Raw genomic sequence first — 71,738 nt, forward strand, 5'->3', positions numbered from 1 at the left:
AAGCGGGACGACTTCAGTCTCAAGGGGGTGGGGCGCTAGTGGCTCTTGAGGGCGCTATTGATCTCGGATAGGGCGACTGTGATCTTGAGAAGAATGCGGGTGCTTTAGAGGGGCGCCAGTGGTTTCAGGGATCGATCTTGGATGAGTCGATTGGGGCAGCTGTGAACTTCAGAGGGGCGCCGGGTGCTCTAGAGGGGCGCCATCAAGCTTTAATGGGGCGACTGTTCCGTTTAGGTGGGTGCCAGCGGCTCTTCAGGGGCGTCATCGACCCTGGAGGCTCGGAATATTCTGGTTTCCGGAGGGGCGCCCTTCAACATTTGGGGGCTCAGGTCGTATTTGGGGGTGCCCTGGAGATTATTTAGGTGTCCAGGCACCCCCAAAGAGATATTGAGTTCGATCCCTGCCTGCACATCACTTTTTAATTCATGCTCTCTCTGTAAAACGGCATCAGCCTAGTCGGCGCTAATTGGGGCGCCATTTGGGCGGCTGGGCGGAAAGGGGGGGCCATGGCCCCCATGGCCCCCCCCCCCTGTCTACGCCACTGGCTGTGTTTCACGCGGAACTCGGCTCCCCCTTCCCTCACGCCACGGCTACCTACCAATCACGTGATTTTTCGGCACGGCCGTGGCTGGCACGGACCGGGAATTTCGTTGACGCCCGTCGTCCGTCGCCGATTAGACGTGGGAGTCGGGCTCTTCCACCGCCACGTCCGCCAAAAAACCACGGAGGACGCCCCTTCCGCCGGCCGCCGGCGGTGTGCTTCATGTTTCCGCCGCCAGGTGGCAGGCAGGTCGGCCAGCTGGCGGCCGCCGCTCGACCGTCCCGGCGCGTGCTGAGCCAGTGCGGCGGTGACAGGCGCGTGGTGTGGGGTGTGCGGTGCGTGCGGAGGCGTGTCTTTTGTCTTCAGGAGAACTGCCTGATCTGAGGTAAGCGTGTGCGACTGAGTGACGTCTGTTTTTTTTTTCTGGCTCGGTTCCACCCGTCATGAGATCCGTGTGACCGCACTCAGTGGACGGTATCATCTGATCGGTCCGTCGTCTCCGGCCCCGGCGACCGTCACTAGTCGAGCGGAATGGCTCGACAAAAACACGTCCGTCGGCGACCACCGGGCACGCGAATTTAGCCGCGCTCGACTGACGTCCCCGCCTCTGTGCTGCCGGCGCCGCGCTTCGAGAGCCGCTGAGCTCTCAGTCTTATTCCGTGATCGTCCGCAGCGGCGGGACGGGACCTCGCTCCGTCTGTGACTTATCCGTGTCTCCGTTTTCAGACTCCAGCCATGCTCGTCGACAGGAAGCGATCGTCGCGGCCGGCGTCGGTGGTGGTGTCTGACTTTGGTCACCTGCGCACCTTCACCGACCTGGAGCGGGAGGCGCCTCCGATGCCGGCGCCGCGGCAAAGCAGAGAGGTAGGTCGGGAGCTGGGAGTCAGACAAGAGCCTGAGAGACGCGACACGTGTGAGAGCCGAGAGGTGGTGGGGGCTGCAGAAAATGGGAGATAGGCTATCTGGAATTTGGGCCAGATACGGCCTTTCGCAAAGCCGCCGAACGCCCTCGCGATTGTGCGTGATAAAAGGTGATTCAGAGGTTGTTTGATTTTCCGTCCTTGCGTGTTAGTCATGTTGATTTGTCCTGATGCAAAATTTATATTTGTGTGAGAGAATCGGTCCATCTATGTTCCAAAAGCCCATTGAAGGTCACCATAGCTCTGAATCATCAACCCGGGGACAATTGCTGGACAGGCCATTCGTTTCACAAAATACCAACGGGAATATTAGCAATCAGTTTTACAAACATACAGATAAACGGCAGCTGCGGGACACCTCACTCACGGCACTGTAAATCCCAAACACCCCTTCGAAAGCTCACTCGCGGCGGCAGCTGGTCACTGACAGAATGGCACAGTCCCTCAGCGGACCGGTCACACGCGGCCGTCGTCCCGCCCTCCCGATGTTGACTCAGGTGACAGTGGCACCCCAGGTGCAGCGGCGCGGCGGGCTGCCCTCCGAGGGCCATTGTGCGTCAGTGTGCACACCGCCGGCGTTGGTTGTGATGTATGTCCCGCCGCACAGTGCGGCCCCAGTGTCGTTACGCACAGCCGGTGGGCCGTTTGCACGGGTCCGAAGTCGCTGCCAAAGCTAACGCGGCTCGGCCAAGAAGTGCGTGTCGGGTGGTGCGCGGAACGGTGTTGAGACGGTTCGTGTTTGGTCAGGTCGGGCCATTCCGGACCCGCTCAGGTGTTATTACCTCATCACCTGGGTCCTGCCGATACCTGTCGGGACGTGCTCCTTTGATCCGGGCTCCCTCTCCCGCTCCCCGCCCCTGGAGGGACCGTCCCACCTCACCTACCTCTCAGAGGGGTGCCCCTGCCTCTTTGATGACTTTAGCGTGTAATGCGGTTACGGCGCACAAATACAACACCTGTGCCGTGTGGCGGAGGAGGCTTCCTGGAATTGGGAGATCGAGCACGAACCAAGAACATGCGCTCTCTGATGAATAACGGGAAAAGTGGAATGTCTTTGTTTATGTTTACTTTATAAGACTATTCCTTAGAATGTCCTTTTTGCAAGCTATATGCTCTCTCGCTAAGCCAATTTGCAACGGTAGTCGAGTACATGCTATCCAGTATCCATAATCCAATACCAGGACAGCACCGCTGAAAAAGACGCGCAATGGAATAACGGGACATTTCGAAATAATACCATTCGACTGAAATAACCACTGGAATTCCTTGGCCGCGAACGTGAGCAAACCTGCAGTGCCGGACTGACCAGGTGTTCCCGTGCAGGCGAGATAAGACTGCAACTCAGGCCGGATTGGTCACTTTACTACAGGCTCTAAATCGCGCGCAGTCGCCTATTTCCCCGTACGCCGGTCGTTGTACACAGCGTAAGCACCGAGGCGCCAAGCTGTGGTGATCTGTAAAACCATCGTTCGTCCCACCGTGGACATCTTTATGGGGGGTTGTTGCCATACTCCATCGCTAGGCGCGCCCGACCGGCCACCCGCCGCTCTGAGTCGCCGACAGGGACACCGGTCGATTGACTGGTAAATTTACCAGGAGCAGGTCGGTAAATACCGGTACTGAATGTCACTGGCCCCCTGCTGTTACGGTCGGTAGGTCGGCGGGGAGGGAGGGGAGGGGAGGGGAGGAGGCATTCCTCGCTCCCTCCCTCGGTCGGGGGTAGTTCACGGAGCGGGGAGGGGACGTGAGTGACTCACGGGCCGGTCTATAAACGCCGCTGGTCTGATGAAGCGGTCGATGTGGCCGGCTGGCGTCGAACGGAAGCGGTGGAGGCATACCCTGCGGTGGTGGAGACTGGTAGGAGCGCATCCCCAGCCATTACCCACTTGAGCGCGTTAGCGCGGCACCCGGTTGAGTGAGTTCTTGACTCAGCTGTCTACGAGCAGCGAGGGGTGCGGCGGGGAGGGGAGGGTCGGCCCGACCCCCGAGGACGCTGAGGACCGGCAGATGGAGGAGGACGCGACCCTGGAGCATTGTGAAGGACCCTGGAGGACTCTGGAGGACGCGACAACCTCCGTCTGTCAGCGCCCCTTGACCGGACGACGGTCGTCCCGTTTGTTTGGCTGTGGTGTGTGGGTGCCCACTCAAGCCGCATACCATTGTCGGTGGGTGACCCCACCCCATTCACTCACTCCACACCCCATCGCGGCAGCGTGTCTCGTTTAACCGAGAGACCGGTCCGAGCCACACTGCAGCTGGCCGATGATATGGCGCGTGATCCATATCTATTCAGTGGGGCCAATGTGGAGCACCCGACAGGAAGGGTGGGGAGTCGGGGACGGGAACCCACACAGCTGGAGCAGCTGCTCTGTCTGATAGGCCGCCGGCTGCGACGCTCCTCGTCCGGTCCACAGAGGAAGCTGTGGTGGCCCCGGCGGCGTCCTGTGAGGCCCGAGCTGTTGTGTGCTCGTCCAAAGCTGACGGTCCTCAGTAAACACTGCCCGGCCAACCGCCGCGCGCCGCTTCATGGCTTTGTTTTCGGCGTCCGCGGGGCGATACAGTGGTGATGGAATGTGCTGTGTTCGGTCTCTCTCGATACCAACAGTCCTCACTGACCCAACCGGCGCTATTACGACGCAGGTGGTGTCCGATAGGCCGGCCGGGTGCCGCGGTGTTGTCGCCGCCGCCCCAAACAACGCTCCGCCGTCCATGTTTGGCCGCGGCGGCGCGCGGTGCATTCAGACACAATGATTGCGTGTCAGTACCGTGTCAAACCACCGACAGAGTGGGCTCCGGGGTGTATTTACCGACAGAGTGTAGGAGGAGCTGGGCACGCACACCGCACCCCGGTGAGATAACGTGCGGAGTGTGTAATCTGTCGAGTTGGCTTCACACACCCCGGTAGAGGCCACCGCTACAGATGGTGCAGGACTGCCAACCGTGAGTGGGATATACAATGATGCTGGATGGTAGGTAAAACAGGGAGCTTTTTGGCGCTATTTACCGACGGTCTAAGTGTTTTATGCTGACAGATGAATGATGACATATAAGTGCACTCCTCACCATATGAAGGCTCTTCCCGAGATAGACGTTCCTTGGCCAGGTGTCCTTTATATAATTCAGTCTTTTGCCATAAGGTTTCTCGCTCTTGCACTTAGCTGAGTAAACCTATAGGTGGAAACTGCAAACTTACAAATCTTTCCCTGTTTGCATTATGTCCAGGTATCGTGAGATTGATAGTGCCGACTAAAGTGCACACCCGCGACCTTTTGAAGGACTCGGTTGCAGAGCAATCAGCGTTTACATCAGTGCAGAGTTGAATCATATATGTAATCACTCTGCTGGTTCAGTTACCTTATCTCGCCACTCGATTGGAGGATGACTAGTTGTATCAATCGCAATGTACTCCGACCGAGAAATATTTGTGCAGCGCGCAAAGTTTATCCTCAGAGTGATCAGTGACCCTTCACAAATGACCTCTAAGGCCCACGTGTTTATGTGATCAAAGAGTGCGTTAGTTTTCGGCGGTGATGCATTTGAAGGCCAATGCAGAGAGACGCCTCAGAGATGACAAACTCCAGTGCCTCCTCTCTATAGTCTCGGCGGCTCGTCAGTCTTCCACTGAATTAATCCACCCCATGCAGCGTTCATTTCCTCTCTGCAGCAAGGCTTCACTGGCCATCGGCACTATCAGACCTCTGATTGCACCGCACGATGTCACACGCTCGGACAGCTCGTCTTGTCATCCCTGCGTGCAAATTCGTGCACGACAGATGACACTTGTGAGCTGTCGACGTAACAAAATTAGCCATCCGACCCTGAATAGCACCGCAGTCGCCTGCGTTAATCCAACACTAATTAGTCGCTTGTTCACGGGTGTTAGTTTCTAATTTGTCATTTTTGCGCAGCTGTTTGTATAACTTCCGGCCGGGCTGGGTGATTCTGGACTCGATCGTGCAGACGACGTGGCTTTATCGTCAGCGTCCCGCCGAGACACGTGTCTCGGACCTCCGGGGCCATGTGTGCCGCGTCCCTCGCCGGCGCGGTGGGCTGCTGTTCCGGTCAGCTGGCGTGACCTCTGCCCCACGCCCTCCCGCCCCTCCCCGTCCGCCCGTCTCTCCGATCCGGCTAGGTCTGGGCTCGGGCGCTGCGCCGGATGACATCTGCTGAGACAGAGCGTCTCTGCTCGTTCGGCCGGCTGGCTGTTGTGATAAAAAGTGCCGACTGGGTGAGTCACGCGCCCGGAGCAGCAGACGCCGGCCGGTCCGACGCCGGAGGGGGGGGGGGGGTCGTTCCGGTGACCTCGGAGGGCTGGGGGGCTCCTAACACGAGGCCTGGGACTTGGGAGCGCGGATGTCTGCGTCTGCGATGTGACGTTCGCGATTGCGAAGACCACGTGTTCCGCTGCTATTGAACGAGTAACAATTCATTGAATCGACTCGTGTGCTGTCAGGGATCTGTTTAATATTTCTGACAGGAATTTATGAAGCAATAAGCATTGTTATGAATGATGACATCAACCCAATCGTAAATATTCGTAGCTTTGTCAACCCAAATCCTATCAGCTGATTCTCAGACAAACGATAACTCGTATATCTGAGAATCTACATTGTCGTGGAACTTTTTCCGTCACCATGAACTATTTTGGTTGGAAATATCACATCAGGCGACATTGTTCAGCTCGTAAACCCCTTACGGCTTATGTTTGCCTCTTTCGCGATTTTCTATCTAATCAACGAAATACGACTTATTCTTCATGTCCTTTCCGAAGCTTTTACGTCTTCTTGTTCGTTCATCCCACATACACGACTAAAGCATAAATGTTGGTTTTACCGTCCTCTTTCCCCATTACCATCCATTGTCAAGAGCTGCCTGTTGTGTGGAGTGCATTAGTGAGTGCAGAAGTACCAGGGCTCTATCAGTACACAGCCCCAGGAGCCAGGCTGTCTGGCAGCTCTGTCTGCTCTGCTCTGAGGAAGGTATGCACGGCACAATGCCGGCCTGCGTGGCACAGCTAACAGGTGTGCCCGCGGCACGAGCAGACATGTGTTTGCCCGGCCCGGACGCGAGTTTCTTAAAGGGACCCTCCCACCTTCAAAAAAGTTAATGAATTGGCATGGAAGTGATGACCCTTGGTTCAGAAAGAGCGAAAACGAATATCTACCAAATTTCACCGAAAAATATTCACTGGTTTTCAAGATATTAGGCTTTTACTTTTGTTTACTTTTTGGGATCTCCCTGTTACTAGCGACTTTATTTGGAAGCAATAATTTGGCAGCCTTATAGTGCGGCAGACGTTGCGCGCAAAGCAGCGTATACCACCACGTGTTAACGATGGTTTTAGTCTAAGATTTAAAAATCGTTAGATCTCCGCTGACGTCACAAATTCTAAGGGGGCATTCCAATGCATTAGCCCCTTAGAATCCGAAAACTGCAAGTTTGAAATTCCATATCTTCGAATTAAAGCATTTTTCGATGTTGTAAGTGCCCAAACCGGAATTTGCAGGCCATGGCCACCAATTTGGCTATCTCAACTCAAAACTAATGTTAAGGTGGGAGTGTCCCTTTAAGTGTGGAACTGCCCATACCTAAGGTCTCTGATTGGCGAAGCTTCGCCAAGATGACGTTACAGGCTGTGACGTCATGGCTCACAGTCGGCCGACCAATCGCTGCACGATTATAGGCTAGCGGCGCGCGGTACTAGCGCCCCTGGTGTTATTATGGGAAGTTGAGCAATACATTGAAATCTAATACGTAGCTTGTGTTGGGAACAATTACGTATTACTAAGGCGTCAATGTCTCACAAATTAATTCGTCCATGCTCCTCAAATTTTGCAAAGTGACCTTATATTGTGCGTCATAAGGTACTACGCTTCAAACAATCAGCACACAGCACCAGCCAGGCACTGTTGCAAGTAGCGAGCAGTTAAGTGGCGGCAGGTGGCGCTACCATCTCCAGTATTGGTCCAGATGGCATCACTCACTATCCGCACTATAGATCCGCACTACCTGCTAATAAAATAATAATTAAAAAATCCGCTAATAATCTCGCTAATAAATCTGCTAATAATAAATCCGCACTACCTGCTAATCTGTGTCCTATTGGTGTTAACCCTCGCCCGTAAACGGCGATCTGCCACCTTCGCCCATGCAGGTGGGGGTTGGTGCGACCCCCCCACCCTTGGCGTTTGAAAACGGAGCGTCGTAGAGCTTAGCGGAAAAGACCAACGGATTGCTCTCGCCGAGATCTCGCGATTGGTGGTATATTTTTGGTCCTAGGTCAACATTTGACCTACTTTTGACCGGTCAAAGGTCAAATTTTCGGAAAAATAGACTTTTTTCAACTTTCGGCGACGATTGCGGCAAAACGGTGGGAGATATCGACTTGAAACCTTCACTATCGTGTTCCTTGATCAATTCTCTATCGTTTGGTATGTATTTCGTTTCCCTAGCTCTAAAAATGGCGCGTTGGGAGCGCCGGAAGTCGGCAAGGTCACAGTCGGCGGCAGAAATTCGAAAAATCAAAATTTAAATTTTTGAAATCTGATTGTATTTTTGGATTTGGGAGGTCCATTTGCTCCCTATATAAGCTAATATTGCTGCATATTCCCATTGAGGTGACAAGAATTAGCAAAATAGTAGTTCGGGCGCTTTTCAAAAATAGTACCGGACGCTGTTCCTCTTGTGACGTCATAGCTCCGTGACCTGACCTGACCCGGTCAAGTTTCTTATACCATATGATAGCCAATACTTGCCCCAACATGCATGGGAAGTTTCATCACGATCCATCCACCGATGTCCGTACCATCGGCAGGAAACCTCGGGCGTTGGCACTCAGTTTGTGAAAATCCGGCCGGAGGCTGTTCCCTTTGTGACGTCATAACTCCGTGACCTGACATGACCCGGTCAAATTTTTTTATCAAAAGATGCGCAAGGTTTGCCCCATAAGGTACCCAAAATTTGGCGGCGCTGCGCGCCGCCGTTTTTGCACTATTTCCGAAAAGCCTCAGGGGGGGGGGGGTTGCACCAACCCCCCCTACATGGGCGAGGGTTAAACATCATTCAACGCCGACAGGCAGTATCACCAGCCGTAATACTGAAGACATTTACTCAATGCTGAAGCGAAACGCAGTGCACAAACCCCACCGTCAAAACTCAAGCACCTCGTAGGAGATATGCTTCCAAGGTGGGCGAATGCACGAACGATAACTGAAATAACACCGGTTATATATTCACGTAGAACAAGTTGCTTTTTCCCTAACTAGGGAACTCGCTAAAATTAAGACTGGCTAAATATTTACGCAGGATAACTGGCTCCGCCTCTTCGCCAACTTAAGGACCCGCCAATCCATGCACCTAGCCGCCAGCGCCAGCTGATGACGTCACTCGAACGGGCGACGGTATGAATAGTTCCACACTTAGGAAACTCGCGTCCCGGACACCCTCGTATCTGAATATGCATCGTGCGGCCGGGGGCGGCACCACCATCCGTCATAGTGTTATGTTTGCCCCGCACTAAATCACAGCGCCAGTAACAGGGACAAACGCGCTGCCGCCCCGCCCCTGACACCCCCCAGCGGACGGGCGACCTACCAGTTCGGTCACTGGTCACTGGTCAGGCATGTCTGAAGTAGCCGTCTATTGCTTTAGACCTCTTTTTGCGGCTTTTGCCTTTTTGTTGGGCAAAGTAGATTCGTTCATATCGGTAGCCTGTTCCGGTTATTTCATCGTCCATCGAATTGAGGTAAACGAGCATGAAATCTAGTTCTGATCCAATCACCCCACGAAATCCAACTTTATGGCCGAATATGTATATGTAGCAAATATTTTGTAAGACTTCGCGGAAGTCTTTTCTACAGCCCGGCTTCACACAACGCAAGGACACGGCCTAAGCCCTACTGATGAGATTACTCGGTGATAGGCCGCATTCCGCCACGCTGCACGTCCTCTGTAATGGTCCTCTACCATGACTTTTCGCTGGTCTGCACTGGTCTCCTGGTCCCTCATTAGTTCTTGGTCCTTCATATGGTCGGCCACAGCGTTTTCCATCGCTCTTCCTGCGGCGCTTGGCTGCGGTGATCGCTCTCTCGGTATGCGTGGCCCTCTGTGACCCTCCCCTCTCTTCTCCATTTGGGCTCACTCAGTAATGCGTGCCGTGTCTGCGAAGAAGCACTGAAGTGCGCCGACTGGTCCCGTCACCGTCAAAGGACGCTGCTGCCAGCGACCAAACAGTGGCCACGTTTGTGCGTACTGACGAGCCGCTTTGGTGGTCAAACCCTTCCCGCATTGTAAGCTTACATTGGTTTTACGTTTATGCAGTACCGGGCATTGTGCAGCTCTCTGAGTTAGGCTTAGCAGAGCTTATGTTGGATGATCCTCAGCTTTACATCACTTTCAATGTCTTTTCGACGTTTTGTCCTTGCCTTTCCTCGCCAGTTTCCCTTTATTTTTCTGAAGCCACTCACCGTTTCTTTCTGCCGTTACAGTCGCTGCTGTTTGCGCCTAACTCTCTCTGAACTCTCACTGAGCTGTGCGCCTCACAATGGGTCTGATTGTGGCAGGATACAGGCGCCGCTGCGCGCGACACACACAGACACACATACAGAGGAGTGGCGCCGAGAGCGGCAGCGGTGTCGCCTCGGGAGCCGCACACATCCGGTGGCTGCTCCGCTGTGGGAGAGCGCCACCCGACGGACGCTGCGCGTCTCTGGGGAGTCTCACCAACCGAGGCGACCCGTGAATGCACCACTCTCTGCCGCTGAGTCATCGTCAATCGAGCGCCATTCACAAACAAACCCAGTCACCGGGCGGCGGCGGCGGCGGCGGTAGGAGGGCGGTCCAGTTCCGACAGCTCTTCCGGTAAAGGATGTGGACGATGATGCTGTTTGATCTCGGGGGGCAGGTCCTTACTTAGATGCTTATCCTTGCCTCTTCCATGCCTTGTCTATCTCATGTCTGGCGTAAAGCTCCAAGCATCTGTGCTTGATTTCTGGGCCAGGCAGGTGACATTGATGCCCTTTGGCCACTTGAAGCAGCGTAATGTTTCCATTTAGCACTAGATCCACATTGTATGGTGCCTAACCCCTAATAGGCCGAGGAATTTAATCGGTCTGTCTTCTCAAGTGTCGGACTGCCTTTATGGAAAGGGTTGAGCCGTGCCATGAGCCGGGGTCCAGCGATGGCGGCGGACCGTCACGGCACGCCGTCACGGCTCGTGGCCGCCCCTCCTCCTGCCGCCACCACCTGTCTGGGGAGGGGAGGGGGAGGGGTGAACTCCAGCTGCCGCCACCGGCGCCGGCAGTCTGGCACCGCCATCCGTGTCTCGCTCCATGCTTGTGGCTACCGGTCTAATGTGTGCGTTTTTTTTAGCACAATATGTTTGCCCCTGGTGTGTGCGAATTATAGTGAGTCTGCAGGTAGTCGTGCAGGCAATCCACGATTCCCAACATTCGCCCGACGGTACACCCCTCCCTCCTTGCGCCTTCCTCGGTCAGAGTGTCGCTTGCGTACGACTGTACCCCTCAGCCCTGAGGTGCCCACTCTGTCCGTGCACCGGAACTCCCACCACAGGCGGTCTGTCCGCGCCCTGCGCACCTTTATCACAACACACATTCCGGCGCACGCTGATCACAATGCAGCCGCTCAGGGCTCTGTGATAAATAGGGCTTTGTTCGATGGTGGTCGCTGTGGTGGTGATTGCCAGAGGCTGTATGGCCGACCCTCACGGGGAGCTGTCGATGGGGTGAGGGTCGCTGATTGTCCACGTCCGTTTTGTCGTTATGGTTGGGTACTGAAGGGTTAGGTTTCGGGTCTGTTGAAGCTGGGGTGGTATTGATTAATCGAGCTGTATTGTCACTGGGCGGCGGCTGGCCCGGTTCTTTGTCGCTATGTGACGCTGGCTGGTGCTCGAGCTCGGCTTATGAAGCGATCCTGTTGATGAGCCGTTCCATTGAGACCGTGGTGATGAGATGGAGTCGTCCAGAACGACCCCATCCTTGGAGCGGTCTCCGGGTTATTGTCGGACAATTAACCGTCTCATTTCGACACGGAGATTCCCCAGGCCAATTGTAGTGAACGTGCCCGTTCAGGGTCCCCTGACAATCTGAGGCAGTTGCCGGGCGCCGACAGCCGAGTCCAATTTCGTGCAATCGCCGGCTCGGCGCCAGTGGAAATTGGTGCTAGTTACCGGTGGTAATCGTCCGAGGATGGTCTGCTCGCGATCGGGCCAGACTCCTGTGAGGTGTGTGTACGGGAGGGGTGAGCTCTGCAGGTGATCCGGCTAACCACCGGCGCCAGGTGGGCCTCGTGCCAGCACCGGCTCGGGGGCTGCTGATTGAGTGGCAAACACGTCCCCCGTCTGACGGATGGGCTCCGGAGATGGCTGATAGATCCGCCAGTGACGGACGGACGGCCGCCGATCTGTCGCCCCTGTCTGCCCGGTCAGCCGCAACTTGTGTTTGTGACGACCGTCCTCTGTGCCCGGCACGCGACGGGCGATGACGAACGTGACGTGTGACGTGACGTGTGACGTTCGTGACGCGTGGCGCCCCGGCGGATGACCCATCTGGTGAGCTGGTTCATCTCTTTATGACAGGTCACCGAGACGGCGGAATTTAAAGTCCACCCTATCGTATGATGGGGCCACCCCACAAGTGGTCGCGTAAGCTCCACTCGAGTGGATCGCGGCGCGAGGCCGTGTGTCAGCCTTGTCCTCTGCAGTGAGGCGATAGGGACGGTACTCTGACCATCTCGGTCGGAACAGGACCGTAGCTGTCTATAGACGATAAATGACTCACTGTCAGCGATATATCACAGTGGGAACACACTCACTAGATTGAAACTCATCGGCCTTTAAATTCAAGGCGTGCCTTATTAGGAGGACCATTACACTAGGGACGATAGCATGAAGCGGAGAGCCCGGTCGCCGCTATCTCCAAGCCCGTCTCCTCTATCTCCGAGGCTGCCTCGTGTCGCTCCCGACCCCGCCTCGTTTCATTGAGTTGACAGGGACCAATTAGCGCGCCGGTCGATCCCATTCAGCGCGATCGGTGGCTGTTTTCCGTGCCGATCGCCGTGCCCCGGCCTTCAGTGGGTGATTGGGATCACATGGTCCCGACATCAGGGTCACAGTAGCACCGTATCGGCCGTCCGCCGGCGGCCGGCGGTGTCTCACGCCAGTCCGGCGCCGGCACCGCGCCAATCACGGCGCTATCGCGGCGCATCCGGCGCTAATGAGCCGCGTCGGACGAACCCGGCGCGGAGATGACGAGAGGTGGCGCGCCGGTGACGCCCACGCGAGCCTGATTTCGAACGCCGCCGGCCCGGAGCACCGCGATGACGGGAGATGCGAAGGCGGTGAAGGTGGTTGGAGGTGATGGTGCGCGTACGGTGACCTAAGGTCAGCCTATAGGTCACACTCAGACCACTCGCCCTGAGGTCATGGTCTGAGAACAGCACCAGAGCCGATACCCCAACAGAGACACGCGAGATATGACCTGAGTTCTGAGGTCACTGTCGAACCAGAACGACGGTTTTGATGCTCCATAGGTTACGACACCGTGAGATAACTGTCGGTTTCAACCAGCGGCACAGAACGTCATACAGCTCCCTGTGATCCAGCCTTTTCACGTTGCCTGCCTTCTAATCTGGGTCGATGGGACCATAAATGTTTTGCTTCAGACCGTGATCGTAATTGCAGCCGTTTCTGGTCCGTACCGCTCCGTTCTGTCGGTAAACTCGGCAGTCTGGTGCGCTCGTTGCGGTCGACAGCGTGACTGGTCTTGGGCCGCCAGGTCGAACCGTGCAGCCGACCCGAACCGTACCGTGCCGCTCTCCTCCCGCTTCGATAGACCTCTGCGAACGGTACCCACCGACACGAAAGGGCTCGGAGGCTGCCGTGCCGTCGAATCCGCGTGTCGACCCGCGGCAGACGGGCCTCCTTTCCCGACCAAGGTCGAGGCTCGTGAACGGCACCTGGCCGAACTCAATAGACACGATAGGCTGGTAAGCTGTCACTTATCAAACTGTGGTCGTCCGTGTGTGCGGAGTGGAGCACCATCGCGTCTTTGTTCTATTTCCTCCGTGTCACTTCTTCGCACGCTGGCTTACCCCTGCACTTTTTCTTATCCACTCATTCTCTTCATCACTTCCCCGCATTAAACGCTTCAATTTTGCGTGACATCTCTGAGTGAAGATGAAGTCTGAGTTTGATGAAGCAGGAGGGTGGAGGCCACGTCTCCGAGCAGCAGCGAAGGTCGCTTCTGGGGACCGTTTTTTTGACGCCTGGTCTGTTTGTCACCCATTCGGTCACGGACCAGCGCAAAGTTCAGCTCAGCGTCCGGTGTTTATGAATCAACTCGATTCAGTTTAACGTCCGACGAACCGCTGCACTGATTTCAACGAATCGCCTCCCTACACGACATACACGTGTTTCTGTGTAGACACGTGCATCGGACGAGCTGCTGTGGTTCAATACTATATAAGGCAATGGTGTATGTAGGTACTGTCCCTATAGCGAGAAGTTGCAAGGCCCTTGCAAGACTGTCAATCACAAAAGGCATCGACTTTTTCTGATCAAGTGAGACTTATTTATGCACTTATTACGCCAGTAAACGACTATAAACCTCCCTCGATTACTATCGAAAGTCCCAGACAGTAGCCATATGGTATTCCAGACGTCCGGTCTTGATCTTCTAACAACAGTAACAAGGAGCTACCGGACTCGATTTTAGGTCACATTAGATACTGACTACTGTACAAACATAACATGGCCTTTGGAAGCGGACTTTGTTTCGTCTCGTACCACTAGCCTGGATCCACCAGCTTTTGAGCGTGGTCGCTCTGTCACTTAGCTGATGACCTTTCAGATGGTCACTGGCCTTCGTGTGCCCTTTAGTTTCTCCCACCGTTTGCAGCGAGCAATCTCACTTTGATCATGGGTTCCATGCATCTCCGGTGACTATCGACGCTGTCTCACCAAATTTAGCTACAACACTCGGCGACTCAGCGGTCCACAGTCCTGGAGGCCCAACTCGGTGCGGAGAACAGTCGTGGTGTACCGTATGCCCCGCCGGTGGGAACGTTCCTCCTGACCCATGGTGTGTCGTTTCGGGAACTAGCGACCCGCGGCCGGGCGCCGCGGAGACGTGCCCGTCATAGGGTTTTGGGGCTATTTTTTCACGTTTCGGTCTGAATCGTGAAAAGTACTGGTCGTAGCAAATATGTTCCCTGGTTTCTGAATTTTCAGCCCACGTGGAATGCGATAGGACAAAAGTCATTTTCGTACAGACAAAACTGTGCCCGCGTTTTTTGGTCAAAGTAAAAATGTTCAGCAGCTTTTAACACGTGGGCCGCCGCAAAACAGGGTACACCGCAGGACTTACGATTCAATATCTCCTAAGCCATCACAGATAGCAAATATGTTCCCTGGATCTATGTAGATAATACTTTAGCGAACACTTCAGGCCAAAAATTGTTTCTCGACAACTTACACCCAGTCCGCGTTTTTGGCTTAAATGCAATGCAACACGGCAGCCGACCTTGAGGGCTCAGTTAGCGAGTTCATTTTTTAGCGAGCACTTCGAGCATTTCAGCGTTCGATGAAATGACATATTTTTTCAACGCAGTCGTTTCTTCATTTGCATCTAAACGCGACCTATATGATAATGTGACTGTATCGTCACACTAGAAGGTGTAATTCATGGTAATTTATAGGGCTAATTCTCGGCGCACAGCAGCAGACGGACACCGTCTGACCCACCATCTAAAGGCAGTTTGGCGAAGCAGTATCGTGAATCACAGCCGCGAGATGTCCCTAGCGTAGAACACCGTCTGTTTGCCCAGTTTAAATACGTGATGTTTGCCCTCTCAACCCCTCAGTCATGGGGCAGGGGTCGCGGATGAATGGGCGACCGCCCGCCGCGCGGGGAGGGGGCTGCTCCCCTGACCCGGACCGCCACGGCATGGGGACGGTCCCGCACTTGCGTGCCTCACGTCGCCGCCTCACACCGGTCTGAATTACGCTGGTTTTGAGGAACCACCCATTGTGGTGGTGGGTGATCCAACGCAGACCATGCCAGAACCCCACTGAGGGGGTGTCACCCGTGTCAGCTGGCTCAGACCCACGATATCCCCATACCGAAAGCGACGTTCCAAAGAGCAATATGTCTTTAGTGGGTATTATTGATGTTTAATTCGAGAATTTGCCGGTCCCGTAGCTCAGTTGGTTAGAGCGTTGGATTCCGCGTGGTGAGAGCACGCGTTCCCGGTTATGACAGACCGGGTTCGAAGCGCGACGGGCGCTCGACATTGGGCCTCCTGACAGGTATGGTTGCGGTTGGTGGCAGGCCGTAGCCAGGCGAAGTCAGCGAGGGGACCGGCCGTGCACGGCTTTGTGCGCACGTTAAACTTTGGACTCTAAATTCTGCCATAGAATCGGAATTGCGCGATCGGAGGGTAGAGGGTGCAGGGTCATCGCAACAAGCTTCGCTTAGCGGTGGCTCTGTCCTTGTGAATCCTTCCCATCAAAAGGTTCGGACTAAATTTATAAAAAAAGAATGTATGCATGCATGTAAGCACATACCTACATGATGTGTTAAAGTACCTACTCCAACTGTACAACTTTGGCCTCTCAGCTCGAGGAATAAACTTTTTTACTTTAAAGACAGATTTTTAGTGACTTAACACTCGCACTTACATAGGTATAGCGGGGTCGAACGGACCCCCTCCCGGTTTTACGCGAATAATTCGCGCAAAAAGCGGCCGATCGCGACGAAACTTTCAGTACCCTCGATTTAATCAATTTTACACATACTCTTAAAATTTAATGACCCTGACCCCAATGACCTTTGACCTGTGGTCTGATTCTCGAGACCATGTTCGACCGGAATTGCGAATTGGCGTATGTCGGCTGAGGCTCACATTATCCGCGCAATTTCCAATCTTTTTTTGGTGTGGGTTTCAAGGTCCCGTGAAGGTCAGGTCAAAGTCTTTGACCTTTGATGACCTTGCTTCACTATTTCGAGTTTTACATGTTTCTAGGGTAGTTTCTGGGGCTGATTTCGAATTCCCATTTGGAGATTTATGAAATAGATTTGGTGCCCTCGTATGCTACGAAGCTGTCAATAGTGGTCAACACCTGCTATGGATGGCCGGCAGGTCACCTAATGGTTGACCTGACCTGACCTGACCCGACCTGGCCTAAATACATTAACCCGGCAGTTGCTGGGGTATTTCGCCACCCACCGTTTGCTGGGGGGGGGGGAGCGTTAAACGCCCCCAGCCGATAACTCGAGAACCAATAGGCGCAGCGAAACGCACGAGGCGGCAAACGAAAGAACGCGACAAGACGCTTCAGATGAGTACTTTAAAGTTGAATGTTGAGGTCACAGGTCGGGTCAAGGTCAGGTCAAACACCTAAAATCGGGCTTTCAGTAGCATGGACTTCAGTACTTCGCAATGGGCGCCTCTCGTCAGTAACTCTGTCAAAACGGTGCACAATCCATCATATAAGGCCTACAAGAGTGTCGGCTTCATGTAGGGGGTCAGTCAAGCATAGGTCAGGGTCAAGGTCAGGTCAAGGTCAGGTCAACATACCTATCCCCGAAAATCAAAACTGATATTCGCAGCCCGTGACACATGTTTTATGGGTAATTTTGGGCGAAGAACACGAATGTGACATTCATTTTATCATATCTGTACGTGTTTGGCTCAAAAAGTTCAATTTAAGAAATGCATGTATCATGGTCGTGAAGTAGTCACGAGAAATTGCCAAGATTTAGTTCAAGATTTTGGAAAATGCGGAACGATAATCAATAATCGAAGATAGCCATTTGATTGTTCATGGTATTGGCAGTCTAATGGCGTTTATGGCATGTCTGTATGTCTATTTTGTGATTTTATATGATTTTTTGAACATATGCCGTTTTTGGTCGAAAACTCAGAAATCATGACGTCACTAAAACCTCGATATCTCAAAAATTTTCCGACCGATTTTTTGAAACTTTGTCACAATAAACTTCAAACAATTCCCTACAGGTACCCAAAATTTGGCGCGCCTGCGGCGCCTCGTTTTATGCTATAGCCCCGCGAGAAAAGTGGGGGCGTTTAACGCCCCCCCCCCCAGCAACTCGCGGGTTAACCCTCGCCAGGCGAGGGCCTTTTCCATAACACAGACGGCGAGGGGGGGTTGGTACGACCCCCCTCTCGCGATTTGCTCCTATAGCACTTAGAAACGCCAAATTTACAGGGTAGGTGGGTCCATAGAAGATCTCGCCCCTGTGAAAGTTTGGTGACTCTAAGTCAATATTTAGGGGGGTTTTGGGGGGTATGAGTGCAAAAATTTTGCTAAAACATGTTAAAAGTTTTTCGCTTATAACTTTTTACCTAGAAAATATAGAGCAAAAATAAAAGCACCAGTGAACTCAGGACGTCCGTGCGCATCAAATGATATACTTTGTTACCAATTTTAGTGAGCTCTGGAGTTCAGTTGCCGCTAAGCTAGTCCAATTTCCCCTGACCTTGTACCGGTTTTTGTGACCTGGTGACCTGACCTGAAAAGACTGGGACTTCAAATTTTCAGCTGAAAGGTGCGAAAATGTTGCCCCAGAGGGTATGCCAAATTTGGCGGCGCTACGCGCCGCCGTTTTTACGTTATTTGCAAAAAACCTTAGGGGGGTTGCATCAACACACCCCCCCTCGTCGGGCGAGGGTTAAGACATCCGGTATGTGATCAAAGCTAACATGAACTACGTGTTCAGCACCCCACAAAATCCTTTTTTTCAACCTCACTTTACGAACTTCCAGCATGTCCCGATTTTCCCGATTTTTGGGTCATTGACCTGACTTAGAAGGTCAACTAGTGACATTAAATAAGACCATAAAATTGGGTATCATCGGCATCGGCTTTCGTTGCGGGCAACGCGCTCGTTTTTTTCTGCGAAGCTCTAGCTCCATCAGAGGCCAAACGGCAAGGAGAATCCAACGGACCCCCCCCCCCCCCATATACGTTAGACGCTGGCAAACACGAATACGGGCGAGGGTTAAAGCGAAGGAGAAATATACGAGTGAACGGAACGCGCAAGCGAAGCGAAATCTTTTTAACCCTCGCCGGCACAGGCCATTTTGCGTCCTTCGACGGCACAAGGGGGGGGGGGTACGACCCCCCTCGCGTTTGCCCCTGATCGAGCTAGAGCTTCGCGGAAAAAACGAGCGTGTTGCCCGTCACGAGAGGAAGCCGGTGATATCCAATTATAAGGTCCTAGGTCATCGGGCGACCTTCCAGGTCAAGTCAATGACCCGAAAATCGGGAAAATCGGGGCCTGTTAGAAAGTCGTAATGTGTGGCTGCTGTGGGGTTTTCCGGGGTGCTGATCACGAATATCGTGTTAGTTTTGATCAGAGATGATGTTTCTAAGTATTTAAACCACGGGGACGGGTATTCGTAATACGTGTCAACCGCCTCTGACAGCTTTGTACTCGTAACATGTTACGGAGGCACCAACACTACTTCGTAAAATGTTCAAATGGTTGCTAAATTCGAATTCAGCTCCAAAAACTAGCCTAGAAACATGTAAAACTCGAAAAAGTGGACCGAGGTCACCAACGGTCAATGGCCTGACCTGACCTTCAGGTGACCTTGACATCCATCCAAATGCATGGGAGCAACATCAAATCACATGTTTGAACGTTCGAAACCACAAAAAGCTTGCAAACGCGCGGCTAATGCGAGCCGGCATACGCCGAATCGCGATTCCGGCCAAACATGGTCTCGGAAAGTAGGTCACAGGTCAAAGGTCATTTGGGTCAAGGTCATGAAATTTTCAGGGTAGGTGTAAAATTGATCAATGCGAGGGACTGAAAGTTTCGTCGCGATCGACCGCTTTTTACGCGAGTTATTCGCGAAAAACCTTAGTGGATAGTTGCATACCCCCCCCCCCCCCCCTGTGCCGGCGTCCGGCGAGGGTAAACCCTCGCCGGACGAGGGGGGGGGGGGGCGGGTGCCGCTCCCCATAGGGTTTTTCACGATAGCTCTAAACACGCTGGCGATAGAGAGGTGAAACATGGCATACCTGACCTTTGATTCAAGTCGGACCTTTAGACACCAACCGCATTTTTGGGTCAGGTCAGGTCACTGACCTATGACGTCATAAGTGAACCTCTGCACGGTCTTCAGATGTCGCAACTTCGCAACGCCCTCGCTGCCAGAGGAGATGTCACAGGGAAATGAAACTTGCAGGCTAGTATCCATTATCCATTATCCATTATGTGTCTCACAACTTGTATATCTCGGATTTTTCCTAAAGGTCATATGAGGTCAGGTCATTCTCGTGACCTCACCATTATAAGTCAATGGGGAAAAAATGAAAACTGCTATTCTGGCGCCGGGAACGATCTCCAAGTATCTCAAGCACGCAGAATCGTGATTTGATGCACTCCTTGCAAGGTTATATGCGTCCCTTTTGCAATGTTGACCTTGTGTGACGTCATTTATGACGTCATAAAGGTCAGATTAGTTTTCGTCAATAACTCTTGATCAAATTGAGCTAGCGAGTCGGGAAGGCCACCAAGGGACTCAGGAAGACCTGCCGAATCGAATGATATGCGACATGACCTCTTTCGACCAACTTCGTGACCTGGGGGTGCTGACCTGACCTTGACCTGAGGTCAACACCCCAAGTTGACCTTACCCGGACAAAAAGTATATCATTCGAAGCGCCTGAGCGAAACGAACACGATTCTGCCAAAATCGCGGCTCTGCGGCCGTTTTTTGCTAAGTTATTCACCAAAAACTGAACCGTAACTTGGGGCACTTGACCTGACCTCGGAGGTCACCGGTTGACCTAGGACCTTAAATTCGGGTACCAATCTCTGCGTCTTGTAACGGCGCACACGCTCGTTTTTTCCGCGACACGCTAGATCCACCAGGGGCGAAACGGCGAGGGGGGTCGTACCCGCCCCCCGCCCCTCGGCCGGCGCGTATGTAGAAAGCCAATAGGTCCGGCGAGGGTTAAGCAGTCGAAACAAGCACTTTTGGACAACTGACATGTGAATGAGACGTGGAAAGGCAGTAAAAACAGCGGCAATGCGTTCAGTTTTGCAATAGGCAATCGATTGGGATGCCACATGAGTTTTACCGGTCAGGTCATGAGCTCGACCTTAAAAAATGTTCATCTTATCTTTGGATGATGTCGAGGTCAAATTACACACCAATCTACACCATTGGACGAGAGAGACATGATGCTAGCCGAGCTGATTGTTTTTAATGCCTATGTGCCCACAACAATGACAACAATGCACCGCTTGGCTACGCTTGGCTTGCGTTCCAGGACCGTAGTGACGTCACAGGAAGGGACGCGGGCGGACCGCTGATGACCCGCCCGCTGTCAAAGGGCGGGCTGGGTTTGACGGGCGCACAATAGCGGCCGCGCGCGTGTTCCTGAAAGCGATAGCGAAGGCACGGGCGCCGGAAGGGTTGGACGCTTTGACCCTCTCCCAGACCTCCCGCTGTTACTGCCAAGGTTACTGCTACTGAGAAGGAAAATAAGTGACGGTGGTATTCACACAGGCTTTTCACTAATTTCTGACGTTTCGCACGTGTCGTCAACAATTCTCGTCCCCTAGAGATACTTGCACGAACATTAAGGTAACCGGCCTGTTAGCTTGAAACGCCGCCAAAAACATACTGCTCCATGGTATAATCTCTTTCATGCGTGTGACCGGTCTGGAGCCTTTTCGCATTAGATCGATGCGTGTTTTTATCGATATAGGATCTCCATCGATCTTAGAATTTGCGATCTGAATGATGGGGTGGAGCAAGATTAGAATGGGTCTGAGCCAGGACAGTAGAATCGGAGTTGAACCCAGAGTCACCAAAATCTTACTAACTCCGACTCCGGAGTAGAATCGACATCGCTAACTGAATGGCTCAAAGTTATACCCGAAGCGGAAGCTTGTCTGCCGAAAAATAGCCGTTTTCACGACGGGCTTTCTGGCGAGTGGACTTATATGGCAGTGTTCGCCATGAGCCGGGCCAGCCAATCGGTCATGGGCTGGGCTGGGTCACGGGCTGGGCTGGGCCCTCAAATATAAATAATCGATGGGCTGTGGTGAGTGTGGATGGGCTGGGACAAGGACTGTAAAGTGGACTCAGAGGTTCGCGACTGAGCTAAAAACAAAAACTAGCTTATTACTGTGCAAGACTAAAAAAAAACGAATGAAAGCATACATATATGTGCAATGTGCATTGTGCGTGCATGCTGCTCCCAAAAGATTGTTTCTTTGCGCCTATGGGTGACATATGTAATACCTGTTTGGTGTCCATGATCCATTCATTTTTGACGGGCTGGTCCGGGCTGGACGGGCTAGACCGGGCTGGGCTTCAACAATTTTACTATGCATGGGTTCGCGCTGGGCCGGGCTGTCAACCCATGGGCCTGGGTCGGGCTGGACTGGGATTTTGCGGCCCGTGGCAAACACTGTTATATGAACTAAATCTACAAAAATATCTTTAACAGCAAATATGTTCATATCATGACTTTATTTTAGTGTTTTAACCCTCGCATTGTAGGGGTAGTTGGATGGACCCGCGTCCCGCCCCCTCGGTTTTTCGCGAATAATCTCGCTCAAAAAGCGGACGATCGCGACGAAACTTTCAGTACCCCAGAGTTGATCAATTTTACACATGCTCTTTTTCTTTCATGAACTTGACCCAAATGACCTTTGACCCCTGGCCTTTTTCTCGAGACCATCTTTCACCGAAATCGCGATTCAGCGTATGTCACATCACAATGTCCGCGCGTTTCTAGTCTTTTTTGTGTTGTAAACGTCCAAACATGTCAAATGATGTTCGTCCCATGCGGCATGCATTACGGTGGGTGCCAAGGTCACGTAAAGGTCAGGTCAGGGTCATTGATCTTTGAGGACCTTGATTCACTTTTTCGAGTTTTACATGTTCCTGGCATCCGTTTGAACATTTACTTAGTAGTTACGAGTGAGCGAGCGAAACGAGTCTTTTCAATATAACGGAAAAAATCTCAGTATGAGCGGCCCGGCCCGGCCCGTCCCGGCCTGTAACGCTTTTGAGAGGCTTATATCTCAGCAACCGCTAGACCGATCGGCCTGCGGTCTTTTTTGCTGGGTAGCCCCATCCCTTCTATCCCGTAATTGACTACTTTTGATACATCTCAGTGACCGTCGTGGCACGTGCCACGTGAAAAGTCAAGGGTGTTCAAGCTGTTTTGGAAAAGTAGTGATTTTGAGAGGCTCGTATCTCAGCAGCCGCTTAAGCGATTGTCTTGCGGTAATTTTTGTAGGGTAGCTGCATCCCTCCTACCAAAGGTCGGATGCTCTTGATCTATGTGAGTGACCCCCACTGCACGTGCAAAATACAAAGAGAAGAGGTGCCAAATTTGTTCCCATTTCAATAACTCGGTAATTACTGGGGCGATTTCGCTGAAACTTGGCATACAGGTAGGCATCCACCAGGCTATGCATTCCCATGTGTTGCGGTTAACCCTATTAGTGGCAGGGGGGGTTGTTTTCATCCACCCCTCAGGGTTTTCGGGAATATCTCCGAAACCGCTGAAGCTACGATGCTGAAATTGTGTGACTTTTCCTTAAACTAAATTGGGCACATTCCCTGAAAATTTCAAGTTCATATCTTTACCAGGGGCGGCTCCAGAGCACTGGGAATTGGGGGATCCTATTCGTGAAGCGAGTCATTTGGGCGAAGATCACGATGCTGATGTATTATAACTGTATGCACCAGTTTTACGAACAGTGAATGAAAGGTATCATGTGATAGCATATACAAAGTTATTGTCCATCCTCTTTTGACACGTTTTTGCTATAATAGGCGGATCCAGGCGTCCAAAAAGGGGGGTTATGTTTTATCTCCCAACATAGGTGCCCTGACACCGCCTATGAATGACCAATACAATTGTAGTCGTTCTCTCATAAGAAAATTGTAACATAACAAGACCATTACCACCCTTTTTAGAAGCAGTACCAACAAAAACCTTATTTACTATACTTTTTGTGTACCCCGAATCTCAATGATCTGTATCCGCCTATGATTTTTGAAAATGCATATTTTTAGGATCCATGTGAATTCCTGGTTCATTCTCTATCGATCGGCAAAAGTTGCAATAAGATTGGTTCAGAAACCTGGCCGTGATAAACAGTCTAAAATGTATCTGCAATTTGCCCGTTTTTACCCCCCTCTACCTTTTTTACTCTATTGACATTTTTAATTTCTATTTTTTAGAAATGTAGATCACGTTGAGCGAAATCGAATGCCGTTTGAATTTTGAAAATCGGCCCGTTAGATCTCGAGATATCAAAGGGGGTCGTAAACAGCCCCCCCCCCTGCCACTAATAGGGATAGCCAAAAGCCTGCCACTAATAGGGTTAAGGTGCTACTGCACGACGTGCAGTGCACGTGCGCACGTGCAGGGGGCGCTTCCAGATCTCGAGAACGGCTGGGCCGATTATTTCAACATTTTTTCTTCAAAAAGCGGCGCACAACTCGGGAACCAATAGAGCTGCTACCCGACTCAAGAACCAATAGACGCAGCAAAACGGACGAGAAGGCAAACGAAAGAACGCGACGAGACACTTACGATGAGCACCTGAAAGTTAAATTTCAAGGTCACAGGTCGGGTCAAGGTCAGATCAAACACATGAAATTGGGCTTTCAGTAGCATGGGTCCAAAACACCTCTGGTGACCTGACCTTTGACCTGACCGAAAAAGTGACCTAAGTATAAATTTCGCCATTATTTCTTACGCTTTTTCGAACGTCGCTTTCCCCGTATCGCTACATGTGGCCCCGGGAGCCGAATTAAAAGGGAATGTTCAAACACCCCCGCCCACCAGCAGGGCATGTAATTCCAGGACCCCCAGCGGAGTGCGGGTTATGAAATGCATTCATCATGGTCGTAAAGTAGTCTACAAGAGATTGCCAAGATTCCATTTAAGATTTTGGAAACCATAGAACGATAGGTAATCAAAAATCAAAGATGGCAATTTGATTGTTCATGGTAGGCATTGGCAGTCCAATGACGTTTACGGCATGTCTGTATGTCTATTCTGTGATTTTATACCCATGATTTTTTTTAAACATGTGTCGTTTTTGTCGAAAGACGAAAACTCAAATCATGACGTCACTAAAACCTCGATATCTTATAAAACTTGGACCGATTTTTTGGAAACTGTCACAATAAATTTCCATAAATTCCTTACATGTACCTACCTACACAAAATTTGGCACAAAAAACATCGTCCCTATGCTTAAATTCTGCACCAGCAACATTCCAAGTGTTCGTGCTTACAAACGAGCCAATTGTCTATATGGAGTCATGGACTCTCAGCTGCTCCCGGGTCATGCGCATCGCCTCGCCGACTGAGCGTATGCCAGGCTGAGGCGACAAGCCAGCCCGTCACCGCAAGAACGGCGCTGCCTCTCTCCCCCTCCTCCCGACCCCGTCCCCCGACCGGCGCGGCATTCCTCAGGCCACAATAGTGACTCCCCTCCCTCAGCTGACCCGTCCTCAGGTGCGGTGTACACTGGACAAATACCTCTGCCGGGGCTGACGGGGTCCATGTTTGAACAAGGGATTAAGGGAAGCCTTCAAACATCTCAGATGGAGTTTTCGCCGAAACTACCAGCTAGCGCCATCCACCGGTGAACGGCGGTACTAAACTTCATTCGCTAGTTCCCGAAACGACACACCATGCTGACCCCGGGAGGCTGAGCCGTCTGTCGCCGCACCGACTTGCTGACCAGGCTTATGGGGTCGTGGCGGATGTTTGAGGATGTCACGGCCAGGTCAGCTAGTGTCTGTCCTTGTCAGACGTCAGAGAGATGGCCAGCGTGAGAGTTCTGGTCTGTGAGGAGTCGCCGGCAGTCGTCGTGGGGAGGTGGTTCTGCTGTGACGTCTCATTGCCGATGACAAGCTCGACGAAGTGAGAAGTGATTTGTTGGTGCTGGACATTATCATCTCGACCAGACGCAGGGCAGGGGCAACTGCAACCCCCGTTGAAGTTGCCGGCGATTGGCCTTGCTCGTGGCGTCGCCGGAGTTTCGCGTTCGATGACGCTGCTTCAGGTGTTGAGACTGGCACTGGCGGTTCGTCGTCTGCGACGGGCGGTGTTGGCCCGCCGTCGGGTCGGTCACGGATGTCGACAGACCCGGGCCCTGTCACTGCAGTCGACACCGGGTCAGATTTCTGCAGATCAGCCCACCCAGATTCGCCGTCGCTGCTTGTCCTCACCAGCGGTTCTGACTCTCTCCTGCCAACCAGCGAGATGACACGGCGACTGAGGTGTTTGGTGATAGCCCCTACGAGCTGCGCACTAGATGAACTACCGGTCTTAAGTCCCAAATGTGCGTCGTGATAAGTGCTTGTTCCCGGGAGACTACAGCAAAAGTGAACATTTCTGATCAGCTGCCTGTCGAGGTAATAGACAGATCTCTTGTTATAACCGTGTTGGATGCTTGTTGGATGAGTGCAACCTGTTTGCGGCGATCTCACGACGACGAGACGTGCTGAACAGCAAGCTCTGCAGCATTTCCTGCGAACACCTCGACATTGCAGTGATGGTATGTGAAGTGTTGCAGGAAAAATGTGGGGATGCCATCGGTACCCGTTTAGGTGCACATTAGGGTAAAAATGTTACTGGCATCATTCCACCGGCATTAACTACATCTTTGAGTCTGACTTACTGAAGACCGGCAATGGGCAATGAAGTCCTAGCTCTCTTCCGAATGGACATTTATAGCCACCAAGCCCAATTGATACCGGATTTGCATCACTTTACCGTCATCCGCATCCTGATGGTAAGTGAAGATGGGCTGCAGCAACACTCACACCATGCATGACATCCGTGTAGTTTTTAGCAACATTGCTGTGGACCTCCCAGCAGCCATTCCAACTTCGCACAGACCGCTGTCTGCTGGCATTATTTATGATTTCCGCTGCTCGAACGAAGTTCTGCAGTCTGCAGCGACGGTTCACGGCTCGACTCGGTAGGACGGTCGATATGGCAGTTTCGGGCCACAGCGACAGACAGCCGCTGGGAACCCGGGTCGATACTTGGGTGGCAGGGTCGATACGCGACATGGTCCTCGTTCTTCGTTCTGGAGAAGTCCCATGAGTCGCCGGCCACGACTAACCCCGCCGTGTTCCGGCCGTCGTGTCACCGCATCGCCACTCGCCACACCTGGACATTCCGCGATGCATGTTCGGGGTAGCAGTTTCCGTGTGTCACCTGGTGTGTGGCACATGGCACGTGCAGCACATACCTGGCTGGAGGGGTGGTGTAGGGCAGGCACCTGGGGGGACACGAGTGGCTGGCTGCCTCCATGTTCTGTAGACACGCGCCACGTGACATAGAAGGGGGCCGAGAGGGGCGGCCAGGGGCAGGGAATTTATGACCGGGCACGCAGGCAGCGGACCGTGATGACGCGCTGTGGCGGCAGCTGTTTGTCGCCTGCTCGTGCAACGGCACGCGCCGCTGCGGCCGTGTCACGCAACGGCGACTATCACGAGCGCCAAATTAGAATAGGAGAGAAAGTGGTTACAATTGCAGCCTCGCATGAGAAGTTTAAGTCTTGTGCACCGATATTGAAAATGAAATAAAAAGAAGAGAAACATAAACGGTACGATTAAATGAGACATGCAGTTACGTTGCATAATGCTGTTGAAATATATGTGTTGATGCATTTAGAATGCTCTATCTCTTCTGTTTAGTTCTATCTATGTGCTGCTCCACACTAACCTTGCCTTCTCTTTTTCTCAGATGTCGCCAAATATCCAGGAGAAATCGGAGGACGCCTGCACCCTGAAGAAGGGTGTCATCTGGTACTGCAAGGACACCCTGCTCAGCCGCTGGAACTGGAAAGAGCGCTACTTTATCCTGACCAAGGACTATCTCTCCTGCTTCAAGAAGGCCAAGAGCCAGTACTCGGACATGGGCGGCTTTCTGTTCAAGGTGAGTCGGTGCAATGTGTCGGATGCCATGAGGACGGCGACATTCGGCAGACGTTTTAGGAGGCTGACATATACGGTGGTCGTGTGCCCGGCTATCACCCCCGGCCAGGGATGTTGGCGCCTGTGTCGCGTGCTGTACGAGAGCCATGTCGTGCCGCACCATTACAGACAACCGTGGGACGGCGCCTGCAGAGCCGAAAAACGCCTGCAAAATATGGGAACCGCCACAACTCCGGGCAATGGCAGGACCAGCGCATGGAAGGCGCTGACTCACTGTCAACATATTCTGTTTTCGTCAAGGTCGTGGAGATTGGGAAGGAAACATCCAATTACCAAATTCCTTACATCTGCCTTTTTCTATTGATATATCGCATATTTAGCTGTCGCTTTCGTCTGCGATGTTTGTCTCGCGTTATATCCCGTTCCCGGCTGTTATTCTCCGAACAGCTCAGCGCCTTGCGATCATGACTCTCCGCTCATCCGTCTATCAACATGTGTAATAGCCACCTTTTTGTGCTGTTTCGAGCCGGTTTCTCGGCGGCCTGACCGTCCATCTGGCGCAGTCCGATCGCACAAGGTCACACAGGAATACCTCGCCGACCGCTGAGTGTCCCGGTACCGAACAATGCAGCGGACCGGGCGGTACCCAATATCAGACGTAATTAAACCTCTGCGGGCTCTGCTTGTTGTATGTGTCATGTATGGCTCGTGCCGTATAACCCGCGCCCGGCTGGGGGTCCTGGATTTCCACGCCCTGCTGGGGGGGGTGTTTGAACACCCCCCCTTCTAACTCGGCTCCTGGGCCACGTAGCGATACGCGGAAGGCGGCGTTCGAAAGAGCGTCAAAAATAATGACGAAATCACTTCGGTCAATTTTTTGGTCAGGTCAAAGGTCAGGTCACTAGAGGTCATTGAAGGCAAAATTTCGCCGATTTCCAGGTCGAATGTCGAAAATTTCCAAGAAGCCAACGCATAACTCGGGAACCAGTAGAGCTACAGCGCTGCGGAAAAGCGCATTCGGTAGCCCTATTAACGCCCTTTCTGAGTAATTCTCTCAGAATTGACCTATCTTCAACGGTTTTGCCTGCAGGGGGCAAAAACTGCCAAAATAGCCGATTTTTTCGAAAACAGTTTTTCTGCGATAACTTTTGACCCGAGCCTTCTACGAGCTTACTTTTACCGGCATCGTGTTCCTCTCGTCAAGACGCATCGAATGAACTATAACTTGACCTTGAAAGGTCAACTTGAAAATTTGACCTCAGGTCAAGGTCATGACCTGACCGGAAAGGGTCATGTTGCATATCAGTAGATCCGTATCGTCGAGCTGAACACATCTAAGGCGTTTTCATCGCTCTAGCATGCCTCTATCAAAAGTTATTTGCGAAAAACTGTTAGATACCATTCCTGACCTAAGATGACCTCAAGGCATAAACAAGGGTCACGGACACCATTTTCATGTTCAGTGTGTCTAATCTACTTATAATTCAGTGTTTGGAAGTGTTTATAATGTCTTTCGTCCAAAAGAGGCGCATTTCAATTTTCTCCCATTGACTTATAATGGGGAGGTCGCAAAATTGACCTGACCTTAGGTCATCGATATCAAAATTCTGAGATATACATTTTGTACATGCTATTGCTCTTAGCAATCTCTGAAAGTTTCAAAGCGATCAGTCACTCGGTGTAGCTATGACAGACATTGAAACTTTTTATGAGGTGAGGTCACTTCAAGTGACCTGGTGACCTGACCTTGAATGACCTTGGGCTGAAATTTTCACAACATGTGTAGAATTGATGTATGATAAGGTGTACCAAAAACGGCGGCGCTCCGCGCCGCCGTTTTTGAGAAATTCGCGAAAAACCACAAGGGGGGGTGTTCAAACACCCCCCCCCCAGCAGGGCGCGGGTTAATGAAGTCGGCTCAAGATTAGGTGCAGATGGTGTAGATGCATTTATAATGCTGCGTATTACCGGGAATGGCTGCTTATGCCCTGTTTCACCGGTATTTTTGGACAAACAATATATGTTTACTAAATGTCAACTCGATACCGGAGATAGGATATGCATTCAGCGCCATGTCTTTTGGTTTTGGTATGCAAAGACTGGGGATAAGAAAAGCATATGTGCATGAGTAATCACTTCGAAAAGATGACAGACGACTGTCCTTCCTTCCGACATTGGCGGATCATATCGTATCTATGTTTACGAGCTGCTATCCTCAAACAGCTTGCCTGTACCCCGCGGCCGTTGTTCGCTTCCTCTCGAATTACACAGCAGGCAGCTTTCACACGCGAGGGCGGTAAGCATATTTACGTCTGGACAACGAGTTGCGTTGGAGAGGCCGGAAATAGTGGCGATTTCAGGACCGCAAGAATGGACCGTCATTGGAATGATTCTTTTTTAAACCGTGCACTGTTTTCGGCCGGAATTTAATAATTACTACAAAATATTTTGTAATTACGTTTCCACCAAGAATGAATGCCATCAGGGCTGAATTTTTAATACTATTGCATTTTGTCAAGAAGCATATAGTGCTGTTATATTGCAGTTTTAGCGCGTTTGTTACAAAATATGAAGCGAATAAGCGTCAGTGTAATTAATCAACAGTGCCAGAAGTTAACTTGAGGGAAAGCTTTGCTAATTGCTCTTGTCCATCCACTAAAATTTATTAAATATTTTGCTTTGTGTATTCCAAAAGGAGAGGGAACTATTTCATTGGTGCCTTCAAGTCAGAATTGAAGGTGGATCATTAAATTTTCAACGCAGTTTACAAACAAGCATTTGGTCTTTCTCGTTTATAAGCAGTGGCTAAGAAAAGGTTGATCAATCCTGAAGTTCAGTCATTGTACCTCAACTTGGCAGCAAGATCCCCCAAGGACGGAGGATATATTGTATACATTTCCTGTAAATCAAAACAAACAAGCATTTGGTCTTTCTCGTATATAGCAGTGGCTAAGAAAAGGTTGATCAATCCTGAAGTTCAGTCATCATACCTCAACTTGGCAGCAAGGTCCCCCAAGGACAGAGGATATATTGTAAACCTGTCCTGTTAATCAAAACATTTTTGTGCCTTCAAAGGCTTAAGTTATCTGTGGTGTGTTCGGAGTTAGGCTATATGGCAGTTTTTGTTGTATGTTTATGTGGAGATTGAATATAACTGTGACCTTGTGCTTGTTTGTATACTTATGGTCAAGCAGGGAACAGCACATTCACATAACATACTCACCTAGCACCTAACTCATAGCTGTACCATGCAGGATCTGTACTTGTTCATGTCTCGAGCATTAACAAAGCACTAAAGTAGCTTAGTAATCATTTCCCACATTTTCTGAGCATCTAACATGACATACAGCAGTGCAGAGCAGCTTCAGAGAAGAAACACTTTAAATGCACAGACTCGCACCAGCCACCCAATGAGCCAGTTCCTCAGTTGACTCAACTGTTTCCCTGGACACAGCTTGGCAATGTGAGCTAACTTTTGGCAAGTTGAAGGTTAGCAGGTAAGATTGAGTTAGGGTGAGTACCTACCTATAACTGGGTGCTACTGCCATGCAGATCTTGGGTAGGCTGCAAATATGTGTGATGATTGAGGTTAGGCCAGCTGTCAGGTTAGTCAGGTTCAGGTATGCTCATTGCTCAGGTCACATTTTTATGGACATTTGGCAAATTAAAAAACTAACAATCTGATCTAAGCTAACCCGACTAAACATACACAACTACTGACTATAGGAACTGAGCACCTACCTACTTGTGCCTACATCTCATACCATGTCAAAGTAGAGTTCCTTGGTGGAAGATTACCCTCAGTACTTTTTATCCCAGCCCTGTGAAGAAAACTAATACTTCTAAGCTCTGAGTCACTGCTGGCCATCTACAGGAATAAACGCTGAGACTGAGAGCTTTGCCATTGTATATTGGACCAATAATGACTATCACGAATGACTATGAACACATATGATCACATCGTTGCATGGATTGTCACATTGACAATTTTACTACAATCCTTTTTTCAAGAAATACAGTAATGATGATTAACATCAAAATCAACATAAAGTGGATTTAGTGATCCAAGCTTTCTCCTCCAGTAGCAATGGAATGATCACATGTTTCATTTGCCAGACACTGAGTACCTGATGCACATTACAATCTGCATAGCATCTAAGCATAGTAAAACTGCCCAAGTCCATTTATTCCAGATTTTAACTTGATAGTTAGCACTAATTTATCTGCTGTTGTAAGTTAGTATTCAATATTCATACCAATACATCAATATGCGCTCATCAGTCAACATTTTCTGGCATGATCCTGCTCAGCGTGCTCTTCAGTATTGCTCCAAGGTCTGCAATATTATAGCTTGTTTTCGGACAATAAGCTCTTTTAATTTTACTTTTTCTTGCTGATATATGAGCCCGATCAACTTGCGTTTATCAACCAAAATTTCATAACTTGTTCCGACTTGATATTGATATTGCTCAGTAGTCAGGACCTCTGTCAGCCTCCTGGATACTTCAGATTGTTTTCAGTCAACATGCTTCTTAAATATGATATAAGTCAATCTTAAGGGATTCAAAACATCCAACAAAACGACGTACAAGAGCAAGAGAAAACCACCAGATAAACTGAAAAATGGCCTTGGAACAGAGCCAAGTGGTGCTCCAATTGTTTGTTTACAATGATTGTAGTGCTGATGTATTTTTAGGACTCTGAACGTCGGCTTATAAAAAATGAAACGTTTTTACAAAAGTTGTAAGGCAAGTAATATTTATCTGAAAGAACTAAAATATTCAAAAGCCAAACACTATGAAATACATGAATCGGAACGAAAAAGTAACCCAAAAATCCAGCCTAATCACCGGCTCCTAAAACTGCAACACAATCAGCACTTTTCCCCGCAACTCGTTGTCCAGACGTAAATATGCGGGCGGTAAAGTGAGAGAAACCCGACTGATATCGTACCCTCTGCTCTCTGAGGGCGTCCAACGAGGCTGGGATGTGACCGATAGGGCCCATTCCGGCCGCGATCCCTCCCGTTCAGAGCGCTCCGTGGCCTCGGGCTGTAATCACCCGGCCGTTTCCTGTGACCTCAGTGACCCGAGGTCGACGGTCGCTCGCCGACGGCAGGTGTCCGTTTCCTGTCACGATCCTCAGTCACCTGCTGGCTCGGGGATCGTAAAAGATTTGGTTGCACCTGGACTACCGTGCATGTAGACTGCCGGAGTAACATAGACTAGAACTCAGGTCCCACTAGAGCTACCCCTTCAGGTCCCGCAGATCCCTTTGTGCCAACTGTTCTCGTTTGTTTAGTCTATGTTTTATACTTTTTGAAAATAGTGCGCAAAGCTTAGGGTTATTTTTACGCTATTCTAACTCGTTGGAAATTATCCTACTTGTCTAACCCCCCCCCCCCGCACGGCCCCAAACTGTCCCACTGACTGTTGTTTTGACCTCCGGCAGCTGCCACTGGCCTCACTGTGCGGTGTCGAGTGGGACCGCCTGAGGGGCACCTCCACCGTGGCCATCATCGACCCGAAGGAGGGTCGCCTGCTCATCCGCTCCACCCAGGACGTGCTGAACCAGTGGTATAAGGTGAGTCTCGGACGTCATCATCAGAGGATGGGTGACCGTTTGGAGAGGAACGAGTCTGTTCCTGGTTTTATATCGACCCCCACTACCCCACTTTTATAAACCAACTCAATCTTTTACGGGAATGGATTTCTTCGGACAGTGGCCGGTCGGACTAACCCTAGTGTCCATATTCTTAGCTATTGGGATATTGGGGAACTGTATGGTCAAACTTTAGTTTTCGGAGGCGTTGAACCCCGTCCTAACTATTTTGCCCTTCGAGTTTCGATTGATGACCAGATCCATCAGACCTGAATCCCCGGTGGTCCGTGTTTCTCGCTCACGTCTATCTCGCCGCTAAACAGCCGACATTAGCGGGCTAAAGACGGCCATCAGAGCTTCCCGAGCACCTGGGCCCGCTTCGTTTATCATCATTTCTAACAAATTGTGGATAATTTATCCTATCGATTTGTGTGGTCTCGCTTGGAGCAAGACCCGCGGAGATCCTCTGGGGTGTCCTTAGGGTGCTCGGCTGCTTCCGGAGCGTTTTTGAACGATTGTCTCATTCCGGGGTGTCCATGAGTGCCGGCTCCATTTTTGGACGTGAATGGACATCGGTACTTTTCTTGGACGCAAATGGGCGCCGACTTTTCTGCTTTCCCCGTTTGAGCAAGCTCCCTGTTCAGCCTTTTGCTGCTGGTCGCCGGTCGGTCTTTGGTCAGTTTCAGTCGCCGGTCAGTCAGTGGTCAGTTGGTCAGTTTCCGGGGCGACTGTCGGTTCCCGGAGCCAGTGCCGATCGGACGCCGCGGGCGGCGTCGGCTGCGACCTTCCTGACAGCGGGCCGCCGGCGTCCCAGACGGCCCCGGCCCCGGCGTGCACCACACTGGACCGGAAGGGCTCTGTTTCCGGCTGGACAGCTAGCGTGCTGAGCAGAGAACAGCGCTTTTGGAAACCCGAGACGAATATGATCCTCACAGCGACTGTACAGTGCGTTGATATTGAAATGTTCAGTTAATTTTCGGCCAATTCATGTTACTTCAATTACGTGAAGGCCGGATCATCAGCAAATAATTCAGTAAATCATTCCTTTTGGTAATCAGAAACCAATTATAGGTATGAAACTACAAATTACAATGACCATTTCTGGAAGCTATTCTTTGAAACACCATTATGGCCTCAACCCCTATATTGGTGACAGGCGCTGCATAACCAATCAGTCCATTAACCACGTTCCAGCTCATTACCTCAAGATGCCTTAGGCCCCCGAGTAACCGACCGAATGCGTTGTCCATGAGCTTTGGCGCTGAGTTCCAAGGCTGAAGCCGACTGTTTCGCCAGAGGTGGTCGGGTGCCTCGATGGTAAAAACGAGCCGGCTCTGACAGAATGTGTAATCACCGTGGATATGAGGCGTCAGGGAAAGGAGTGTGACGAAGCGCGCAGTGGGAGGATCTCTGGCGAGTGTTGCGTGCTGGTTGGCGTGAGGAACTGTTGGTTTTATTGTGGGTGAGAATTGGGCAATGGGCATGTGCGCGTTGGTGTTGGTGGAAGAGCGTCAGACCAGCTGAATTCTTCAAACTTTTAAATAAGTTTGGGGTGGAAGAGCATCAGACCAGCTGAATTCTTTAAACTTTTAAATAAGTTTGGACTATTTTTGTGCGCGGCCTGGTGTCAGGCAAGATGTTAACCATGGTGACAGAACCGGAAATTGATTTTCTTCGTAATGAAATTCCAACTTAGTAGCCAAATTATTCCACAGAAATATTTGGATAGAAAATGGAACACCGCCGGACGTCGCCAACAGAAGTTTGCAGTGCAATACAATTCGAGTCTGAGCAACGGAATGAGGGGGCGTTCAGGTTTATTGTGGACCCAGCTCCCGCTCAGTTCTGAACTGTGCTTATTCAATCCAGCGGGGTTCGGTAGCGGCGACTGTTTGGCCAATGTGAATTTTCCTCCGTCTCTGAGAAAAGTGCGTGGGCTGAACCAGTCTCGCCGTCTGACTCACCATGGACCGAGATGGGGGCCAATTTTCCTTCGGCTTTATCTCGATTCCAGTCCATTTGCACGTTTCCAAGCGGTTGCACGGTATCATGCAGATATCTATCTTCCCTTGCTGTTCTCTGCACAAATTACCGGCTCTGTGCACTCGCTGGTCACCTACCAACTTCTTCCTGGATCATGGCGAGCATCGGCTGTCTGTCCAACTGGCCAACCCCCGACCCGTCAGAATGTCTGTCCTGTCGGCCATTTCCAAACCCAGGCTCCTGCATCACAGCTGTCTGCCCAGCCGGTCCCGTCATTTGTTTGATAATAATGAGCTGCCTTTGGTCGGCCGTTGCTGCAGCGAACCGTTGGGAACCTCACCAGTCACTCTCTGTGCTGGCCCCGTGACCTGAACCTCGCCGAATGTACGGCTCAAAACGGTGGCAGGTGGCGGGCATCTGTTCGACCGTGTGTGGCCGGTGTGAGTAGCCTCATCCCGCAGTGTGAACAGGTTATAAACCGGTCTGATTGGCTCATCTTTGGGGCGACCACCGTCGTTCTACGCCTCATCTGCTGTCTTTGTCTCGTCTGGTCAAATTAGCGTCACAGGAGCTCCAACCCGGCTGTCAACAAGATCGCCCGCGTTATTGAACATGACTGGCACCGCCCGGGTGACCCCGCTGACCCGGCACGTCTTGTGTTGGCCCGCGCCGCCTCGGGGCAGCCTCGCGGTGTCGCCGGGCGTTTCTAGGTTCTTTGTGCGGGCCTTCATTAGCGACTCCATTGGCGGGTGTCATCTGGCGGTGCCAGCCACGGAGGCGATCGGTCTTCTGCCGAACGGTGGCCACATTGTTCGCGAGCCTGTGCAGAGGCAGGCGGACGGGGCGGGAGGTGGGGGCGGCGCAATGGCGGACGGGACGGGGCGGCCGGCGGGGAGGGATGACGTCACGAATACACCTGACCTGCCACCCTCTTTTATATATAAAAGAAGGTGGCAGGTCAGGTGTATTCGTAGAGGCTCCTTTGCTCGGTTGCTCAAGGCTGAAATGCAACCAACCGTTTTGAAAGCTGAAGTGATATATTTGCCATTTAGTGGTAGTTTGTTAAGATGTATCGCAAAAATTGTAGCGTCGATGTGGTATTTAACCGCACATGTTTATATGGTGATTTGCCTAAAACGGCAATTCTGTCAGCTCAAGGCCTCATCGCGGCACATCACAAGCCATCTGCAGCCCTCGTCCGTCCCCGCTGCACCTCAGCTCTGGAGGTATATTTGCTGAGACTGCAGTTTCTGTGCCCTCTGCAGCCGTCGGCAAACTCAGTGCGTGTAGCGGCCGCGTGTGCCGGTCGCTATCGGCCAGCTCGAGAACCACGCGCTGTGCTTATCTGTGGTCCACCGTCCGTCGTCGCCACTGGCTTGTGTCAACGTTGAGGATTTGGGACACGTCCTCAACGCTGGCGTCATCCCGTGGACCCGGCGCGTGTATCGCGGTACAGATGGACAGGAATTCCGGCGGGCTGCTGTGCGAAATTTCCGTCATGAGTCTGTCTATCCGGGAGCGTGAAAGAAGTGCAGAAAAAGATGCATTTCTTCTTCCATATCTTTAATATAAATAATACCTCTAGGATGAAGGGAAATTTTAAGTGAGGCTTCCTTTGGGCATGTATTTGAGATTAGTGTTTCGACTAATTCTTACCAACAACTTTTAAATGAAATGAAATGAGATGAAAGAAGTTCGCCCATTCCAGTGTCGATCTCTTCCGGGTACAAAATGCGGTGAATTCAGTACGTCATACATTGGTTTTATGACATTGGCCGAAGGCAAAGTTTAAACAGAGTCGAACACTTTAGTAAACTAGCCTGCAAAGGCCAACTATATACTAAAGTAAAAAGATCAAAGGCACCGACACGACCAGACTCATATTTTGCCGCGGGTGAAGAAGTGCCGCATTGATATTTTCGTCGCCCTTCCGCAAACGCTTGCAGATTCTGTCTCTTTTTGGCCGTGTCGAGTCTGGTCTGTTTGGAAACGCCGGAAGCGAAATAGTCAGTGACTTGTGACGATTTTCAGCATTGTCACACTCCGCAGCATTTGCGCCTCGTCCGTTCATCTTTCATCTCCCTACCAACACTCATGCTGGCGTCACTGCCTCTTACCCCTGCAGGCCAACCACCTGCACCGAGGGCCATATCTCCCGAGCCCACTCTGGGGCGCAGTGGGGATCTCTGTTTTCGGTTATCTTGTTTTGGTGACCTCAGTCTTATCCCCTGGATCACGCCTTTTCTGTCGGCGAGGGTCGCTGTCCAGTCCCCTTCGCGGCTCCACCGCACCCACTAATTATCGAATTGTTACTCATTTGGGATCTGTCCACAATCGAGTCTCCCTCTCTTCGGCACCAGGGTAGGTGGGCGGAGGTTTGTAACGCCAACTCAAAACACCATTTTCCCGGCTCCCTGGGCCGACCGGTCGTAGCGTTCATTACAGCATTTTACCTGTGGGAAGCGAGACACGCCCTCTCGGAAACCGGCGGGAGGCCGGGCCGCCGCCGACACGCCCAATTTTTGGGCCGACCCAATTTACTATCGCCCGGACGTGCGTGTTGAGGTGCTGGGATGAATGGGCGCTGTCCCACGGGCGCCTCGCGCTGGGGCGCCGATGGTGAGCGCGGTCCCTGCCGCAGGCGAGTGCACTTCTCACGGTGATAGCCGCACTCACAACGCGGAAATTTCGCACGCACACGCGATTCGTTGGAGACTTGTGTTAGCTTCCGGGTTTTGAGCCTCCAGTAGAAGTTGAAAAATAATCTATAATATCACCGTAATGATAATGATTACTTACCTATCATTTCGAAATTTATTTTGAAACATACTGCACAACAAATATGTAAGTTGGAACTCGGAGTTACCATTGCCTAGCTATCCTGCATGAAATTCTGAATAATTAAATGTAGCGGGAGTGGGGAATGGGTGATAACGTTAATGCTCCGTTATCCAAGCCTACTTTCAGTAAATTTTAACGATCCACGGAAAGGAGCACAACACATGGCCAACTCGCAGTTTCCATTGGCTTACTACAATATCCGGACTTAATTTGCCGCTGGCGACGCGGCGGCAAATGCTATATGTTCCACGAGCGCCGTTTATGAGCGCTAACTGCGGCGCAAATTCCTCTTTGACCATGCGTGTGTTTGTGCGTGTTTGTGTGCGTGTTTCCTCCGCCGTCCCGCTCCGCCCTGTGCGTGTTCGAGGGTCTCCGTCAGCGTCAGTGAACACAATAGCAGGCTTCTGATTGGTGGGCGGCCGGCTAAATCGGGCGGAAATGAGCTGATCACGGTCGCCGGTGGGCACGTGCAGAGCTCATCAGTCAGGTGACGATGCCCCCTCCCCCCTCCCCCCTCCGGGATGGGTCGAAACAAAGGCAGACGGGTGGCCAGCGTGGCTGTCCATGCAAGCTGCCACCCCCGTTTTACGCCACTGTGAACGGGGCTGGAATTAGACGAGGGTTTGTTAGAAAAGGAGATGAATTGGGAACTGAACATTCACCTAACAGATAAGAATTACGTAATTGTTTATCACCAATGATGTTATATAACAGAAAATGGGGACTCGTTGTCTGATATCTAAACATAGGAACCGGCTGTGTGTTCCATCGCGACAGACCAAAGAATTGGGACTTCTTTCAATCGAATGTTTGCTGCTGGACAAATTGTATGCGCCGACAGCTATAATTCAACATTCTTGTGCTGCCGTCTCTCCATCCTAACATGCCATCTCACTTTGTCAATTATCGGCCACCGGCTTTTGCCACCGATGTGAGGCATCTCCGCCTTGCTAAAGATCTGTCAAACATCGTGCGACTAACCGGAGTCCCGTCGAACTCGTGTGCTACTGCAGCTTGTCAAACGTTTCTTGCGATGTTCGCTGTTCACTGGTCTAGTTTCAGACGACCCTGAAGTTGTCGTTGGACTTCAATCAGAACGTGATGCAGCCTAGCAACGGCATTTTACATTGCTTTCCCGTATTGACCATCGCATGCCATTCAACATTCATGCTCTAATTGGTATGTTTTAGCAAGGGACACCATGCATTAAAATACCAACTGACATGCATGCTACCTATTGATCGCCATTTAACCCTATTAGTGGCAGGGGGGGGGGTTGTTTTTTCCACCCCTCAGGTTTTTCGGGAATATCTCCGAAACCGCTGAAGCTACGATGCTGAAATTTTTTGACTTTTCCTTAAACTAAATTGGGCACATTCCCTGAAAATTTCAAGTTCATACCTTTACCAGGGGCGGCTCCAGAGCACTGGGAATTGGGGGGTCCTATTCGTGTAGCGAGTCATTTGGGGCGAAGATCACGATGCTGATGTATTATAACTGTATACACCAGTTTTACGAACATTGAATGAAGGGTATCATGTGATAACATATACAAAGTTATTGTGCATCCTCTTTTGACACGTTTTTGCTATAATAGGCGGATCCAGGCGTCCAAAAAGGGGGGTTATGTTTTACCTCCCAACATAGGTGCCCTGACACCGCCTATGCGTGACCAATACAATTGTAGTCGTTTTCTCATAAGAAAATTGTAACATAACAAGACCATTGCCACCCTTTTTAGAAACAGTACCAACAAAAACCTTATTTACTATACTTTTTGTGTACCCCCAATCTCAATTATCTATACCCGCCTATGATTTTTGAAAATGCATATTTTTAGGATCCATGTGAATTCCTGGTTCATTCTCTATCGATCGGCAAAAGTTGCGTTAAGATTGGTTCAGAAACCTGGCCGTGATAAACAGTCTAAAATGTATCTGCAATTTGCCCGTGTTGACCCCCCTCTACCCCCCCCCCCTATTGACATTTTTTAATTTTTATTTTTTAGAAATGTAGATCACGTTGAGCGAAATCGAATGCCGTTTGAATTTTGAAAATCGGCCCGTTAGATCTCGAGATATCAAGGGGGGTCGTAAACAGTCCCCCCCCCCCCTGCCACTAATAGGGGTAGCCCAGGAGCCTGCCACTAATAGGGTTAAACCGCCTGTCATTCTTGTCGATCTCTTTGCAACATCGACGTTGCTGGTTATGACTCGTCAATGTTCCTGTCGGCTCGCTTTGATCTACTATCGTTTACCGACATATGACACGCGTCCAGTCGCAACACGCTTCTCTGCTGCTCTCCACATCAGTCGCCGTAGTGATATACACCAACCGGATCTGGCAGTGTTTGAACAGCAGTCAGACGCCAGCTGCCATCCCCCCTCCCCAATCTAACCCTCCCCTCCCCTCTTCTCCCCTCCCCAGCGCGGCCCCGCCAATCGCCATGGCACGTAGGCGCCCGCCACCCGAGTAATTCATTGTCCAATTAGGTCAGAAATCAAACGGCTCCGAGCCGCCTCCCACCTGCCAGGCGCGTGTGGAAACTCCAACGGCTGTGTGGACAAACAGCTGCGTAGTCCAGCGGGCTGCCACCTGTGGACTGTGGAACTGTGGGCTGTGGGATCTGTGGGTGTGGATTGTGGGGTTGTGAACCGTTTGTGGGAAAGGTTGTGAACAATTGGAGTTGGACGGAGGAGGTGACCCCGGGAACATGTATTTGATTTGAGTGGTATTCTCGGGTGGATCCTCAACTGTCGCCGACTCTTATCGCATTCGGAGGTCACCCGGGGATGTGCAGCTGACCGCTGTGTCCGGAGAAATATCACGGCTCCATCCGTCCCCGCCCCTGCCCCCTCCCCTCCCCTCTCCGGAAAGGGGGGGGGCGGACGTGGCACCACCATGACCGGAAGGTGGACAATCTCGTGAGTGGTTCGGGAATCCTCGACCTCGCCTCTGACACTTGTGATGTAACGAGTCTTATGCAACGCGCGTCAACTTTAAAACCCTGCAGTTTTTTTTCGAATGGCACCTTCTGTCTGATGAATTTGGTCTTCATTAGGAGGTTCACACTCCCCAGCGTCCTGCTCTGGCCTGCTGTTGTGCCAGCCGGCCACTCTGCGAGGCCAGCAGAGGTCGGCACACCGTTTTGTTGCTTTATCTGAAGGGGTGACGCCGGCATTCAACCTATTCTAATGGCGACGGAGATTGGTTTCAGCCAGCCGAACGGACGCTCTTCACGACTCGCGCTGACAAAGCCGCTGTCCCGGCGGCCATTTGAGGCTCGTTGTTGCGTTGGATAGAAACAGGTGTGGTCCCGGCTGCGCGCATTTCGGCCGCGCCGCTGTCGGTTTCTATAGAGAACTTTGATTACGATCACGGGGCAGCCGGATCCATCAAAATTAGTCGGCCTTGGCGATGGTGGCGCTCCTAGCGGCCGGTCGATGAACTATTGTACGGGAGCCGGTCCGCACCTGGGCGGGGTGACAGAGGGGAGGGGTGTGGAAGGGGGGGGGGTGAATAGGAGCGTGACATTTGCGCCCATAATGAATGGCCCAGCTGTGTCGGCAGCGCGCAGGCCGCCTAATGACCGACCAGAATCCATTACACACGGCCGCCTTATTAACCCATTAGAGCCGAAAACTTTTTTTGTCGACTTTCACTGCGATTTTAACATATGTTTGTCAGGCACCCTTTAGGAGAATACATGTGCATTTTTAGCCAGATCACGAAACCGGAAGTGTACGTTTCCGGTCTGGCAGCTTTTGCTGCCAAGCGTATCTTACATAGTCAAAAATGGAGTGGTTTGTCACATTTCAAAGCACAAACATATCAAAACCGCGAGGAAATGATCTTTCGATACCAACAACATTTGCCACAGAGTGTCTCCTGTTGGTGCATGTACAATTTTCACGAACTATTTTATTTACGTACCAGATATGATCTTGAATATGTGTAATTGTTCGGATTTCCATTCGACCGTAGCCTGCAAATAACGACCGTAGCCAATAATTCTCAAGAATAATGAACTCAAAATCCAGACCTCAGCTAACAGTTCAGCTCGTTCTGAGAGATCATGTTCTTTCTCTCATTATTTCAGCTCACACGCGCTTCCCCTCCCCACAAAATCTTATGTAAGATACGACAAAGGTTTTGAAGACTTCCGTCGACCGTTTATTGAAAGCAACTTGGCGTGTTTCCAATGTGCTCCTAAATATCGCGTTCCTTTCAACGAATTGTGTCCCTGAGTCTTTCTCTGAAGTGGAGACAGTTGAGAGGTTCGTAGTTGCGCTGTTGGCATGCTCCAAGCTGGCAAGTGGACACATGGAAGGACGCTGCCTCACACTTCTAAGCCCCCGTTTTCACCAACAAGCGCTGGTGGAAGAAGTTTAGGGACAAGTAGCGTCACGCATAAGCCCCAATCAGCATGGTCCTCCTGCGTCTCAACCGTCGCCAAGATCATCATGAAGAAAGCACCTGGGAAGTCTGACCATTCTGCGGAGAATCTGAAGTCTTATTCACAATGATCACTCGGATAATGTTGTCCATTGATAAGGGAGGAACGCCCTTGGACTGAAGGCGCTTGACTATTGGTGCGGTCAAAATAAGGAAAATCAGCAAGCCCAGAGCCCTCAGATTTGCACGAAACGGAGAATTTGGCCGGTAGAAGAGTAGAAACGGAGTAGGTATGTAGAAGCGGGTCTAGTTCGGCGACGAGTCTCCGTTTCAATGGTTTCACCACACGGACCCCCAAAACGAGCATGGGCTGAAAACGCGGCCCAAGTTCCGACAGACTTCTGCGAAAAATTCTCGCCGCAATGGTATGTCGAACGATCACGATGTCCTAGCAGGACCTGAGCTGATCCAGCTGGACGTGATCTAGCAAAAGACGAAGTCGATCCCGACTACTACTTATAAAACATACTGAAAAGCGTGCATTTGGCATTAAAAGACCACTACCCCGTGCTCCAACGGCGCATGGTGTCCCGCAGGTCGGACAGCATTTTCATGCTGGATGGTACTCCATCTCATCGATCTTCCGGAACTAGGCGGTGCCAGGACCATCTGTCCGATATCTGCAGGGGAAGGACACCTGGCTAGGGAGCAGTCCTGGCCTAAATCCAATCGAATTATTTTGGAGGATAGTGCAGCAGGAGCTTGACATATACAAACTTTCCGGCGACCTCGGACAGCTCGGAAGGGCGCTAAAGTCCCAGGCGCCCCTTTTTCACATGGAGGACGTCCCTTTAAGCTTTATAGGCACCCCTCTTTCCCATGTAAGCGCCCATTTGGTCATCAAAGGCGCCCCTATAGGTCTCAGAGGCGCCCCTCTTTCTTGTGCAATGCGCCTCTTTTTCATATGCAATGCGCCCCTCTTTCGCATAAAGGTGCCCTATGGACATTACATGCACCCCTATAGACCTTACAGGTGTCCCTCTTTCTCGTCGAGGCGCCCCATTGGGCTTCATAGGCGCCCCTCTTCAGCATGCAGGCGCCCCTCTTTCGTGCAGATGCGCCGTTATGGCCATGACCTTCGTAGGCGCCCCTCTTTTGCATGGGGGCGGGAGCGGGGCGGGGGGCGGGGGCGATCCCATAGTTAGGCCTCAAAGGCGCCCCAATAGGCCTAGCAGGCGCCCCTCTTCCCGTTCATCTATAGAGCCACGGCACCACCTTCCCTTAGGCGACGGCGCGCCCCTTGAGGGATGGCGCCTCTGATGACAAGTTTTTCCGCACCACTCCGTTCAACGTCCCTGCTTCAGCAATGGCGGAATACATTACACGCCTGGCAGTGTGTTGGTATGCAATGCTCTGCAGACAAGAATAAATAGCAGAAACCCCGGTAATGACCATTTTTGGAAAGGCAAAGAACTGGGGCATTACACTATGAGCCATAAAGCCAGACATTGTTGCTCACTTACGAATGGCATAGCAAAAAGGACGTAACTGCTCCATTTTTGACTACACTGAAAAAAACTTACTCCCCATTTTCTAATTTTAGAATGCCAAAAAGCACTCCTGCAATCGAATAATTTTATGACCTGGCATAAGCGCCTAAAATGGGGAGTTTTGGGGAATAAAACTAGCGTATAGAATATATTTAGTATCCGAACGCTTATATTATTCGTGCTAGGGAGTAATTTTATGACGGAGGATAAAAGTATGCTATCTTTGGATAAAATTACACCAGATGATAATTTTATTAACTTAATACTAAAATTACTCCCATTCGGGGAATAATATTGCCATGCCAAAAAGCACTCCTTTTTTCGATAATTTTACCCCGGAGTAACTCCCCGGTAAAATCAAGCCCCGGTGTAAAAGTACCACCCCTGATAATGCGGGGTGATGTGATAATATTATGACCAAGCGTAAAATAAGGAATGCATTTAAACAATGTATTGAACCACCAACAATTGATTAACGAATGGTACCTGAGCATCAGCAGGTACATCTTGATTTGGACGCACTTCCAGTGATGGCGCATTGCGGCCGACAGGGACGTAATTTAGCTTCCTAGTTGAGAAGCGGCGTCTCAACTGGGAGGCAAAACTTCGTCTCTGCCGGCCGCAATGCGAAATCACTGGAAGGACGTTCAAGGTCACAACTCACAAGGGCGTTATGGTTAACACTGAGGCTAACGAATAACATCTGCGCACAGAACTACCGCCACGGATGGCAGATAAAACGAGCGTGTATGGTTAACACTGAGGCTAACGAATAACATCTGCGCACAGAACCACCGCCACGGATGGCAGATAAAACGAGCGTGTATGGTTAACACTGAGGCTAACGAATAACATCTGCGCACAGAACCACCGCCACGGATGGCATATAAAACGAGCGTGATCTGGGCTATGAAAGACGTACTGAGACTCATTGGCGTACTGAGACCGCCGCAGCTGAATTAGTCATAATACAGAGGCTCCAGTAGTGTGAGCCACACGTTGCGAGTCACTTGAGCCACAGGTGAGCCACAAGTCACGAGTCACTTGAACCACAGGTGAGCCACAGGTCGCCAGTCACTCGAGTGGGCATCTCCGATGCTGGTTCTACACTACCTGGGTAACCTCCCACACCTTCTGTGATAAGCCAGATATGGTTTACTTTACATCGAATCCCACACTCCGGTAAAGAATCTCGAACAGGGCCCTGCAGGGCCCCGTGAACTTTGTGTACTGAAGACAGCGTGGGCGGCCGTCATTAGGGCCACGGTCTCCAACCTGGTGGCCGGCAGTTGGCAGACCACCACACCGTCCACCGATAGTTCCTCGCCTGCCTGACGAACCCCGTTTCTCGGATCCGCCAAGGTGCCAATGGTTGTTCCACAACCATAGGCAAGTAGAGCTAGCAGCTCGTCGTCTGCCGTGAAAAAGAATATTGCAGTCAGTTGCATAGGTGTAGCAACGTATCTCTTTGGTGAAGGATACCTTTCACCAAAGTTTTAGATTGGTGAAGGATCCTTCACCAATCTTGAGCAATGCAGGTGAGGGTCTTCACCAATGCTAGAACGACTGGGTTCGACGGTCGATCTAATGTTAAAAAAAGAAAAACAATGCCGAATGGGATGAACAAAAAGGCTAAAACGGCAACAGGTACCCAATTACCCCATCCAGCGGCGTATTTAGAAAATCGCGAAGGGGGGGGCCAAGGGTTTGGAGGGCGCCACCTCACCCAAGGAGGGCGCCATACGGTCGCGAGATAAAAAATCGCTCAGTGGGGGTTGGGGGGTTGGGAGGCGTTTTTTACCATGCCACCAGTTTTTTTTTTGCGTAACCTCGTATAGGTCGTGCTGCATTGATTTTGCATCGTGTGTATTCTTTATACTCCAGGTCGCAAAAGGTCAAGTGTTCTTGAAATGCTGCGCCGAAGGCGCGCGACATTTTTGAAAACAACCTTTTCCTCCGCTTTTTAGGCACGCCTTTTATACGATCACTGTTCAAAGCTCCTCTCGCTCTTTTACCAAATTTGAAGGTGTAAAAAATACCTAAGGTTTGGTCGGGCCGCTGCCACACAAACTGTACAGAAAGCTTGGCTCATGGGTGTCGATGTATAAAAGTTTATTGGCGGTGGCATATCTACGCACCAGATCACCGTATCGGATTGATACCGGAGCGCGAGATGCGTAAACATCATCCAAATTACCTCAGACCAGCCTTCATAGCCTTCTCACAGATGCATACAGTGTACCCACATAACCAGTTTCAATCACCGAAACTTCAGATGCCTGCTGTTGCGCCCGAACCTGTTGACAATACTTAATCGTAATCCATATAGATGCCATGATGCACGTAAAGTAGGATCAATCCGTTAAGACCAAAGACGTGTTTTATGCATCGTAGAGCGTAGATAGTTTTGGTAGGTATAGATACTTCATTCATTGTGCTGAATGCACGTTCATTTGTGGCAGTTTTCACAGGCAAGACATCAACTATGTGCAATAGAACGACTAAGTTGAAAAACATGCCAAAGGAGTAAATAAATGATAGGAGGGCAGCGATCAACGGATGTTGCCAATAGGTAGAAGGGCTGCGATCCACAGGAGGGCACTAATAGGTAGAAGAGCCCCGATCAACATCCCGAGTTTCGACAGTAGGGCACCGATAGGTAGGAAGTTGGCGAGCAGCAGGAGGGCGCCAATGGATAGAAGGGCAGCGATCAACAGGAGGGCACCAATAGGTAGGAGGGCGCCGATCAACAATCAACAGGAGGGCGCCACCAGGTAAGAGGGTGGCGAGGAACAGGAGAGCACCAATAGGAGGGTGGCGATCAACAAGAGGTTGCCAATAGGTGGGAGGGCGGTCATCAACTGGAAGTCGCCAATGAGCGGAAGGGTGACGATTAAAATGGGGGTGGCAATGGTGAGGAGGGCGCCTTTGCTCAAGAGGATGACACGAACAGGAGGGCGTCTGTGCGGAGGGCGCTGGTCAACAGGAAGGTGCCAGTGGATAGGAGGGCGGTGATCAACAGGAGGGTGCCAGTGGTTAGGAGGGCGGCGATCTACACGAGGGCGCCAATAGGAGAAGGGCCCCGATTAACATTCAACAGGAAGGACTAGGGAACCAATAGGTAGGAGGGCGGCACTGAACAAGAGGGTGCCAAAAGGGAGAAAGGCGGCCTTCAAAATTTCACATGAGGGCTCAATAGGTAGGAGAGCGCCAATAATTATGAGGACGCCGATCAGCAGAAGGGCGGCAATGTGTAGCAGGGTGGCGACCTACAGGAGGGCGCCTTCGGGTGAGAGGGCGCTTATTTACAGGACAGCGGCTTACATAGGCGACCACCGTTACGCTTAGAGAGCTACAGCCTACAAATGTGGTTGGAGGGCGCCCGAGGGAGCCCTCCAACCGTATTTGGAGGGCGTATTTGGAATGGGCGTCCTCCGAGGGCGCCCTCCATCCGTATTTTCCCTGTAAACACATTCGCGATTGGAGGGCGCCCTCCAGTCGCGATTGTTTTTCGATTCGATTATATCACAATTGCATTTGCGATTGGAGGGCGCCTTCGGCGCCCTCCAATCGCAAAGGGCGCCTTCGGCGCCCAAGGGGGGGGGGGCCATGGCCCAGTGGCCCCCCCCCCTGCCTACGCCCCTGACCCCATCCTTTCAGTTATGAAGTGTTATGCCCACCTTCTTCACAATTCATGCCATTTAATAAACCAGTATAACGCCTTTTGGGGCGACTAACGGAGCGAGCGAGAGGGTGAGCTTTGCATGTGCGAAATTTCGACGGGGTACCTCCAGCTGACTTGTGCACGGCACCCTACTAACCGGTCTCTAGCGATGTGCCAAATTTGAGCACAATCGGCCCAGTCGTTCTCGAGATCTGGAAGCGGCACCCTGCACGTGCGCACGTGCAAAATGGGTCCGAACTGACTTTTGCACGGCACCCTACTAACCGGTCCCTAACTGTGTACCAAATTTGAGCGCCATCGGTCCAGCCATTCTCGAGATCTGGAATCGACCCCTGCACGTGCGCACGTGCAGCAGCACCCCAACTCTGGCACATGGATATGCATTGCCTAGTGGGTGCCTACCTACATGCCAACTTTCAGCGCAATCGGCCAAGTAGTTACCGAGATATTGCAACAATTACAAAAGTGACACCTCTTCGTTTTGCACGTGGCACGTGCATAAGGGGTCACCCACATGCATCGGGAATAGTCCAATACTTGGTAGAAGGAATGAGGCTACCCTACAAAAATTACCGCGTGTAAATCGGTCAAGTGGTTGCTGAGATATAAGCGTCGCAGAATCGTGACCACGGCCGGCCCGCCGGCCGGTCGGCCGACCGCTCATTCAGAAATTTCCGTTAATCTAAGGAAAGACTACGCTCGCTTCGCTCGCTCCGTAATGATAGGTAAAGCCGAAAACTGTATTGAAGTTGGTAAAAGTGTAAATGTGTCTCAGTAAATGCCGTGAATATCAAAATATATTGGCTTGTTTTTACTCGTGGGAAAGTTGTAAGGGTTGTAAGACTTTGGTCACGAAAAAAGAGCAGTGGAGCATACCTTTAGGGCCTGTTCCAGCGCCTCCAGTAGAAATTCTTGACTGGAGGCTCTACCAGAAGTTTCACTGGAGGCGCTGGAACGCAATCTGGAGATTTCTGGAGATTGGCGTCATAGAAACCAAAAGAATGACGATTGTTCTCTCTTGAAACGCAAAATTTCTTTTCAATTTTAGTAAAAAAGATAAACAAAATTATAGCAATGTAATTTTCTTTACCTTCAAGTTGTAAAATTCTCAGTCGAAAGTTCTTTGTTTACATTCGTGATTGTCACATGTGCGCCGTAATTGTAGACCAGAGCCTCCAGAGAAATTTGGACCTCTCAACTCTCTGGAAGCTACTGGAGGTTTCTGGAGCTTTGGCGAGAGCTTTCTGGAGCTTTCTGGAGGCGCTGGAACGCTCTCTGGAGGATTCTAGAGCTTTCTGGAGGTTTCTGGAGGTTTCTGGAGGCGCTGGAACAGACCCTTAGGTTCCAAAGGTATGCTTGGATAGTGGATACCTTTGGTAGGTATCCAAAGGTATGCTTGGATACCTAAAAATTCAATTTTAAGCATGTACTGAAAAGTTGGCGTTAATTAAATGATAATGGCGTGAGACATTTGCAAGAAAAAAACAGGAGTTGGCGAATTTTCCCCCCCCCCCCCTCCTCCACTGCGGTAAGGTCCTGCACCTTCTCCGAAGGTTCAGGTGACATCCTTCACCAATATTTTTGGCGCTCCTACACCCATGGTCAGTTGGCATCAATGCATATCGTACAAATAAACGTAAAGGAAACCTAGGAGAGAAACAAGGAACCGCGTTCGTACAGTAGCTGGCTATGCCATCTACAGTATCTGGCGACGATTCTTCGCTTCTTCCTGAATTGTTTTCACTCTCAAAATCGTAGTACGATGCGTAGTACGTTTGCGTAGTCATGCGATACACTCTTACAACTAAACGTGGTGCATAATTACCAGTAAAACGCCTTTTGGGCGAAGAACGAGCGAGCGAGATAGTGAGCCCTGCACGTGCAGAAGGGCGAGAGGGTACTTCCAACGGGCTTGTGCAAAGCACCCTTTTAACCGGTCGCTAGCGGTGTACCAAATTTGAACGCAATCGGCCCAGCCGTTCCTGAGATCTGGAAGCGGCACTCTGCACGTGCGCACGTGCAAACGGGGTCCAAAATGACTCTTGCACGGCACCCTACTAACCGGTCCCCAACCGTGTACCAAATTTGAGCGCAATCGGCCCAGCCGTTCTCGAGATCTGGAAACGCCCCCTGCACGTGCGCACGTGCAGTAGCACCCTAACCGCAACACATGGGAATGCATTGCCTGGTGGGTGCCTACCTGTATGCCAAGTTTCAGCGAAATCGCCCCAGTAATTACCGAGTTACTGAAATGGGAACAAATTTGGCACCTCTTATTGTTGTATTTTGCACGTGCAGTGGGGGTCACTCACATAGATGAAGAGTATCCGACCTTTGGTAGAAGGGATGCAGCTACCCTATAAAAATTACCGCAAGACAATCACTCAAGCCGCTGCTGAGATATGGGCCTCTCAAAATCATTACTTTTGCAAAACTGCTTGAACACCCTTGACTTTTCACGTGGCACGTGCCACGGCGGTCACTGAGATGTATCAAAAGTAGTCAATTACGGGGTAGAAGGGATGGGGCTACCCAGCAAAAAAGACCGCAGGCCATTCGGTCCAGCGGTTGCTGAGATATAAGCCTCTCAAAAGCGTTACAGGCCGGGCCGGGCCGGGCCGGGCCGGGCCGCTCATACTGAGATTTTTCCGTTATATTGAAAAGACTTCGCTTCGCTCGCTGCGCTCGCTCGCTCGTAACAAAATAATTATACGTCGTTAAAATATTTCAGTGAAATAAGAAATTAGTACCCGATGTTCCGCTGTCATGGTTAAGTATGGAGTGCAAGTAGGTATCAAACTGCATGTAACTGTGGTATATTTGGAGACAATAAAGACAACCATGAATGGAGACAACCTGAATGGAGACAACCATGACTTTTCAATATCACTAGTTAAACAACACTTTTTGACTAATAGCAAAACCAACGACGATTGGCTGTCCAAAGGTGAGGTACAACATGTTGTCCCGCCCGTCGTTAAAGTGCCACCTTTTTACGGTTTTCGGTTTAAAACGGTTTTCAGTAGACCTGACCCACCTATGACCTACCCTGAAGTTCGTTTCCCGAAATTCGTCCTAGTTTTCGAGATATCCGCATTCGAACTTCACATTGATGCCATCACAAAAAGTGTGGGAGATGGGATTTTAACATGGTAATGTTACATTCCCATATTCCACACATTTGTGATGACTTTAATCTGAAGTCCAATCGCGGATATCTTGAAAACTAGGCCGAATTTCGGGAAACAGACTTCAGGGTAGGTCATAGGTGGGTTAGGTCTAGTGAAAACCGTTTTGTGTAAAAAAGGGGGCAGTCTTCCTTTAAGCCAAAAAAAAAATCATCAAGAAAATAAACAGTTGTCCTGCCCTCTGCTATTAATGTATTACGCCATTGGGATATGTGAAACGTCATTTCTCCATCGTGCAGGAAGAAGCATGCGTGGGAAATACCTTCCTACACTTGGCCTTGGCTGATGTTTTGGCCTGACCTCGTATTTATCGAAAATACCTGGGGCCTAACTAAACATTCGCTAAAAAAAAATCAGTCAGATCTAAACATTATTCCAGCCCTGGCCAGGAATATATTGTCTACGATGATCGGCTCGAGCCCAGTTATATAGAAGAAGAGTATTCCCCCCCCCCGGCACGATGTGTTGCTAGCGGAACACCTCATCCGAAAAGGTGTGCTTGTGCCCGTTCAAAACTCACCGTCTTTGTCAGCCGACTCCACGTTTATCATCGTCTGGGCGTGAGTACTTCTTCGCTGATGTCTGTCGCTGTATGTCTGATTTTGTGCAGGACATGCTCCTTCACGTCCTCCTCGAGCCCCATGATTATTCCCAAGTCAGTCCACGCCTGGAAACATCGCAAAATCACATTAACCCGCGAGTTGCTGGGGGGGGGCGTTAAACGCCCCCACTTTTTTCGCCGGGCCATAGCATAAAAACGGCGCGCCGCAGGCGCGCCAAATTTTGGGTACCTGTAGGGAATTGATTGAAGTTTATTGTGACAAAGTTTCAAAAAAATCGGTCGGAAAATTTTTGAGATATCGAGGTTTTAGTGACGTCATGATTTCTGAGTTTTCGACCAAAAACGGCATATGTTCAAAAAATCATATAAAATCACAGAATAGACATACAGATATGCCGTAAACTCCATTAGACTGCCAATACCATGATCAATCAAATGGCTATCTTCGATTATTGATTATCGTTCCGCATTATCCATAATCTTGAACTGAATCTTGGCAATTTCTCGTGACTACTTCACGACCATGATACATGCATTTCTTAAATTGAAGTTTTTGAGCCAAACACGTACACATATGATAAAATGAATGTCACCATCGTGTTCTACGCCCCAAATTACATTTAAAACATGTGTCACAGGCTGCGAATATCAGTTTTGATTTTCGGGGATATGTGCCTACCCGGTTGACCTGACCTTGACCCTGACCTATGCTTGACTGACCCCTACATGGAGCTGACACTCTCGTAGGCCTTATAAGATGGATTGTGCACCGTTTTGACAGAGTTTATGGCGAGAGGCGCCCATTGCGAAGTCCTGAAGTCCATGCTACTGAAAGCCCGATTTCAGGTGTTTGACCTGACCTTGACCCGACCTGTGACCTCAAAATTCAACTTTAAAGTACTCATCTGAAGCGTCTCGTCGCGCTCTTTCGTTTGCCGCCTCGTGCGTTTCGCTGCGCCTATTGGTTCTCGAGTTATCGGCTGGGGGCGTTTAACGCCCCCCCCCCCCCCCAGCAAACGGTGGGTGGCGAAATACCCCAGCAACTGCCGGGTTAATGAATGGAATTAACATCAAGCAGCATCAAGTGAACATTATATCATTGTGGAAGGTCAGGTCAGGTAAGGTCAGGTCAGGTCAGACAAGGGAGCCCAGTTCTGACTCTCGGGCGGGCGCAGACTCAGAGCCGACTGCAGCGCGTGGGGTAACCGGTCAGATGACCCCGCGGGCGGCGACGGCGGCGACGGCAGGAGGCAGAAAGTTGCGCTATCATGCCATACCTAGGTATTTGGAGCATTTTCATACAGTGTCCCTGAGTGAGATGCTTATATTGTTACTTACACTGTGAGTTGCATAGTTTAAAAAATATCACAAAATCTATAACTTATTAGCTCTACATAACAATCTTGATCACAACTTGACCTAAATCAGAGTAATTGACATGGCTGTTTCCCCTGGTTTCAATGGCCTTGAGCATGTCATGGGTGACAAATTGTCTTCCAGAATTTCATCATCGCGGAAATCTTCGTCCGCAAATCTACGTCAACGCATTTCTTGGATTGTATGGTCATACCACGGATTGCTGTAAAGTCATACTAACAAAACACAAAGTATACAGTAATTTCAGCTTACCTTCGAGGACTGGGACGCTTGCTCGGTTCTCTGACAGAAGGCCTTGGTTCTGACGACTTGAGCACAATGGCGGTCGCGAATGGTCGCGAACTGCAGAGACATTCCGAAAATATTATTCTTGGAATAATACTGTGCTCGACGAATAGATTAATGACTTTTAGATTAGTTATGTCACAACGGAATAGGATTATCAAGAAAGTGATACAGTATTGCTTGAAATACGCTCCCGAATACTCCCGAAGAATAATGTTAGTAATGCTACCACATAATATTACTCCATGGTTATAAAATTATTGTCCGGACATGATAGTTTTATCACGAAGGACGTAATTTTTACACCTACATGAGAATAGTTTTATTCTGTCGCGTCAATTTAGCAGCCGTAATGGAGTATAAAAATTACCCTAAATACTCCACAGCGGTTTATTTTTATGCAGTTTTGATAAAAGTACTCTAGCTGTCAATTTTATTACCATCTAATGGGAGTTCAGCACAAATATATTCCAATGACCTTGTTTATCACTGTGAAATAAGCTAAAATTACCCCATGCCTCTTTGAGACTGATATAAATTTATAACCCGAAAGAATAAAAAGGACACGTGATAAAATTAAAAGATAAAATTAGCACTTGCTAAAACACAAAAGAGATGATTATAGTACCAGGTTTAAGAATAACTTTCAAAAACGCCCTTAATGCAATGCAGAGAGTAAGAATACGCTACAAAACATAATCATTATATGCCATTGGTGCGTGATTATTCGCCAAACTGGAGTGGAAAAACTCCAAAAATAACTCTCTAGGTGTAAGTTTTTTTCAGTGTACGTAAGATACGGTTGGCAGCTTTTGCTGCCACTTAAATATAACGCACGATTGGCGATACTTAGAGAAATTCATGTCACACCTAAGCTCTTCCCATTGATAATCACACATTTCTTTACAACAATCAATAATAAAAAGGTAACATTTATTCACACCACCTTTGCAACTGACTTCTTTGGTGTCCGCCGCACGGCCGCAATCGCGCGCCCCTTGCAACCCTGCGATAAATTGTTTATTTCTCAGCACATTCGCTTTCTCGATCAATAATTCGGAGCGCACATGACGTGCATTGTTTTGGTCTTCCGTTCGGGTGAGAACTTTGAAAGTTCACCGCAACGTTTAGGAATGCGGCGCTATTTTGTCCTGTGGCAGCAAAAGCTGCCAAGCGTATCTAATGGGTTAAGTCGCCCCAGTACTAATTGCGGCGCCGGAGATAATCGCGTCAATTATCGCCGATTCCGCTCCAAGATGTTACCGGGCGGCGTCTCGCATCGGCGCCTCCTCTCATCACCTGCTCTTATCGCGCCTCCCACAGAGCTATATTTAGGCCCGGAGCGATACCACGCCCAATTGAGGAACATCTGTCTTCTCAGCCCGATCGGACCGCCCAGTGTGAGCTCATGAGGAAAACTACGTCTATCGCAGCAGCCGCAGTTCGCACCTTACAAAAAAGTATAAAGTTCACATGCTTTCTCACGCATGTGCCTATTGAGTATGAATCAGCAGGTTCAGTGTCGCTTATTAGAGCGTAAATGGCAGCTAATGGCTCACCTATAGGCCCGGTATGTAGTTTCGTGTTGTTCTCGTTGTATTCACCCGAGCCTGACCTATACCGGCGGTGCCAGCGCCAGTGCTAAACGCGCCCGTCAAGTGTGAAGGCTGACCCCCCCCCCCCCCTCAGGGTCGCCGGCTGACCGGAAGGGGCGGGTCGGTAGTGTGTGCCCCCACGGCCGACCCCTCATACACTCAGCCGTGACGTGACGTGAAATGTGACGTGACGTGAAATGTGACGTGACGTGCCTCTTTAGCCGTGACGGCGTGACGCAGGGCAGGGCGGTGATTGCGACCGATCGGCTCATTTCCGTACATTAATTAAACACTATGAATCTGCCTTCAGTATATCTCAGTCTTTGTTGGTGTGAGGATGAATCGAATGAGAATAGCTCTCCGTCAATCGAACGTTCCACATCTCAGCCGTATCTCGAATCCCTCCGCTGACCGCTCCCATCCGATTGACTGCCGGTACCATACCATCTGGTTTGGCTCAACGTCCAACAACCACAGCTTATGGTCGGAGTGGTCAGCGCAGTTCCCAGCCATTCTCTCACGCTACCCCCTCGGTTCGTGTAACCATGGCAACCGTGGCGTCGTTAACCTTAGCGCTGGCGGAAACGGCTCTGTGGTCCGTCAAAACGCCCGAAAACCACGCAGGCACCCACCCGGCACCCAAAACTCTATACACCCACTCGGCCCACCCCAGTGTTTATTGGTTCTGCAGTCTAGCCGACCGTGTGTTTTGCGCACTCCTCCATGGTCCATTTTCCCATGGGAATATCCGCGTGACGAGCATCTGGTTGATATCTAGGCCCCGCGATTATTTTTCCCCAGTGATGAGAGGTGTTTGTGTGGAACCGCTTATCTACCGTAACAGTACTTGGCAAGTTACATAAACGTAAGCGTGGTGTGTTTAGTTCGCACCAGGCCGATCGCTCCTTTACGGCAACTGTTTGTTTTTGTATCACTAAAACTGGTTACTGACTGTCTTAGCTACACAGCGTGGGAGCCGTAACCAACATTTTGACCGTGCTAGCTCAGTTGATGGCTAAAGCGTTGACGGCGACCCCGTCTTCTAATCTAACCCGTCTTCTCTCTTTTCCCCAGGCGTTGAAGAAAGCCACCGAGGCCAGCAAGGAACGTCGCCGCTTCCTGCGTATGTCGAGCACCAACCTGTCGACTCTGAGCTCTGGACCGGGCACTCCGGCTGCTCTGAGGTCTTCCACGGCTCTCAGCGATTCCAGCCCGGCCATTGACCGTCTTTGCGAGAGGATAGAGCGCGAGGTGTGGGGTGGCAGCGGCGGCGGATCGGCCGGCCGGCTCATGAGGCGACAGAAGAGTGAGCTAGATGCCGGAATGGTGCTGAGGAGACAGATGCACTATGCCAGTCAGAAGCGGCTCAACAGGCATAGCAGTGAGTAGGGGAGGGGAGGGAAAGAGAGAGAGAGGGAGAGAGGGAGGGAGGGAGAGAGAGAAAAACAGCAGGGCAGAGCAGAGCAGGAAAGGGCAGAGCAAAGCAGAGCAAAGCAGAGCAGAATAGTGACAGTAGGCACAGGGAAACCTACAGCTAACTCCGACTGTAGCTAACTCTGATATGATCGATGTGGGAGCGCGGGAGGCGGACCCACCGCGCAGCTGTCAATGAAGCGTTTATCAGATGCCCCATGGCCTGTGCTTTCCTGAGCGCCACCACCGTATGACGTGGCGGGCGGGAAAAACGGTCATTACTCAATCAGATAATGTCCACAGTCCGCTGACCTCGTGCGTTATCAATCGCGGGCTTACGGTATGGTTCGTTTGTTACAGTGATGCCGGAGGTGGATATCTACGATACGAAATCGAAAATGCGGAACGACTCTCCGCGTCATAGTGCCAACAGGAGACACAACGACTCGCTGGACTCGGCAGGTGAGAGCTTTATCCCACCAGGGTAGAGGCAGAGCGATGGCGCCACTACTCGGGTCCTTATAGTGGCTGCTAACTCATTCTTTAGCTAACTCTGTGCTTTTTATTTATTATTTGTGGATAAACAATGAAATAAGTGCACGGCTGATTTATCGTATTATTTTATTGTTGTAGCTTTGTGACGCCTGCCAAATCAATACCATTTTCCGTTTGTGATGTTTGTGATGCTATTTAGTATGTAGACATACTTCATATGATATCTGAATCCCGCTGACCTCTGACTGACGCCGCCTTCCGTCCGCAGGACACTCTCCGTCCACCACACCGTCAAAGTCGTCCATGAGCAGCACAGAGGGCGCTGAGGTGCTGCTGCGCCGCGCGGCCGCAGGTGGCGCTGGCGGCAGTCCCGCGTTCGCTCCAGATGGCACCACCGTCGTGCTGCGCACCAGCTCTGTACGGAGGCGGGGTCGGGGTCGCGCGCCGGCTGGGGTGCACGGTGACCAGATCAGGCCGCACAGCATCCTGTGTGACACGCCTTCGGACCCGACTGAGGTGGTGCTCAGGAGAAAAGGTCAGTGGTGGCTCCGGCGGCAGCGCTTACTCTGCTCATCATGGACCGAAATCATACCACCTTTCAGAGACAAGCAACCAGCAAGTGACACGTTATATTAGTAAACGGTCACCTCTCATCGTTCATTTAACTCTAAATAATGCATTTAATTTCTAACTTTTATCTAACTCATGTCAACCTTGCGTTTGCCATGTCTATAACGAACGTCGCCGCCTTCCTACCGTGTCGCCCTCGACTGACGTTCTCCCTCCGTGTCTCTTCCACAGACCACGCCAGCGCCGTGCGGCAGGAGGTGAAGGCGCAGAACCGGCGCAGCTGCGACCTGTCGCTACTCAAACGGCGCTCTGCTTACCTGACCCAGTACGAGTACTGAGGCCGAGTACCGGCCGCGAAAACCCAGCTCTAGGCCACGAGCTCAGTACTTGGACGACATCGCAGCAGCGGCATGACTCAGTGCTCCAACTGGAGTGATTGGGCTCAGTTGTCAGACGCCTCAGATTGCGGAAGCTCGTGTCGGGACATGGATCTTTTCGCTAATGGAACCTGGAAAACTACGACGGTCAGTTGTGTTTCCCGTGAAGTGAGCGACGGTGAAGGACAGTGCTGCCACCTGTGCTGCCATATGTGCTGCCACCGACGCATGAGGTGTTACACCTGCTTTCCGCCGCTGGAATAATTATGAACATGTAACGCCTGCCAGTATGAATATTTGTTTAGAGTGTGTGACGTGTGTGCAGTCAATGCTGAGGCTCAGATCAGCGGACCAGCTCAGTCTCAGTCTCAGTCTCAGTCTCAGCTCTGACTGAGGTCAGCGGATCGATTCGCTCAGTCGAAGCCAGTCTGGGGTCAGTTCAGGCCAAGACGGTCGCGATCCCAGGATGGCTAAGTATTTAGGCTAAATTATCGGTTTCCCGCTGACGTACGTGACTGCTGTTTCTTATATTATCTTGACGGACGTGGTACCTATGTTTTGTCACAAGAGACGTTTAATTGATCGGACATTTGTTGTATCGGGACACAATCACGACTTAATGATTTAATCGGACAATCGCCAATGTATTTACTATGATTTGTGTATGCTTTTGGTATGACGAAGATGATGGTTATATGATCGTTTGATGTGATTTGGCAATAATGTGTATGTTCTGAATGTGAAACAACCACTTGCAGCTGTTCTCACACGATATAATGCAAAATAATGGCACGTCACAAATTTTGTCACTCGTCGTTACCATTCGTTTTTATTACGCTATCTGGTAAACTACTGCAGTGTTCACTCTTTCACGGTAAAAGACCTCTGTAATGCTGGATATATGTAACGTCTTACTGATCAGGATAATCCGTGTCTCTCTGGGTTTTGTGCTGATGTGCTCCTTGTCTTGTTTGTCGTATACATACTCCGAAGGAAGTCAGAAAGTGATATAAGTTCGGTGTTGCCAATATACTTATTGTCTTATTCCACTGTATTTGTGCAGGTTTTCTTTGTAGAGCCGGGTATGACCGATTCATCTTCGTACAATCACGCGCCTTTAGTAAGGCAGGAAAAGCGCGAACAAATTATTTTACGGCTGCGTCGCACCGGGTGATTCGATCGTTGCATGGTCAGGGTTGGGTGGTACGCACATTCCCTTCAATGAGATGGAGACCTTTGGCTAAATCTCACAATACATTCGCAAGAGAACTATATACATACTTAAAAGAGCCATCAAATGTTTTTTGGCGATATTGGAACGTGCTATATTAGTTCACGAGCTATGAGCCAGGGACTTCTAAAGAACATCGAAATCGGGACATTCTTGCCTTCGATGACCCCTAGCCCGGCCGGGCCCGGGGGTAATCCCAACCACCGCAGCCCGGGGGGGGGCGTTTTTCGCCCCCCTGTCTAACTCCGTAAATAAGGGAGCTACGGAAACAAAAGCGATACCAAACGAAAGGTCCTTACGAGACGATTCTAATGCACCTAAAATTTTTGACCTCAGGTCAATTTTCAAGGTCAGAGGTCAAGGTCAAAGGCAAAAACCGCCACATGTGTAGTGATCTCAAAGTAAGCCTTCTAGAGGACGGCAGGCTGCATCAAACCGGCAAAATTGGCTGTCAAACGAAAGAAGAGAATCTGAGGATTCTGAAAATGTGCTCAAAGTGAAAGGTCAAGGTCAAGGTCACGCTCAAAATTGACCTCAAACTTGGCACTTTTTCGCATATCTTGCGTGCTAACTTCCAAGATGTTTTGAAATGTTTTGAGGCTTATCAGTTCCCTATTTATGGTTCATCTTACGATACAAGGCTGCTAAAAGGTCAAGGTCACAGAAGAGTATCCCTGCTAGAGGCTATTTCACTGATTCAAGTTAGTAATAATAAATAAGACAATTTTACACACCGGAAGCTCTAAATGAAGGCTTAGAGGAAAATAGATGCCAGATGCGTGATCAGCGGGTACAAATCCATCATAAACGACCTTTCATGTGTCAAGGTCAACCAGCGGTCATTCGAGGTCACATGAGGTCAACATAAAATTTGACCTTTTCCGAACAAAATATATATCATTCGACGCGGCTTCACAAGGCGAATGCGATGGTATTACTGCCGTAGCTCTAGGACCATTTTTGTCGAAGTTATTTGCGAAAAACTAAAACCACATTTCGGGGTCGTTGACCTGACCTCTGACCTCAGGTCACCAAAACTATTTTTTTATTTTTCTCTAGGTCAAACGCTACACAACCGTGCTCGTAATTTGTCTTTATCTCTAAAACTCTATTTTTAGCAGCTATTTGAAGTTTGCGTCTGTGACGCCGAAGTTTGCCGTGCAGGGGTCTAGAAAAATGGACCTTGTGACGTCATCAAGGGGGCTAGGTCCAAATTTTTTACTTCAGAAGATGTCAAATTGATGGGAGAAAAGGTACTGAAAGTTTCGCCTTCCTATCCCTAAGCGTTCGGGAGCTATCGCAAATATTCGCCAGGGGGGGCGAAAAACGCCCCCCCCCCGGGCCCGCGAGGGCTAGGGACCTAACCTTTGACCAGACCTAAAATAATCACCTGAGCACTTTATACGTTATTTTCGACGCTCTTTCGAACACAACTTATCGCCCTCGCGTACCAGGAGCTGGGCTATAAAGGTGCATATGTGGTCGACTCCAGAATGATGTTCCACTTTTCACAGGCAATTATTGGCCTGGAGTGGTAGGCTGTGGCGCATCACACAGGCTGAGTTCAGAAATTATAACTTTGTCCCAAAGCTCACAATCGACACACTTAATTGCGTGATAAACGGCACAACTTTGGGCTCCGGTCAACTGATAGCTTCTGAGGAGTGGAACATCATTCTTAAGTCGACTATACTCCCCCTCGTTGCGTTACGTCAGACCATTGTCAACATGGCGCGGATAATCACTGTTCGATCACGGTTACTATATAGATCATGGTTGAAATGAATGTCATCTGACTCAGGCCGCCAGGCCAGGCCAAGGTCCCATCTCCATACTAGCAATGGGTTAGGTACCGTTTTCTGTTACGCAGGCAGGGACCGCCGCCAGAGCAGCACAATAATTGATGGAACTTGTTTACCAGCCCACGGCGCTCCCACTCTGGGTGACCTTTCCCGGCGAGTGCTGGCAAAGCACCTGCCACGATGCAATTCGCCATTTCCAATTATCTGGTGAGAGCTGCCTCCGGCCCTGGCAATCGACCGTGCTCATACGCCGCCCGGGGGCTCTTGCCAGAACTCGCCGTGTAGCCGCCACCGCTACCGCTGCTACCGCCACCGCGCTGCTACCGCTACATCTACCACCATCGCAACTGCTACCTCCACTGTTACCGCCATCTCTACTGCCGCCTCCACCGCTTCTGCCACTGCCACCGCCACCGCCACCACCTTCAACAGCAACCCGTCCCATCCTGACGCCGTATCAATGTTCGTATATTATTCTATTTTATCGTTCCAGTTCAACCGTGTACCATGACTGAAGTGCACCATCAGGGCTACTACATTATACATACATACATACGTCACCGTCTGCCCACCATCCTCTTCCCATCAGTGCCCGTCTTACCACCACCGTCTTCCCTACACCTTCTCTCTAGTGCCGTCTCCCACCACAGTCCCTATAAACGTCTCCCACAAAACACAGCGCTAACCGTCTCCGCCAAACTCAACAGTAACCGTCTCCCACAAAACACAACAGTGACCGTCTCCCACAAAACACAACAGTCGCCGTCTCCCATTGAATCCAGCAGCTTCCGTCTCTCATCAAATTCAACAGCTGCCCCGAATCTACAGCTCTCACCAAAACTCAATTGGCAAAAGCCACCTACCACCAAACCCAATAGCCTCAGTCTTCCACTAAGCCCCGGCATGTCGCCACCGCGAGGCAATCGTTCTCATGCTGAGGCGGAGCAATCCATTACCCTAGAGGCTCGGAGCTCGGCTGAATGTGAAAATTCTCGCCGAATGTCGCCGGCCGCCACCAACGCCTCTGTGACTGTCACTGGTGGCCCCGGGGCTATTCAGACTGACTGCGAGCGATATCTATTTTCCGGCTGTCAGGTGAAGGAGGACACCCAGTCACCGCTGGGGTGGTGTTTGGAAAAGGGATCAACGAGACGGCTAGGCTTTTTGTAGACTAAGAAAGAGATACCCATGCTGATGTAGTACATATATGCGTCTTGTCCTATGAGGCACGCTAATTCTCCCGGCGTAAGCCATGACTTAAAAAGATGACTTATCGCTCCATTTCCAATAAATTAAATGACAGAGTCATTCATAATGAGGACATGTCAGTGCCAACTGCTTTCGAGCTTTCCGTTAATTCGGTGCATCTTGGCAAATATAACATGAGGTTAGACGTTCATTCCCTTTGGTAAGTACGTATGCATTTACGTAAGGTCAACTGGCGTAACCATTGCAATTGCAACTTGCATGTAACTTCCTTGAGTTAATTTACGATTTGCATGTTTATGTTGTCTTGGGCCATCACTTTCCAATCTATCCTGACAATATACGACCATTTATTTGAAAGTCGGAAGTGAAATCGTTACGTTCATATCAAATGTCAAAGCTATAGACGACTGACGGCTTTCCGGGACCGAATCTCAATATGGCTCGGAAGTCCATCCTTCTCCCGGGAGAAGATCGTTAAAATCGCTATGACGAAAGACTTTTTCAAAAGAATGATGGCCGTGATTGGACAGCACTTCACTGAATCGTGACATTTCAACGAAGTAAGAAGTTTTAAATATTTATTTTTCCTCAAATGGTTAACCGACAGTAGCGCTCAAACCTCAGTTCCATAGAACGTTTCTAACATTTTATAGGCGTTTCTAACATTTTATAGGCACGGATCCCCCCAGCCATAGGCTGTGGGATCCGTGCTATCGTAAGTTATATCGGACGTGGCTGCGAAACTTCTCTCGGTACGAAACTTCTCTTTCTAACATTTTATAGGCGTTTCTAACATTTTATTGGCACGGATCCCCCCAGCCATATATCCCCTTCCCCAGGACCCTTGGACTCATCAGCAATTTCTTCGAATCAGAGAATGGACCCACAGCATATCAATGTCTCCATAGACGTCCCGGCAGCGACCTCCTCAGAATCAGGGCGGCACCCCTTTCCCCGTAGTCTCAGTGCAATATCTCTGTCCCTGAGGGATCAGCACGATAGCCATGAGACCACACTCCACCACCCACACGGTCACACATTATCAACTCCCCGGAGAGCCTCCGGAGAATCTCTGAGAGGTCGTCCGTTACCCGTCAGCCCCGTGCTGGTGTCAGCCGAGCCTCTGAAGGTGGGCCGTGCCCGCTGAAGTTTGCCGTGCCTCTCCTGGGTAGGAGGTGTGTGGTTGGATCGCCGCTGACCCGGCCCGTACCCTGCGACGTCTGAGAGGCTCGCGGCGGCGCCCGGAGTGCCGCGCCTTCTGTCGACGCCCTGCCGCCGGCGGCGATGGCGCCGACCCTAGCCGACATCGATCGAGGGCGGGGGCGGGGGCGGCCGCTGCGCCGCCGCCGACGTCTCCGACGAGCTCGGGCAGGCCACGGCGGTGACTCGGCACGGAGAGACGTGCGGAGAGGCCATCCGAGACCGCTTCAGGTGACCGTCAGCGGCGACAAGAACGGACACCATGTCGGACCACCATCCGCCGTCGGACGGCCGCCGCTACAGGTAGGTCCCGCCGGCAGGGTATCCTCTACCCCTTCCTTCCAGTGTCCCTCAGCCCGTCCAGACGCCAACCTAGTGACGTCAGCAAGATTCAACAGATGGAGACTCCAGAGGGAGTGAAGTGGAACAGATCCAATCAGACCAGATAAGGCTGGACGTATTTCGGAAACACTGACCGTATTTGAAAGAAATGCTTCCCTGAAATCGATGCTAGTTATAAAACACCAAGGCAAACAATGCAATTTTAGCGATAGCTATTCGCTTTTCATTTGTGTTTTAGCTGAAACCTGCGCACATTTTCGTACCGATCTCATTCTCATTGTTAGCCTCGGAATGTATTGATTGTCACCTTATTATGGGTCATTTCCTTTCAAGCCGTTCGCCGACCCCTGGGAAGAGGAATTTAATAACGTTGGTGGGAGCGCCAAACGTCCCCAGAGCACGCAGTCATGGTGCGCCGCGCCAGCCCTTGCAGTAATAGGGATATTGCTTGATACCGACCGTGGCGGTAACGATAATTGAGTTACTGCTGGCATGGGAAGACCAAATCAACATTAAAACAGCACCACAAGGCAAAAGATAATGCAACACGGCCTGTAATATTGCAATGAACTAATCCTCGACTTGATCTTAAGATCAAAAGGAAACGTTTCAATGCAATTTATTTTACGCAAATAGCTCAGTTGATAAGCTCCAACTTCTCCGCAGGAGCCGTCTGCCGCGGGAGCACATCCTAGGCGACGACTTCAACATGTGGTCGGTGCTGAAGGGCGGCATCGGCAAGGAGTTGACGAAGGTGCCGATGCCGGTGAGCTTCAACGAGCCGCTGAGCTTCCTGCAGCGGATGGCCGAGCTGATGGAATACTCGGAGCTGCTGCAGCTCGCCGCCGGCCAGGAGGACAGTGTCAGCCGCATGGAGGTCAGTCGGGTGGAGTTTAGTCGTATGGAGGTCAGTCGGGTGGAGTTTAGTCGCATGGAGGTCAGTCGGGTGGAGTTTAGTCGCATGGAGGTCAGTCGGGTGGAGTTTAGCCGCATGGAGGTCAGTCGGGTGGGGTGTATTAGTATGGAGGTCAGTCGGGTGGAGTTTAGTCGCATGGAGGTCAGTCGGGTGGAGTTTAGTCGTATGGAGGTCAGTCGGGTGGAGTTTAGTCGCATGAAGGTCAGTCGGGTGGAGTTTAGTCGTATGGAGGTCAGTCGGGTGGAGTTTAGTCGCATGAAGGTCAGTCGGGTGGAGTTTAGTCGCATGGAGGTCAGTCGGGTGGAGTTTAGTCACATGGAGGTCAGTCGGGTGGAGTTTAGTCTATGGAGGTCAGTCGGGTGGGGTGTATTCAAGCATGGAGGTCAGTCGGGTGGAGCTTAGTAGTATGGAGGTCAGTCGGGTGGAGTTAAGTTAGTCGTATGGAGATTAGTTATGTGAAGCTTAGTCTGGTATCAGTCGGAGGAGCTTATAGTCCCTGGCATAAGTCTCATGGAGGTCACCGATCAGTCGGAGGAGTTGCATAGTCCCGGTATCAGTCACAGAGGTCAATTGAATGGAGCTCAGTCTAACATCAGTCAAATGGGGTTAGTCCAGCATTAGTCGCATGGAAGTCGGTCGGAAAAGCTCAGTCACAGCACCAGTCATACGGAGCTTAGTCCCAGCATCCATATTATGGACGTCACTCGCTGAGTCAGTTCCGACGAGACGGTCGCATGGAGCTTAGTCACGGGATAAGTCGCATAATGAGATAAAGTCTTGCATCAGTCGAAAAGGGATTGGTCTCGGTACCAGTAGGATGCTAATGGCCAAACTTTCAAATGGATTGCAATATAATAGCTACATGTCATAGAAGATCCCTTATTCACCCACATCTACATAACTGTTCTGTTTTCTGAGGAAACGCGTCATGTGGCCGTTGCATTTCGCTCTTTACGTGAGCCGTGTTCATTTTCAGTTGGTGGCGGCGTTCGCTGTGAGCGGTCTGGCCTGTAACTGGGGCCGCACTGCCAAACCGTTCAACCCACTGCTCGGCGAGACCTACGAGCTGGAGAGAAATGGCTTCAGGTGAGAGCTCTTACCCAACGACAGCTGACGCAGACCTCACTCACAACTCGGCCGACATCGATCGGACTCACCACAGACAGCACACAACAAACTCCACCTCACGAACAGCGACTGTGAGTCAAACACAGCCGATCGAACATTTCACAATTAAGTGGCGGCCCGGTCACGTAGTGCAAACACCTGCACACCATGCAAAGCAGCTGCTGCGGCACGAAACGACATCCCTTCACGAGCCAGCTGAGTGGGGATTCCAAAGCGGCCGTGACGAATGCGGGGCTTCTCTGGTCTCTGAGGAGAAACCTCAAGTGAACAACGATGAATTCAGCAGATTTGAGCTGATTGAAGGATATTGGAATTGTAACGGTCCTATAGTAATTGTAAGATGTATGCATTTTTACAAGTAGGTTAACAACCAAAATAATGTATTCATGAGACTAATATTTATTATTTTTACCGTCTTTAGGAGATGTTGATGAGCATATGCTGTTCGAAAAATATATTCGTTTGGTTTCATATCACAAAATACGAACAGCATGACTATTTGATTCGTTGGTCTTACAGCCCCTCCCCCCCCCCCTCCGACATGATGGCATATGACCAAGTATATCCGGTCTGACATTCTCCTCCCCCCCCCCCCCCCCTTCTGGCAGGATGGTGTGTGAGCAGGTCTCTCACCACCCACCGGTCACGGCCTTCCACGCCGAGGGCGACCAGTACCAGTTTCACGGCTCGGTTCATCCCAAACTCAAGTTCCTCGGACGTTCCCTGGAGATCAGCCCGCGAGGCACACTAGCCGTGGAACTTCCCGGGTAAGGATGGATGGTACGCTGGTTTTAGAACTAACCGGATAAGAACAGATGGGCACACTGGCTGTGCAGAGCTACCAAGGTAAGAATAGTTGGGAACTTCCATGATCAGGACAGACAGGGATATAAAAGTAGAACTATCGAGGTAAAGGCAGGTGGGCACACTGGGCCTTGCTGCGGAGCTGCCCTGGTAGGGACAGACAGGGATATAAAAGTAGAACTATCGAGGTAAATGCAGGTGGGCACACGCACACTGGGCCTTGCTGCGGATCTGCCCGGGTAAGGAGTAAAGACAGCTGGCTGACGCTGGTTTTAGAGCTGCCCGGTCAAGGGCAGATGGGATCCTGCCCAGGCAAGGACGCTGGGCTGACGGGAGCTGATGAAATCCTGACAAAAATAACCCTCCTGGCTGCTGCACAGAAATGCGAATAGGGCGCAGATATCGGCTATAACAATATCCTTCAGGTCTGATGATCGGAGGCTCAAGGCGGTGCATTAGTTGGAGATTGAAAGCTGAGGCTATACTGAAATGTAGAAGCTGGTTAGAATCATGGCTCAGTCTGATGAACTGTGGCAGTGAATTGACCGTTCTGCTGGTATGTATTGCATTTACTAAAGGCATTAGGTACATTCCGTGTTTCATCATTTGCTAAAGGCATCTCATTCCGTGTTTCAGTCATGAAGAGACGTACACGTGGAGCAACGTCAACTGCTACGTGCATAACGTGGTGGTGGGGAAGCTGTGGGTTGAGCAGCAGGGAACCATGACCATCACCAACCACAAAACAGGTCAGCAGCTGTTCTGCACATTTTAAGGATATTATTCTACAGAGTTTGATGGTGCAACGTGAGTGCGGGATTTGGAAAATGTTTCTATCAACGTGTCATTTACAACTGTTATTATCGAAAAAAAAAATATGCAGCGCATGCACCGTGAGGACACCGTTTGTTTTCAAAGTGAGCCTTGCGAGAGAGAGAAAAACGGCGCTGACATATTCAGGCCCATGTCACTCCACTTTTGATGACATCATATGGGGGCCTCAGGACAATAATGGCGCGGCGCGCCACAATCGCTTCAAAGCTACTTTCCAACAGTTGCCATTTTTGAAAATATTATTTTGAAATAAAGTTCCAAGTAATAAAAATATTGTAATAAAGTTGTGGAATAAATCGATACCATATCTAAAAACTTACTGAAAAATGATTTATTCATAGTAAAAATATAAGCTCGATGCGTTTTTACGTTGCTTTCCTGCAACTGCAGAGGGTTTTTAAATCGTCTATATCTTCAAAACAAGCCATTTCTTAGCATATTGCTGCTCTTTTTCATCGCTAGAAAATTATTTGGACTTTCCAATGACATCAATGGTTGAGCGATATGTGTAGAGTGTCACCAACAATCTTCAAATGAAGTTAGTCATTTTTACGTTGTAAAGGAATGGAGTACCCCTTTCGAGCATCAGGGGTGACGTCACTCAGGATCTGTCTCTGATTGGTCGGCGGGGGAGTGACTGTACCTTCTATAGATGGCCTTGGACATATTGTGGATGCTGCTGGACTTTTATATCTACCGTATAATCTCGACATCTCTGCTGTAATTAACTGGACGGCATGCTTAATAAGTGAACACAATATTGCGCAGGCTAAGTTACATTCCAACATTCCTATGGCTTGATTACATCCGAGATGAGTTTTCTGTCAGAAAGTGTTCACCAGTGTTCCGTTCATGAGACCAATGTGTCTTCCTTTGTAATACAATAAAGGATTCTGTTTTCCCAGGAGACACATGCACTCTCGTGTTCAAGTCATCTAGCTCCTCGAAGTCGTCTCATCGGGTAGAAGGCTTCATTCAAGACAGAATGTAAGCACGGCACAATCTGATTGTCAAGTGTTTTTATTACGATTGATCATCGGCGCGCCCTTAAGCCCCAATAAACAAACGATTATGATTGATCATAAGTTTTTTCAATGGCTTGTTCTTGTTTGATATATGAATTCCGGCGTGATTTAAATCTATAGCACAGTCTCATGCAGCTGATGCAATAATCGATAAGACAGATCCACTGCGGCGCATGGCTGTGTAGTGTGTAGTTCGCAATGTAATCCCAGCAATTTTTCCAGGAAGACGCGGCACCGGTTCCTCTACGGGAAATGGACTGAGTACCTGAGAAGCATGGACATTGAATCCTATGAAAATAATCTCTCTTTGAGCGAGCAGAGACTCGGGTAAGTCCCGAACTCAAAGTAATTTACAGAGTCATTACCTTATGATAGCAGGATCTGGTAAATACATCCGATAGCGACTTCACTTATCCAGAGATTTACGGTTATTTGTTGGACCGTGTCATGAATATTCACTGGAAACAGATGCACCGTGAGTGTGTCTTTATATTGAACGCCAGAACAGGATTTGAATTGGATTCTGAATTGCTCATTGGTAAAGCAATTTTGATCTCGAATCCCGTCGAGTCTTACGTCATTGAGTCTGCTGCTGACGTCACTGGGCTTATCCCACCCACCTGTCCTATGACGTCACAGTTCGAGCCAGGAGACGGAGCGGCGCGCGGGTCTGTCGCCGATACACGGGCCGCGGAAGATGTTCTCACGACTCAACAGCATCACTACGGCTCCATTCCGCAGTCACTCAGATAGAGAGGTAAGGCGCTCCTACCGCGTGCCGCAGTGGGAGCTTCTTTTCAGGAGCACAGGTGGATGATGAAATAACCACAATTAGGCGCTTTATTGCTATACAGTCATCATTGGAGGAGCATTTTCGCTAAAAATAAATACCTAAATATATAATTATTCGACGACTTTTCCTCCTTTCCAAAACAATTTTAACACGCGCAGTGGAAGGGGGGGGGGCGGATTTCGCCCACCCCTCCTGTTTTTCGCCAATAACTCGCGCCGCAAGTACAATATCAATGTGAAATTTCGGCTACCTGTCCAGAATTGAATTGCGGATCTTCTCGCGCAAGAAGTAAGAAAATCGGTTCACAACTTTTCTAGTAATAGCGGTGTAAAGTCAAACATCATGCCGCCGCGGCGGCGCGGCGGCGCGGCGGCCGGCGCTAGCCGTTACGCGCCGCCTGAATTGTAGACTGTGCCGGGGCGGGATGGTTCCGTCTTTACATCGCGCTCCTTACCGCTGATTATATTAGATTCGCGTCAAATTCGGTGAGAAGACTGAGAAATGTACAGGCAATCATATGGTTAAAGAATTTTGAAAATCGGCCTGTAACAACTTGAGTTATGAGTGTGTAAACACAAAATTGTGATTGCCGCGTTTCCCGCGTCGGCCGATGCCGCTTCAGCCGGCGACATCTTACCCTTAGCAGGCTTCTAACTGCCATATTTATTGTTGGATTATCTAGAAATTCACCATACATACTCACAAATGTTTGCTCTTTCGTATAGTGAAAGTTTTAAAAAAATCGGCCGGTAACTTTTTGAGTTATCGGCGTGTAAACGCAAAAAAGTCGCTAATATGGCAGATTTGACCACATTTGACCTCATTTGACCTTGAAGATATTGACCTAGGGTCATGAAATTCACACACAACAGAGTTCCCCATGGCCCCCACCTACCCTCCAAATTTCGTCTTTCTAGCTCCAGTGGGAGCTGAGATCTTAGGGGGGGCGACATCCGCCCCCCTCTTCCACTGGGCGTAGTACTCGCAACCCTTCCACTGCGCGTGTTAATAGCGAAACTATAATGCTTTCAAATATATCTGCGACAAGCCTTCATCGGTACACCAATCGAAAGACAAAACCATTTGCCGACCCATTAAAATGTGTCACCAACGCGCCAAAATACGTGCTTAGATCACACTGCCATTGACATTGCTGCTCTTTTGTCTGCCCATCACCAGTTGAACGTGGAGCATGACTCTCCGGACGACCTGTCGGCCGAGGGAGCTCTGAGCCGCAGCAGTTCGGGTCACTCGCTGGGGTCAGCCGGCAGCCGGACCCTGTGGCAGGCCGAGCCGCCGCCGGTGGACGCCCACAAGTACTACCACTTTACACGGTTCGCCATGTCGCTCAACGAGCTGCTGCCCGATATGGAGCTCTGCAGGACCGACTCGCGGTAAGAAAATCACAGAGAGAGAGGAGGGGAGAGGGAGAGAGAGAGAGAGAGAGAGAGAGAGAGAGAGAGAGAGAGAGAGAGAGAGAGAGAAAGGTGAGAAAGGGAGGGCCGATATGCATGTTTAAGGCAATGACTGTACTTCGTAATTGCACGCATAGTTTTGTTGACTTGTTATATAAGTTTCCTGATCTTCTGTAGATACATCACGTTATCATGTGACGCTGTGGATTTCGCGTATCTTGATGACTGAGCTCGGGTGATCTTGCACTGCCCAATGGCGACTTTGGTAATTTGGTCAACCACTAAGTGTCTGAGTTGTGACAGGATGTCCTACTTCAGGATTACGTCACATTTCACATAATAAATTAATGACAATATACGAAAATTAACGAATGTAAGGCTCATATTTCAGCACAATCCATCAGCCAGGCCGTATTTCTCAGATGATAACCTGCCTGAGCTTCTGATTTCCCACCCGCGCCTTTAATCCTGGATGCGCCACTCTGCCGCAGTTCCAGAGAAGACATTGGTGCTCGCTCGGCACCTCTGTGGATTCACTCGAATCGCTGAGGATCAAAAGTCATAAATATGGATGTCACTGTCTGGCTGGGGAAATCACATTATGAGCGTCCCTGCAGAAGTGTTCCCTGCGGCCTCGTGAGCTCGAGCTCTGTCCTGTCCGCCACCCGCCGCCAGCGGGACTGATGGCATGTCGGGCTGAGCCCTGGTGAATCTGCAACAGTGAATAGAATTGTGAATAGCAGCGCAGCGTGATAAGTGGGAAATCTTGTTATTATCTGTCTATCTGTTCCACAAACTTTTTACATTTTGTTGGTGCCGGTTGCACGACTGTAAATCTGAGATGCGTAGATTCGAACTTCGTAGCGAATTGAAACTGAGAAAATTTATCATAGTGGTATAACATGTTCTAAGACATTCTTTGATAAAATGTTCTAAGAATACAGATAGATAGGTACCTCTCTACACTCGTCACTTTCCATGCACTTAGTGCAAGGGCACGGCACACTGTCACACTGATCATAAAAAGTCCACTGTCCATTAAGCGACCCGCACAGTCCACCAACTGACTCCCAGTCCGCCAACCAACCGACACTCTTCCAACTACCCACACAGCTTCCCAAGCGACCCAACTGACCCAACCGTCCCACAGGCCACCGACCATCCCACAGTCCACCAACTGGCCCGCAGTCCGCCAACCAACCGATCCACAGTCCTCCAACTGACCCACACAACCTTACAAATACCCACACAGCTGGCCAACTGACCCAAGTGAGCCACAGTCCGCCGACCATCCCACAGCCCAACAACTGACCTACAGCACACCAATCGTCCCACAGTCCACCAACCGTCCTACAACCCATCAACCCTCCTAGACTCCACCGACCGTCCCCAAGCTGAGCCACCAGCCATACGCCCCTAATTACCTCGTTACGGTCCGTTCAATGGCCGTATCAAAGCTGCAGCGGCCGCAATGACGACCGCTGGGTCAGTCGGCCGGTCGGCCGGCCGGCCGCGCCCATACCAGCCAAATCGAGCCGCTGTCGCCGCCCCGAACGTATGCTGAATACTGCAGATATAGCCGCAGAGCTGGAGCTCGAAATAGTAACATTGATTACATAGGATGACAGATGCATGCAGGGGATAGTGGGCTTACACAAAGCTATTCATGACA

The 71,738-nt window shown here is 50.4% G+C and overlaps 2 protein-coding genes across 2 annotated transcripts in view; both read left to right on the top strand.

The window, feature by feature from the left end:
* The first annotated feature begins 605 nt into the window (after positions 1-605).
* Positions 606-58,412, top strand: LOC122366465. Its single transcript, XM_043338759.1, has 8 exons — positions 606-926; positions 1,268-1,405; positions 27,260-27,451; positions 32,902-33,033; positions 55,587-55,893; positions 56,286-56,387; positions 56,689-56,955; positions 57,222-58,412. Exons 2-8 carry the CDS (start codon positions 1,277-1,279, stop codon positions 57,326-57,328), a joined length of 1,236 nt encoding a protein of 411 aa, XP_043194694.1. The 5' UTR covers positions 606-926; positions 1,268-1,276; the 3' UTR covers positions 57,329-58,412.
* Positions 58,413-63,002: 4,590 nt separating this feature from the next.
* LOC122366464 (oxysterol-binding protein-related protein 2-like) overlaps positions 63,003-71,738 on the top strand; it is a 10,377-nt gene continuing 1,641 nt past the window's right edge. The window contains exons 1-9 of the mRNA XM_043338758.1: positions 63,003-63,112; positions 63,818-64,028; positions 65,044-65,153; positions 65,804-65,962; positions 66,636-66,748; positions 67,739-67,820; positions 68,081-68,185; positions 68,498-68,615; positions 69,831-70,045. Of these exons, the coding sequence (XP_043194693.1) occupies positions 63,072-63,112; positions 63,818-64,028; positions 65,044-65,153; positions 65,804-65,962; positions 66,636-66,748; positions 67,739-67,820; positions 68,081-68,185; positions 68,498-68,615; positions 69,831-70,045 (1,154 nt within the window). The 5' untranslated portion in view covers positions 63,003-63,071. The remainder of the gene's footprint in view (positions 63,113-63,817; positions 64,029-65,043; positions 65,154-65,803; positions 65,963-66,635; positions 66,749-67,738; positions 67,821-68,080; positions 68,186-68,497; positions 68,616-69,830; positions 70,046-71,738) is intronic.

Source organism: Amphibalanus amphitrite, unplaced genomic scaffold, assembly GCF_019059575.1.
Source record: "Amphibalanus amphitrite isolate SeventyFive unplaced genomic scaffold, NRLGWU_Aamphi_draft 000809F_arrow, whole genome shotgun sequence".
Classification (NCBI taxonomy): Eukaryota; Metazoa; Arthropoda; class Thecostraca; order Balanomorpha; family Balanidae; genus Amphibalanus; species Amphibalanus amphitrite.

Bases quoted from the DNA above. Each gene is read 5' to 3' on its own strand.
- LOC122366465 (XM_043338759.1), top strand. From the start codon at position 1,277: ATGCTCGTCGACAGGAAGCGATCGTCGCGGCCGGCGTCGGTGGTGGTG. The intron at 33,034-55,586 runs GTGAGTCTCGGA...TCTTTTCCCCAG, and splicing joins TGCTGAACCAGTGGTATAAG to GCGTTGAAGAAAGCCACCGA. The intron at 56,956-57,221 runs GTCAGTGGTGGC...TCTCTTCCACAG, and splicing joins GGTGGTGCTCAGGAGAAAAG to ACCACGCCAGCGCCGTGCGG.